This window comes from Papaver somniferum, chromosome 7, assembly GCF_003573695.1.
Source record: "Papaver somniferum cultivar HN1 chromosome 7, ASM357369v1, whole genome shotgun sequence".
Lineage (NCBI taxonomy): Eukaryota > Viridiplantae > Streptophyta > Magnoliopsida > Ranunculales > Papaveraceae > Papaver > Papaver somniferum.
The window spans coordinates 6,469,902-6,541,990 of NC_039364.1; the positions used below are offsets into that span (position 1 = coordinate 6,469,902).

Below are 72,089 nucleotides of genomic sequence, written 5' to 3' on the forward strand. Positions count from 1 at the left end.
ATTCAAAACCTATTTTTAATTTACGTTCAATCATCATCTGCACCTCAATCTATTTGGTCCATCAACCACAAACATCAACTGTTCCAACGAATTCAAACTGAACTCAATTAATACAGCAAACCCAAGTTCCGTTCTCACCATAAGCCACTTCTCCCTTAACATATTCGCATAACCACCAACTTCAATTTCTATTCTGACCATCTCACCACTACTCCTTCCCGAACTGACCACAAAAACAGTTACATTTACTCCCATCGGTCCAAGATATTTGCTGCAACAGTATAGGAATTGAACTTTTAATGTTTCGTGGCTATGAAAAGAATCAACATCAGGCATCAATCTATGGTGTGTGTTCGCAACCAACTTCAATCAATTTCAGCCTAAACAACATCATATTTCACGTGCATCCATAATTCGTCTTCAACACGAAGATTATTTTAGCAGAACCCAATTTCAGGCTCACATCGGGAACCCAATATTCTCATCACTGTCGACTTCTATTTAGATAAAATATCAATCCAAACTCGAACCAAAATCAGCATCACCAACTCTGTGATTTTCATGCACTCAAATTTAAGACCTTCTGAGTTGGTCGTTTCAAATTGACAAATCCTAAATATGATTCGAGACAAAAAAAAATAGGTCAAATCGATCAATTTAGTAAGCAGAAAAGTTAGATTATTAGTAAAACCCTAGACTAGAAAATCACCAACTAAACCCCAAAATTAACAAAAATCCATCATCAAATAGCTAAATGAAACTTCAAATCATGATGAATCAAAGACACAAACGCGTAACAACTTTATGTTTCTTCCTCTTATAATTAAACCAAAACCAAAATCAAAATTGGATCTAAGAATCATAATCAATTAAAATACTTATGAAATTGAAACTTAAAACTCACTCGTTTAAACATAAGAGAAAATTTTGATAGGAGAATATCTTAAACTTCGATTGCACAATTGTTCATCACCATCACAGATATGAAGAAGAAGAAAAATACAAGTTTCTATCGAGTTTTGTGAAAAAAACAAATTTTTGTGAGTGTTTCAAAAACCTTCTGTCGAGTTTTGTGATAAACAACTTACCTAAAGGGATATTTTAGGCAAACCAATTTTTCTTTTGCTTCCTTGGAAGATTACTTAGAATTGTTAATGAAAAAGTATAGTTTTTAGTTCCCGCCCACTTAAACAGTATCAAAATTTGTATGTCTGTATCACCCAAGAATTGTGATTTTAGGGCTAATTCAAATTTTGTGAAAAATATATCAATGTACTATATCTGAATTTGAAATATCTCCAACAACTTGCAACCCTTGCAAATGACCAAGTTAAAATTTGGATTCAAAGATCTCAAAAAAGAATTCCCATATCAACAACATAGGAATTTCACTAGCTTTAGTATGTGCAACATGAATTCAGTTTTGTCATTTCGTGCACCTTTCTTTAAAGAATATTAATTTGAATTTTCATTTGATTGATTGAGCATTTAATGATTATAGAAAATCTCATCTTTCTTCGCCCAACTATTAAAGTTTAATCAGAAAATGATATGGAGTGTTACATACTCCGTCCGTACTTATTATATAGGCGGAATTTTGATTTTTGTTTGTCCCATTAGATAGGCGGATTATTATTTCTTAGATAAATATTTCCACATATACACTTATTATGATGCATAGATAATTGTGTTATTAATAAGACAAGGGGTACGGAGGGAGTAATTTAGAAAGTATGCACAACATCAGACTCCCGAGTACTCTGTTAGAGTGTGTGCACAAAATCCCAACTCTTGCTAGCATAACTCCTTATAATTATCAAAATTCCTTTAAAATACAAGCATGTTATAGAAGCGGCATAGTTTATTAGAGGGGCGACATTTTAATAGGACAAAAAGGGTCATTGCATGATAATTCAAGTGCCCCTTATCCAAAAAAACTAGAAATGACAAATTAACCCTTACATAGTTTAGTGTTGATAATCTAGTTTAGTGTTAATGATTAAGTTTCACTTCAATTAACTCTAAATCAAAATAAAATCAGATTTTAGAGTTTAAAAAAAAATCCATTTTTTTTTTACATTTTCAGAGTTTATTACGGTTGGAATTTTGCTTGTAACCAACCGTAAATCTTAGTTACGGTTCGTAAAAGATGAACTACCAACCGTAACTGGTTAAATTTGAAGAAAACCCAATCGTAAAACCAGTTACGGTTGGTAACTAAATGCTCGATAGGAACCATAACTCAGTTACGGTTGGTAACCAAATGCTCGATACGAACCGTAACTTAGTTACGGTTCGTAAACTAAATGGTTACCAACCGTAACTGAAGAAAATTCTCATATATAAGAAAAAAAAGATAATTAATTGATGCTAGCTTCTTTTCCATTAGGTTTCTTATATTTTGTTTTCTTATGTTGATTAAGCATTAATATTATTTCTCTCTTCAATTACCTGCGTTAATCAGAGATGATGCTTTGTATTTTCTATACGCATCATGGTGTATTTTTTGGCGATTGATTTTATTCATCTTCGCAACACCAATCATGACATATGAATATTCTCAAAGTCATCTTTTAGGCGTGACTCAAATCCATAGTGCTTATTTTTTATGGCACGGGTGATCAATATTACAATTAAATTTGATATCCTTTCTTCTCTAATTTTTTTTTATAGAAAAGAAAAAATCCATCACAAGGTGGTTTACAATTTCTATTCCTTCAATAAAATTGTAATCAATCTAATTATCTTTACAATAATTAATTACGTGCATGGTTGAAAAACCTATGGCAAAATAAATTTGGTACCCTTATCTAACGGACAAGGATCATGTGAATTATTCCTATTTTTTTTAAACAAGAAATCACTTATCCACCATAAAGTGGATTTTCCCATTGCGATGACCAAAAGGACAACTTATTTTTATTTTTATTTTGTCGATACGATATTGTCAATCATACAAACCACTTAATATTTGGTTTTCTCTGTCGTCCCTATGAGATAAGAGAAATTAGATTTCGCATATTCTCTAAAATTTTGCCAATAATCTTCCCTATTCGGGAAGATGGGCCTTTTCAAACAAATTATACGATCAAATATTTATGGTTGTATCTAATAGTAAATAAACCATTGGTTTCCGTTTTCCTTTATATGCAACCATTCTCAACTAAAAAGAGTGGATTTTATTTTTTTTAAATAACGATATGATTTCTTTATATTCTTAAAAAGAAACATATAATTCAGTCAAGATTTATTTCATCTATATCGATCCCTAAAAGATGAAATATCGTTATTATAGTATAAGCCAATCGTTAAATGCCGATAAACGAAAATTTGCTACATTTTTTTTAAAGATAGTGAGCAATTGTAATTTTTATTGATTTTTCTTGGTAATAATCTCCAAAATCCAAATTTGTTCCACTTATAGTTGGATTACGGTCAGACACTAAAGATCAATGGATGCACACCCGGCTTGTTAGGCCATATAATTAGTCGTTGTAGTGACTATATAGATCTTGATATAATTTTCTTTGACAAATAATGTGTCCATAATTTGATTCTAAATCATTATCTTGTTCGCCTTAGAGGTCACAAAATTATTTGGAGATTTATGGCTGTAACCAATAAAATCCATGGTTGATGTTCAATTTTCGGATTTTTTTTTATGGCTCTTGAAGTCAATCGTCCAGAAATTATTATGAGTATATGTCCTTGAGTGAATCGGATAATACTTTACGATTGTTTTCGTATATGAGACGAAAATATTTCCGCCATAATCAGAAGGAGACTATACACAACTAGAGGTTGGTGTTCATTAAAAGTTATATCAAATTCTCTCTCATCACGATCAAATCGATTAAGGATGTCATTATATGATTGGCGTGAAATTTCGTATTTTTGTTTTATATAAGCTTTTGCCTCTTAAGAGGAAAATCAAGTCACATCTCGTAAAATAAGTAGCGTTCCATTACAGGCTATTTGTGATGTTCCAATTGAGTGTACCAAAACACCATTGACATTCTCAAAATGAATATCTCATCCCTTGATGATGATGAGATTATAACGCCTGTGGGCGCTGGTACCAATAAATTTTTAATTTTTCAAATTATGCATATACTTGAGAATTGTGTGGGATCGTGGTAAATAAAAATGATTGTCGAATATTCATTTAAAGTAGCTACTGAAATAAATGATGGTGGTTTTGAACCCCTCTGCAGAGGAATATCGACAATGTGATTGGTTGGCATACAATCCAATTAGGTTGGATTAATTTCTCGATCGACGCAATTTTGGATCCAAAACTTAACACCTTAAACATGCCAAGCCTATTAATTACAGGTTGGTATAGACATTATGCGTCTTTATACGAGAAATTTGTTCCTTATTAAAAACGATTTCAGGGTCTTATTTATTTTATTCCATTTTTCAGACCCTAGGATTGATTTATTAATTTTTCTCTTTATACAATGCACTTGGCGTGGTAACCTCATGTTGCATTCACACAAGAAATGTGGTCGAAGAACATATTGTATTTGTAATCTTAGAGGATTCAAATATATTCAGGCAGCTACATTATTTGCTTACATAATTAAGGTTTAACAATCCTTTATGTGTTTTTTTTAGAAATTTGGTACACAACCAGAAATCCGGATTAATGAGTTGATCATATCAACTTTTTAGATCTCTTGAGGAGTCCTTTAAAAACACCAAAATCCACGCTTTAGCAGCATAGATTCTATTTTCTTTCTTTCTTTATTAAATCTGCAGTTAGAATTATGCTAGCTTAAACTCGTCTTTGAGATAGACTAGAGTTATGATTTTGATGCTCATTTTCTGAAATACTCATAGAGTTGAGTTAGCATCCATAAATCGTCAAAAGTTGTACTCTTTTTCCTTCATTTCATGTTTTGTTCCATGTGGTTTTCCTGACAAGGTTTTAATGAGGCAACATCTCCTTGACATTTATTTTATTTTTATTTTTATTTTTTCAAAATGTTGATATTTGTGCTCTTTTTCCTTTGTCCAAGTTTTTTCCCACTGGGTTTTTACTGGAAAGGATTTAGTGAGGAAATTCAATTCAACATGGTGGTCATCCAAGAGGGAGTTGTATTATTTTTGGTTATTTGGTGGATTTCCACCATTAACTAGGTCATTTTGTTATACCACATCAACATAACTATCTCTATTTTGAATTTGGATATCATTCTGATTCAGATAAGGTATGACCTCAAATTTTTTATATCTATGGTACCATAAATGCGTATTGGCACTTTGTTGAAGAAACTACATCAACTATTTCTGCAAATCATCTTCGAGAATCTAGCAATCCAAGAACCAAGTCCTCAATGTATTTGAAGAAGCATGAAGACTCAAGAACACTATCATTAGAAGACTAACACAAAAGAAGACTTCATCAACTGGCAAATTTCTCATGAAAGCATTACTATCTCCAGCATTCAAGAAATTCGTTTACCAACATTGGGAAGTCTCAACTCGAAGATTTGCAAGCCAAGATTCAACTGAATTACTTATTAGGGGGAGCATCATAGTAAGGTATTTTATTGGACTATCACGTTGTACTCTTTTTCCTTCGTCAAGGTTTTGTCCCACTGAGTTTTTCCTTGTCAAGGTTTTAATGAGGCAACATATGCATGTCCAGCTCCGTTCTAAGTTTTGTTAATTGTACTCTTTTCCCTTCAATCAGGTTTTGTTCTTTTGGAATTTCTTGTAAAGGTTTTAACGAGGCAATTATCTTAGACACAATGTCATCAGGGGGAGTGTTATAAACGTGTAATTATGTTAAGGATATCTAGGGTGAATCTCGTTTATTAACGGGATGCCCTTGTGTCTAGCCCTATAAATAGAGGCTCTAATGTTTGTCTACAATACACATCTAATGGAAAATCTCTTTCTTTCTCTCTATTTTGTGCTTTCGTTTAGATTCACAAGAGTTAAAATATAAAGTTGATGACATATGTCAGCTTGAATCAGCCCCCTAATTTTTAGGATAAAATATGCAAGTTAAATGCGCCATTCAATTTGGCGAAAAATGATTTTTGGTTAGACGTAGAGCTGCACAAGACCCACCCACGTTACCCATACCCGCCCGTACCCGCTAAATCCGTGGGTAGTCCAAACCCGTCTGTTGTGGGTGCGGGGTTGGTTATGAAAAAAAATACCCGCCGTGTGTGGGTGCGAGGTTGGTTTGAGCTAATACCCGCCCATACCCGACCGAAAAACTCGCAAAATATATACCTTTAGATAAAACTAATCCTAACCATCCCATCCATTATGAAACCCTAATACTAGTAGACCCTCATTCATTTTCAGACTTTCGACACTCTTCTCTCTGTTCGGACTCTCCCATTCTTCCTCCTTAGTTCTTCTTCTTCACCTACAATTCGCTACGAACGACAATAATTACCTGTCTATTTCTTCATCTCCAGTCCAACAACAACAACAAGTAGCCTTGAAATTATTAGGAAGTTCAATTTGATGATGTTACATGTAATGTTTTATTCTTGTCATTGGAATCCCTTCTTCTAGTTTTGTCGTCTTCCTTAAAATTAGGTTGTTATGTGATGTATATATTCCCTTTGGATAATATGTATATATTTCGCTTGGATAATGTAACTCTTTAACACTTTCATGTTCACTAATGAATTGTTTGGAGATTAACGAGAAGTTGTTACTCTAACGAGAAGTTGTTTGGAGATTAACGAAAAAATGAATTTTCAATTTGTCATGTTAAACTGTGTTAGGTCCTGTATTACGATCTTTAGTGGTGAATGTGTAATCAGATGGTCATTGTACTTACCAATTGTTGTTCACAGTCCTAATATCATCACTGATAATTTCGATTGATTCTCCAGCATTTGTCTATCTAGTGTTTAAGCGGGTTTAAACCCATATCCGTCCAACCCGTAGCGGGCGGGTATTAAAACCCGTCCGCTGTTTGTGGGTGCGGGGTTGGTTATGAAAATACAAATCCACAGTCTGTGAGTGAGAGGTTGGTTTTAGCTAATACCCGTCCATATCCGCCCACATGCAGCTCTAGTTAGACGCAAATACAAAATTTGACTTGGAGTTGTTGGATCTCCCTGGGATGCTTTAATTAATGGATCAAGATTCATTTTTGCCCAACAATTGGGTGCAAAAGCCTTTTTTTTTTGCACCAAATCACAAGAGCGGCCACAATCATGAAACTGAGCAAAGAGAAAAACCAAACTAAAAACCAAAAATATTTAGCATTTTTACATGTGAAGCGCAATGAGAAAAAGAACAAATTTAATCAGGCGCGTATTGTACTTGCCCTTGGTGTGGGGCGAATATCATACCTTCACCTGATAGTCGTGGTAGTTGGTAAGGCCTAGTGATCAGGCGAACATTATACTTGCATCTAATGATGCTAGTTGGTTAGGGGAACTTAACATCTTCGCTCTACCATCAGACACACTCTTAATCTCCGCCCCATTCCAGACAGTTACTATACCAGCGCCCATTCCAGAAGAACCCTTAATCTCCAATCGACTAAATGTAATTTTGCTCCGAATTTCAGACCAAAAAGTGCTCCCGATAAATTAACACATTTGGTTATACTCCGTTCCACTGCTATTGGTTTTTTGACCAAATTTAGTTTTTGCTCCGTTTTTTGGTCGTCCATTGCAGACGCTGAACAAATTCAAGCCAATCCTCAAACCACTTCTTGCATCAAAGGAAAAAAAAAGGCCAGGGATTTTAACTTAAAAAGTTGAATCTTAAAGCAGTACCGTAGTTGGTTATCCTTGCAATTTTGGTCACACGAGTTGGATTTAGACCTGGACCTACGGTTAACCAACTTTGACAATACCGATTTGTTCTTGAGCAGCTGCCTTTATCTGCAACACCGGCGCTCATAACATCCATCATACCCTTGTGCTCCTCCAGTACAAGAGTAAACACAAAGAAGTCCCTGCCTCTCTCAACAAGTTTCCTCCTTCACTCTTCTTCTTCTTTCATAGCCTCTCTCAAACTCTCTCCTCTTCGTTCACACTCAGCAATCATGCCTACAGGTTCGATTTCTCTAATCCCTCGATCCCACTATCTATTCATTCTTATGCAGTATCGATTTCATAATCTATATGTATCAATTTTTTTAATGATTTGAACTAATTGAGTATTTTTCTAGGTCTGATTCCATCTTTCTTTGAAGTTATTATGGTTCGTTTGCTTCTTGATTTGGGTTTTCTGAGGTTTTTGTGTTTAATACTTTTATATTTATGATTTGGGAAACTAGGGCTTGTGAGAAATCGTTATTGATAAATTATTAGGTTAGGTTTGAAGTGGAATTAATGAGGATACAATTATTTTAGTTTTAATTAAAATTTCTGTCGATTGAAATCTGATACTGTAAATAAGAATGTGGGCGAATACATAGATGATAGGTTTGGGATAGTAGCTGTTCTGTGTTTATCGATTCTTTTTTTCCCCAATATGTAGAAGTAATTGAGTGGTTTCTAGGTTTAATTTTATCTTTTTGCATGAGGTTTTGATTTGAGCTGCCTTTCGATTTTTTGCAGGTTTTTGAGATAAATCCTTGTTTGTTTAACACCGTAATTATGATTTGGGAAACTAGGGTGTGTGATAAATCGTTATTGAAAAATTAGGTTAGATTTGAAATTTGAACTGGAATTGATGAGAATCCAGTGGAATTAGAATGTTATTGATTGAAACATGATACTATAGTTACGAATGTGGGCTAATATACAGATGATATTAAGTTTGGGATAGTAGTTGTTTCTTATTTGTCATTTTCTTTCAATTGATAGGTTTAATTTTTATCATGTATAGGTTATGATATCAGTTTGAAGAGATGAGATTGTATTTTATATTCTGTGATTTTTTTGTCGAATTTGGGGTCTTCGTTATCGTTTAGTAGAATTGGGATGGTATTGAGTTTTGATACCGTGAAGAAGTTTTGTGGGATACAAGAAAAAAGGAAAAGTAATAAACAGAACTGATAGTTTGGGGTAGTAGAGAAATAGATCATATTGGGGTAGATGTGTACACTAAGTAATATGAAGTCTTACTATCCAGTTACATGATTGTATAAGTATGGTGTAGTTCCATTATTTGAGATTTTCTTCCTGATGTTTGTCCTTGTGGCTTTGTAGTGACTGTAAAATGGCAAAAAGAGTTGTTAAAAAAGGTGGAAATTGATCCAAGTCTCCCACCACTAGTCTTTAAATCGCAGTTGTATGATCTTACTGGAGTGCCTCCAGAAAGGCAAAAGATTATGATTAACGGTGGTTTGTTAAAGGTAACAATAGACTATATTTGTTTTAACTGGCATGTTTGGTGATTGTATCATGCTTTTTGACTTGCCTGGTTCATTTGCTCTTTTCTATACAGGATGATGATGATTGGTCGACATTAAATGTAAAAGAGGTACTACCTTCTTGTTATGTAGTGTTGGAACTTCTCAAAACCTATTTGTGTGCTGTATAGTTTTTCATGTGAATTCTGCTTAATATATCTGTGGATGCTAGGGGCAAAAACTAATGATGATGGGAACTGCGGATGAGATTGTGAAAGCTCCAGAGAAGGGTCCTGTTTTTATGGAAGACCTCCCGGAAGAAGAACAGGCCGTTGCTGTGGTGAGATGCATAACTTCCTTGTTTAACCCTGTTGATTTACGTTTTGATTGTTATACTGGTACTCTTTAGGTCCATTCTTTCATTGTTCTATTGTTATGTTCACAACTTAATCTTGACAATAAATTGTGTTTTTTCATCTAGCACTGCTACATTTGAGTTTAACTTTGGTTTGCATCTTGGTTTTCAGTGGCTGGATAGGTGGTCAATGGTTTTAGTTGTTTCTCCATTTATAGGTTCACTATTATTCACTATTCGACTTAGATTATGCATCTCTACGTAGTGCCAAACATTTTATACTTTAGACAATCCAGATTATAGCATGGCTGAGGCAGAATTTGACCAGATTTCTAGATTTTTTTTATCATTTCACCTCGGTTATCTATAAAACTTTTCTTTCAAGCTGTTGGTATATCAATTAGAACCTAGCTGTAATGTGAACTTTCCCTTCATTTGAAAAAGACGGTATTGAGACGTCTGAGTAGATGATCGTTCCAGCTATGCATGGAAATGAGGTGACTGCCAGGCGTCAGCTAACATTAAGTGTAACCTCTTCTGAATTAAACCCATTCTAGTTTTTCGAGATGCAGTAGTTCTTAAGTTGAAAAGTTACACTTTAATTTGATCTTTCTTTTTTTTTTTTTTGGTTTGATGATTATTCTATTCCGTGTTGGAACTTTCAATCTGTCTCTTTGTATTATCGCTTTGTGATGGGATTTTGTTTTTTTCATTTTCTCTGGGCACCTGCAAGTGAATGGGCATAAATTACGATGATTAATCTGTGTGCTACTTGATGGGCACTTAAAAGTGTCATTTTGTTACGTTGTTTGTACCATCACTCTATCTAAACTTGAAAGACTAAAACTGATTTCACAGGGACACACTGCTGGTTTGTATAATTTGGGAAACACGTGCTACATGAACTCTACCCTGCAATGCTTGCATTCAGTTCCTGAGTTGAAATCTGAGCTAATTAAGTAAGTTTTCCATGAAGTTAATTTGTCTGTACATAAAATAATTATCTTTCCATAGTATATCAGGGTTGCATTTGCGTATTTTTCATATCCCCAACAATTGTTATAACTTTCTTATTTTCAATTAGGTATCCTGGAAAAACCAATGACTTGGATCAGTCTTCACATCTACTGACTATTGCAACCCGGGATCTGTTTGGCGAGCTAGATCGAAATGTGAAACCTGTCTCCCCGATGCAGTTTTGGATGGTGAGTTCTCTTTGATCTGTTTTCCTTAATCTTAATCGAATGATTTCCTGTGGTTTTATGGTTAAATTTGACTGGAATCCAACAGGATAGGCCATCTATGCCCTTAACTTTAACCTTTTCTTGTTAGCATAATCTTCTTTAATGTTTCACTTCTTTTCCAGTATGTATACACAATCTTTTTATACATGTGCAATTTTATGACATTGTCTTACTATGGTTTCTCATTCCGGCAGATGTTGCGGAAAAAGTATCCACAGTTTGGCCAGCTGCATAATGGAGCCTTCATGCAACAGGTATTCTATTGTTCCCGTGAAGCTGTTAAGTACCCACTGATTGGAATTTGCTAATCAGCTAGTTTATTGTATAAAAATAGGATGCGGAGGAATGTTGGACCCAAATCATGTATACTCTTTCACAGTCTCTTAAAGCACCAAATGGCAGGTATATCGACTTCCTTTCGTGGTAACAAATGTTACTTTCATACTGTTTTAGTAATTCTGATCATTTAATCCTATTTCTGTTTTTGGTTGATCCTATGTCATTCTGATAGATATTGATTTATTTCCATATTCAGTATCGAGAGAGGGAAAGGTTATTAAACTCTTCATTATTTATTTTTCTATTCTCTCTGGATAGCAAGTGAATGACTCTCTACTCGTTTTGTTATTACCTGGTTATTATGTTAAAGCTCCATCATTTAATTCGAGCGTGTAACAGTAGGTCTTACATCTTCATCGGATATTGACCATGCTTTGTTTGTTGACTTGCAGTGAAAATCCTGAAGCTGTGAAGAAACTTTTTGGAATTGATCTTGTCAGCAGGTAATCTGATATTTACAGACTATTCTTAGTTTCTTGTCTTCTGTTTCTTCTGCAGTGCATTAAGTCTGTTTTTTAAGTCAAGCAGGTATTCATGTAACGTTGTTTGGTAGGGTGCATTGTGCAGAAAGTGGTGAAGAAAGCTCAGAGGCAGAGTCAGTATACTCACTTAAATGCCATATCTCCCATGAAGTAAACCATCTGCACGAGGGATTAAAGCATGTAAGTGTGCAGTTACATAAACAGTCTGTCGACTTAAGATGACATGCTAATTTTCCACTTTGGAACATCTAGTTTTTGTTTTCTTTCTTCTTCCCTTCTTAGTTTCCCTTATACTTTTGGGTCACAGTTCACATGTTTTCTTTCTCATTTAGAATATTTTCAATGAAAATTGAAAATTTGAAATATTAAAGTTTGAACCACAACTTCCGTTCCCGCCGAATTAAATGCATGCATTGGTCAACGGAGGAACGTCCGTTATTGGCTTGGCAAGCCAACAATAAAACCCCTGCCCCATAGACCAGTAGAGGAAGAGCAGTACCAATATGGGTGACCGCTTGGGAAATCCTCATGTACCTTTGTTTGGTCCAAAACCAGCAATTCCCTCAGGAAAAGGTGGGAGCAAATCCTCATAAATGCCATATCTCCCATGAAGTAAACCATCTGCACGAGGGATTAAAGCATGTAAGTGTGCAGTTACATAAACAGTCTGTCGACTTAAGATGACATGCTAATTTTCCACTTTGGAACATCTAGTTTTTGTTTTCTTTCTTCTTCCCTTCTTAGTTTCCCTTATACTTTTGGGTCACAGTTCACATGTTTTCTTTCTCATTTAGAATATTTTCAATGAAAATTGAAAATTTGAAATATTAAAGTTTGAACCACAACTTCCGTTCCCGCCGAATTAAATGCATGCATTGGTCAACGGAGGAACGTCCGTTATTGGCTTGGCAAGCCAACAATAAAACCCCTGCCCCATAGACCAGTAGAGGAAGAGCAGTACCAATATGGGTGACCGCTTGGGAAATCCTCATGTACCTTTGTTTGGTCCAAAACCAGCAATTCCCTCAGGAAAAGGTGGGAGCAGTACCAAGATGGGTGACTGCTTTGGAAATTCTTGTATTCCCTTTCTAGCCTACCCGAACTTGTTTGGGACTAAAGGCTTAGAAGAAGGAGACCAATTTTCGCATAAGCTATCCATCATATATCTTATCATGTATTCATTTGTGATATTTTAATTCATGCAGGGCCTGAAATCAGAGTTAGAAAAGGTTTCACCTTCCTTGGGGCGCAGTTCAATTTATCTGAAAGAATCACGCATCAATGACTTACCAAGGCAAGAACTACCTTTTTAAAAAGAACTTGGAAAAATATAAGGATTTTTTTTTTTTTTTTTTTTGACTTAAAAAGTTGTTATGCTGATAAAGGGTATAAAACCACAAAATAGGTGCTGGCAAGTAGTATCGACCACTGACCCTTGGAATAATTCATCGCAGACTATGTAGTAACAATTGATTCCCATTTGAACTAATCTTTGATAGTAAGAAAATAACCTGAAACATATTTTTTCAATCCTCATAAATTAGGGGTTTTTTTGTTTTTGTTTTTGGATCACTGTCTTCTTCCCCCCCCCCCCAAACTTCTGCAACATCTTTCCTTCCCGGTTGTCTTAAGGATCACGAGTGGTAGTTATTTTTCCTTTAGGGGAAAAATGTCAGAATTACAAGTGACTGAAGAATTATACTTTCATCCGAGCAAAAGATAATGTGCCCAAAAAACTATCTCAAGTGGTCTCAGTAACGAACACCATGGATTTTGCTCGTCTTGCATCATTTCTTTTTTGCTGTATATATTGCTGCAAGATATATGTTTGATAAAGTATGCTTGCTGTCTGTCCAGGTATTTGACCGTCCAGTTTGTTCGATTTTTCTGGAAGAGGGAATCAAACCAGAAAGCAAAGATTTTGCGGGTAATCTTACATTTGATTTCTTTTGAAATGTTTTGTTTGAATTAGTAAATAATACTTCTATTGAAGTATGACTACTGTAAAAGCTAATTAGTTCTCAGTCCGTAACCAACTCCCGTTTATGCCCTCCTACTCTTCAAATAATCGGAATCATATGTCTTTGTTGCAGAAAGTGGACTACCCATTGGAGTTGGATGTGTATGATCTGTGCTCGGATGAACTTCGCAAAAAGTTGGAAGTTCCACGCAAGGTACTTATAAACACCATATAATAGCTGTTGTTGCTTCTTGTACCTGACCCTTTTTGTTTGTCCTTTTGCTTTCGTAACTTCAAGAAACATCTTCTTCTCGTTGATCTCGTCATTGTTGGTTCATTTTGATAGCTTTTGAGAGATGAGGAAGGAAGGAAAGCTGGTCTGAAAATTGATGAAAAGAAGTCAAAAGACACTGATGTCAAGATGCTTGACGCAGAGGTAATGGTTGTCTCCTTGATCATAGCTGTTAGATGTTGTCTCCAACATGCATATAATAATAGTTGGATAGTTGGCCCATGGTGAACTTTTACCGCTGCGACCAAGATTCATTTAGTGAGCACATATTGTATAGTAACAAGGGGTCATATTTCTTCAGGGATCATCAAGTGCAAAAGGGGAATCATCGGCCGCTTCATCTCAGGAAGGTAAACTAGCAAAAAGAACAACCAACTTTAGTGCAAGCAATTAGCTTCATTCTTCTGTATTGCCATTTTTAAGTGTGCTGACTCTGAAGAACAACATTTCAGGTGCTACTTCTGAAAGTGAGGGGCAATTAACTGGAGTTTATGAGTTAGTTTCTGTCTTAACGCATAAAGGAAGGAGTGCTGACTCAGGGCATTACGTTGCTTGGGTAAAACAAGAAAGTGGTGCGTAAAATCTTGAATCCATGAGCTTATTTGATTGAATCTGGGAAGAACACCAGTGTATTGATCGACTAAAACAATGGTATACATTGTTTTTGCAGGTAAATGGATTCAATTCGATGACGACAATCCGATTCCACAACGCGAAGAAGACATTACAAAACTCTCTGGTGGAGGTGAGTACATCACCTATCCCGTGTTTTAAGATTCCATATCCTTTTCTTTATTGTATTGTATAATAAACTTCCATCTCTATGTTATTTTATCAGGTGACTGGCATATGGCATACATTTGCATGTACAAGGCTCGTGTTATCCGTAACTAGGTAGGTTCTCAGTTTATTTAACATCAACTGAGGTATCACTTTTTATGGTTGATAACCGGGAGAGATTTTCAAGGGGAAACTTTATTTTATAACTGAAAATAGTTTGTATACTTTTGAGTCCCCCTCCCTAAAGGATTTACAGAAATAGCCATTGTTTTCTTCTATATTATTCAATTTGATCTTTTCCGTACTGTCAGCACGCAACCTGATAGCCATTTGTTTGCCATGATAGCTTCTCAGTTAGCTCTTCATACTTGGTTCTGATAGCTTGGTGTGTAGATTCTTATATTAATTTTCCATTTATAACTTGAGTGACGCCTTAGAACGTCTGTAAAATGCTTCGCATAAAGTGAGCCCGGCTTGCTTTGTTTTCTACTAAAGTAGTGAAGCTGGCCGGAATTTGCCTGTTTGGATTTAAAAAAAAGGGCTGATGGAATCCTGTGGCCAAAAATACCTTTTTTGTGGGTTATGTTGCTCCAAAATGAATTTTGGGTCTCCTTTATTATAAAAATTATGTCATCTTTCCCAACATTGCTAATGAGATGTACCAGTTTGTTTTTAAATAAAACAAACTAGAAATGGTTTTGTCTTATTTGAAAGCCTGTGCCCCACCATAGTAAGTTGGTATATCCCATTAGCAACCATTATCTTTCTCAATTCTTAATACCATTCTCAACAGTAACATAACATTTCATTACAACTATTCAGCAAATAACTTTCTTCACATGTGGTGCATATACATCATTTTGTTTGCTTACCCTGTAAAGAAGTTCGTACGGATGGCATATTATTGATTGGCGTGTTTGAAAAGGAAGCGAAGAAAAACATAAGGTACATATAATGCCCATACCTAACCTCCTAATGGCCCCAAAAGCTGCTATAACTAGTAATAGCCAGGCAACAAAATCTGTGGTATCATGCAGGAGTAGGACCAAAAATACTTTAAGTTAGATTACGAAAAATGAAGATTAGTTGAGCTTAATTTTTGTTTTTAAGTTGATTTTTCCCAGCATATTGTCTTTTGAAAAGAGGTTCGGAACTTCGGAGCTCCTCCATCAACACTCGAGGATCTCCAAGCTGTGCTTAATGAAGCTGAGTATAGCTGATCTAAAAAATGACGATAAGCAGTGGCAAATGGATGGGGAATCCAAACTCAAAATAATTCAGCCTACCAAATGTGGACCGTTAGCATTTATACTTGCTGACAAAAAAACATAATTGAAAAGTGACTACTCGGTAGGTTCATTTATTACTGTATTTTTCGTCTCAGACGCACATGCTCTTCGCTTAGAGATAAAAAATGTTGTAATATTTTCTTCATGTTTGGCTCCTTTTTCACATTCATGGAACTGTCAGTTTCCTTTTAACGCTAGATCTAGTGTGGTTGCAATGTAGGGCCTGCATATGTCAATGGTGGAGGTGTAAATTGGGCTGTCCCAGCACGAGCACACCCCAACACAACACGCTAAAAATTGAGCCCAGCACGACACATCACGTTAGTCAAATGGGACGTGTTGGGTTTGACTAATTGGCACAGTAACCCAACACAGCACGCAGCACGGATTAGCACGTGGCACGACACATCACATCACGTTAAGAAAGCACGTCATAATATGTATAAAATACTACAAACCATGGCACAATATATCGTATTTTGTGTCTATTTTACAAAAAAAGCCTTTATTCTAACCAATTGCTGACATTTTACTACAGGTATAATAACATATATAATACCTAAACATTTGGAAAACATTTATACCGGAAAATATAAAATAAATGTGCCTGGCACAGCACAACATGTTTATTTTTCTGGCACAGTTAGCCCAGCACGCCTTCTAACACGGCACAACACGACACATAATAATCTCCGGCACAGCATTACGAGTCTACGACACATAACACGCTAAGCACGTGATCTCATGGGCTGTGCTGTGCTGGGCCGGCACGTTTTACACCATTCAAAATCCAACCTTCAGCCCAATAATCCAGAAAAGTAAAAGAACAACAACAATAACATTTTTTCTCAATAATTGAGAAACCACGGAATAGACAACTGAAAACTCTAGAACCAGGATAACTATCATAGGCCAAATATGGGACAATGAATTCAGACACTAGATCATTCTAATCTCTATCTCTACCCCGCTATCAATCCCAATTCTAATGTCATTCCTGCTTCATTTTTTAGATTGTGCCACCTTGTGTCCCAAATATGGACTAGTCTCTTCTGTCCCAGCTATAGCAAGGTCGGTTCACAACCGGGCTAGATATCCTGAGGAATAATACTGAAAAGTGAAAATTACTACTACACCCATTTTTATGATTTCGGCCACTGTGAAACCCACGCTCAGAAAACTACAGGCGTGCACCCATTTTCTGGAAGAAAATTATTCTCAAACCCACAGTTTTAAAAATTATGTTTACGTCTTTTTTAATGGTCGAATTACACTTCTTCTTCAGTTCCTTTTCCTCTTCCTCCAACTGTAAAGTAATCGTTAAAATCTCTGGTGCAGGTTCAAGATTTTTCTCACAAGACCTTTATCTTCGTGGGTTCTTTAGTGATTCGATCAAATTACCAATAGATTATACAGCCGAGGTTGTCGTTGCCTTTTACGTGAGTCCATGGCTCCTTTGATTGATTGATTCTAGGAGTAATTAACACAGCAAATCAAGTCCTCTGTTTTTCTAATTTTTGATTAGAATTTGGATTTGGTTCTACAAATGTCAAACGGAGATATGTTTGAGAGGAACCATGGTGAATTAGATTTTGAGTTCTTGGGTAATACAAGAGAAAAAGATTGGAAGATTCAAACGAATGTTTATGGGAATGAAAGTACAACAGAGACTTAAAATCGAGTTTAAGGATAGAGTGATCCTCGCCTCGGTTAGTTGAAGATGATCTCTGTATCGTTTTTTCTTTCTCCTTTTATAATTCACCGGTTGTTAGGAATCATGTTTATATAGAGCATAGAATGAAGAAATAATTTAGGTACACAACCTGTTTCTTAAATAGCCTGAATCGGTTTCATAGATATATATATATATATACATCTATATTCTTACATGTTGATTTCTTCTGGAATATCCTAATTATATATCCTTACACAGAAATTGGGTTCATATTAGAATTTGAATTAACCATGTTTAGTTGAAGTATTCTGATTGGCATATGTAAGTTTGCTATATTGCCTGAACTAAAATTAAGTTTGCTGCCATTGACAACATGTGATGGAATGAGACAGAAATGAGATTGGTGATGAAGGAGATAAATAAGAATGGCTTGTCATCGACTCATTCATGGTGATGCTGGAAGATGTTGGGAAGGAAGTTGAGATGCTGTTAACAGTGGTTGGCGATCGATAAAAAATTGTGCTGCAGGTGTTATGCATTTAAAAAAGTTTGTTGCATAACTTGATATGCAGTCCCGAAAATAGTTGCATAACACGTGATGCAACTATTATTGTAGGTGGATGATAAGTTATGCAGCCTTTTTTTGTTTGCATAACTTGTTTTGCAGAGAGTGGTTGCATAACACGTTATGCAGCTACTCTTTGTTAGTATTGAAACCGACAAAAAAAAAGGCTGCATAACACGTTATGCACCTATAATAATATCTGCATAACATGTTATGCAATCGAGAAAATGGATGCATAACCTGTTATGCATCCGAAATATGACTCCATAATGCGCATTGAGAAAGTTGTTGCACAATCTTTTATGTATGAGAAAATAGATGCATAACCTGACATGCATCCGTAAATATGGATGCATACTGCATTATACATCAATTTTTTTATGTACGCACTAAAATCAACCAAAACAATGGTTACATAACTTGTTATAGATGCATAACTTTGTTATCCAAATGCATAATTTGTTATGCAGTGGAGAAAATAGTTGCATAATTCGTTATGCGTCTGTCGAATGTGTTATGCATCTTTTTTGGTGGCTGCATAATGGTTATGTATCAACTTTTCAAAAATTTTGCCTAAAATGATGATCACCTCCGATTTTTTCGTGAAAAACAAAAAGTTGATATCCTTGTTTGTACTCTTTGCGTAGCTCTCTTAAAAAGATTTCCAACGATATAAAATTTTTAAAATTCCAAGGCACAGATTTTTAGATATGTTATATCCAAGTTACGTTGCCAATTATACCCCTGATGCATAATCCGTCATGCGGATGCATAATCCGCCATGCATACATTTCAAATAATTTCATATAATTATGGATATCACGGAACTAAAAATCAATTATGGGCCTGACAATGATAATATTATTTTTTTAGACCCGCGCCTAATTTTCTCGTAATCTACTGTAAGCACTAAGCAGGGAGTGGGAGCCAATTTTTACAATCCCGATGATAAAATCGGATCCCTCTGAACCACTTGATCTCTTCACGAGAAAAGTTACGAGACGGAAACTAAAACCGATAAATATTAAGAATGAGGATCATTTTCTACAGTTTTAGAGAGCAAAAAGTAAAAAAAAGGTTATTGTCTCTAAGCTCGTTGTTCTAAACTTAAACCTTACCCAAAAATTAAATAAATAGTGGTTCATACAAATCATGACAAAACCCCCTACTCACATAAAGGTGGCTTCCGCCTTCCTTTGGAAATGAGCAGGGGTATTTTTGGGCCTCCCTTGCCGAAGATTCGCGGGTACATGGTTTTGAGCCGGATCTTTTTGGTGGTTAAACAAGAATTTGTGATAAATAAATAAAATTTAAAATTCGCCGAAGCACAATTCTATAAAAAAATGCTTTAAAACTTGAAATGCTGGCCACTCAAGCATTTTGGTTCTCCGTTATCACCATGATTATACTGACTATCGAATTTTTCAATAATTTCATCATAACAATTCAAGAAATTATTTATGTCAATCCAGTGAAATGAGTCTAATGTTGTCGACACAAACCATTCATTTTTTGACGATGTAGATTCAGAGTGGTTAAGAAGCAGGTCCTACACCAACCATGCTATATGGCACCCATATTTTGTGCAACCAGTGCACCCAACATTAGGTGGCATCAAGAGGGACCCACCTATAGAAAACACTTCGTTTACCTATTTATCTTTTGGTTTTCCATCTTTAAAATGATTATCTACCTGCACGAAGTAAATTAATATTGTGAATCAAAGAAACATGACCGCTCTCTAATTCCTAATTCGCAAAGTCTTGCTGTTGGTCGTATTAATCACCTCGTAAAGTACACTTGGAACTTGATATTATACATAATCATGATTAAACCTAGCAACTCCTTTTCTATAATTTGCTTATTGTTTTCAATCAAGCATCTTCATGTCCAATCGAATTGGCAATGAAACTCAAAGACAAAAAGAAAAACAACTGCGACTTTGTAAAGTGTTGATTTCTGATCAAGACTGGTTAATGATGATTCCTTTCCCCAAAATTCAAGATCAATGTCTAAGAAGATATAAGAACCAGCCTTACATTCTATCTTTCTTTACACAACCCTTATAATCCCCAAAACAATAAGGAGTATTATACTGCAATACATTGAATATTATTTAAAGTGACTGATCTTTTTATTATCAATCAAATCTGATCATGTATTATTGTTTTCAGGTTTTAGTACTGATGCCACGATGAAAAATTCTTATTTAATTTTCGTTTAGCTGTATTATTGAGAAAAAAAAAGAATAGGTAAAGGAAGGGATGACGAGTTGGCTTCCAATGTGGATGACACCTAATGTTGGGTGCATTGGGTGCATGAATATGGGTGCCATATATCATTTTCGATATCAAATATCTAAACTTTATAGCTCAATAATTCACAAAAAATAAAGAAAACCACCGGTAACATGCAGGCAATTAAGATCGTAAAAATCTTGGAAAATGCTACCTTTACCGACGATTTGTCCGGACCAAATTTCCCAACTGAAAGAAACACTGGGACCCGATTCACAGACACCCATCCAAACTGTAGAACAGCAGATCTGGACCATTCATTGCTCTATCCTGATTTCTTTTGGGAGGAAAAATCGGTGGGTCTAGCAGTTCCAAAAAATCTTCTCTTTTTGTATAAAGTTGAAAACATTTTGTCTCAGTAACTGTGGAAATAAACTCTGCATTCTTAGCTAATTCATCTTCCTTCCATTCTGAGTAGTGAGTAGTGTTTCTCATTTTCCTTACCATGTTTCTAATTCTGTTTATCCATTACATGTGAGTTCCCTAAGTATGGCCAGGGGTATTGTCTCTTGGGTTTCAAATCAATCAAAAGACATAATCAAGGAGCAAGCCAAAAGCAAGTATAAGTTGGTGGTCGGTGTTGATAACGAGATTATCAATCCCGGAAGAAGATTTGAATACCTTCAAGCTTCTCTTAATGATGCCGAGCGAAGGCAAATGAGCGAAGAACGAGTACGCAAATGGTTGCAAGATTTGAAAAACGTGGCCTACCAAATGGAGGATGTTTTGGACGAGTGGAGAACTGAAATACTATGACTTCAAAGTGAAGATGATCTTGAGGATGGGGATCACGGCGACCACGGTGCTAATCCCAATAACCACGAGGTGCTTTCCTACTTGTGCTCAGTCTTCTCTTGTTTGGAAACCTCTTGGGTGAGCTCCACTCTTCTCTCTTATTTCAATACTAGTTTCAATATTATCAAAACTATTCCTTTACGGAATAATATTGGTTCTAGGATAATGGAAATAAGTGATAAGCTAGACTCAATTAATCGTGCCAAAGATGAGTTCAAGTTCATCCAAGGTGACACTATTCGAGAGGATTCTTACACTCCTAAGAAAAAAGAACCCAGTTCCATCATTTTAGATGGCTCAAATATAATTGGTCGTGAATCTGACCAAGAAATAATAGTGAACAGACTCAGGGGTATTGAGAGTAGTACTAACCACCAGGAGACCGCCGCATCATCTCTATCATTGGGATGGGGGGTCTGGGCAAGACTACTCTTGCCCAACTAGTATTCGATCATGAAAAAGTGAAATCTCATTTTGATGTGTGCATGTGGGTATATGTGTCTGATCCCTTTGATCGTATTAAGGTTGCCAAGGCAATCATACGAGAAGCTACGGGAAGGGACACATATACCTCAATATGGAATTCTTTGTTCAAAGAATTATGTGACTCGGTTAAGGAGAAAAAATTCTTACTCGTGCTCGATGATGTGGGGATTAAAGATCCTGAAAATTTGAAGGAACTGAAACATTTACTTGATCTTTGAGAAAAAGGAAGTCGGTTTTTAGTTACTACTCGTAGTGAAGATGTCGCGTCAACGTTAAACTCTTGCAAACATAAATTGCAAGTTTTGGATAGTGACCAAAGCATTTCATTGTTATTTCGTAAAGCTTTTCATGGGAAGGAGAAAAGTGAAGTTTTGGAAGTTATTGGTGCCAGAATTGCAAATAAGTGCGACGGCTTACCACTTGCTCTAAGTCTGTTAGGAAGTCTTTTAAACAAAAAATTTAATGAAAATCAGTGGAGACATGTACTAAGAAGCAAGATTTGGGAACTGAAAGGTTTCGATGGTCAAAAGAAACTTGTACATCCGGCTTTATTGTTAAGTTATGACGGTCTAGAGTGGCAAATGAAAAACTGTTTTCAATATTGTGCTATATTTCCAAAGGCTCACAAGATACGGAAACGTACCTTTATTAGGCTCTGGATGGCGCAGGGATTTCTGAATTCAAGTGATGAAAATAAAGACCCTGAATCAACAGGCGAGGATTACTTTGATGAATTATCCGAGCGCTCCTTCTTTCAAGACTTTCCTGTGCACGGCGTTATCGGTGTTTGTTGGACGATGCATGATCTTGTTCATGATTTTGCTCAATTTCTCGGGGAGGATCATTTTTACGAGTCATACAATAATGAAGGCATATCAGGTTTTATTGAAGGCATATCAGGTTCTAACAAATGTAGGAACCTGATTCATTTGAGTTTAGTATATGATGAACGTGATGTAGTCCCTAATTCCTTCCATTCTTCAATTGAAGAAGCTAAGAATGTCCGAACTGTCCAGTGTAGGAGTGTTGGGTCTAGGAGATTTTCGCATCGCTCGTTCAATGTTGGAATATTCTTTTCTGATTTAGTTCATCACCTTAGATATCTCCGGGTACTGAGACTGAAAGCCATGGGCATAACGCACGTCCCTGAGGAGATTGATAAACTTGTACATCTAAGATATCTCGATTTGTCTAGAAATGAGGACTTAATTGAATTGCCTGATTCAATGTCTGGTCTACTTAACCTCCAAACTTTGAAACTGAAAGAGTGCTCCAACCTTTTCAAATTTCCGAAAGAGATAGGAAGAATGATAAAGTTGAGAAATTACTCAGGTTGCATGTTCCCAAGTCGAATGGGAAATGTAAGAGCGTTAACAAATCTACGCTTTCTAAAATTTGATAGATGCAACAAATGTGATGAATTGCCAGCTCTGGGACTACTGCCATCTCATGAAGAACTCGTGATAAAAGATCTAAAAAATCTAAAACGCATCGGTGTTGAGATCTATGGTGGTGGTCAATGTGTAACAGAAGTAGCATTCCCGAAGTTGATAACTTTGGAAATTCTTGAAAATGAAAACTTGGAATTATGGGAATTTGGTAATGGAGAAGTACAGGTACATGAGATGATGCCTCGTGTTAGAAGCATCAAACTCACCTTTTGTGAAAATTTAATTGCATTGCCAGCTCTAGGACTACTTCCATCTCTTGAAGAACTCGTGATTTATGAACTAAAAAATCTAAAGCGTATCGGGGTTGAGATCTATGGTGGTGGTCAATGTCTAGGGGATGTAGCGTTCCCAAAGTTGAAAACTTTGGAATTTTTTTATACTGTTAACTTGGAAGTATGGGAATTCGGCAACGGAGAAGTACAGGTACGTCAGATGATGCCTAGGGTTACAACCATCAAACTCTCTGGGTGTAAAAAACTAATTGCATTGCCAGATCTGAATAAACTTCCATCGCTTGAAACACTTAAGATAGAGTTTGCATTTAAGTTGACAAGTATCGGATGCAACACAATATCCAGCAATGGAGGTACATCATTTCCGGAGTTAACTACTCTTGAAGTGAGTTATATGGATAATTTGGAGGTAATTGTTCGTGGTGCGGATGCATTAATAGAAGGAGAACAAGGGGATACCAACATCGATACTGCGATAATGCCACGTCTTGTTGATTTAACTCTTATTGAGTGCCCTAAATTTCCACTCCCTCGCTACCTCCCAAGTTTGAGGAGTCTTTATCTATATGAGCACCAGGGAGATGATTATTTTGTTGTCCGCCTAGGAGAGGTTGTACGATATAAAGAGCTTGAGCGTTTGCGTTTAAACGCTGGTATTGGCAATTCTTGGAAGCTCATTCCGGAATATGCGAAAGACCTCAGACAACTTGAACACTTGGATATCATTAATTCTAATTGTGTTGGATATTATGGAAGAGGAGATTGGAGTGTCCTATCCCACGTCCCCGACATCCAGATTCATTTCCAGAATATCGACCCTTTAACATACTCACCACCTCAAGGCATACATCCCCAACCAGGTTAGTACGTATTTATTTTATTTTTGAAATTCAGTTTCTTATATATACGTGTAACACGATTATTTTTTTTGGTCGGTTCACATCTGATATTAGGATTGCGCGAAGATAATACAGTACTAAGTTCGGGATGGTATAAGTTGTTTTGTATTTATAATGTTCCGGATAGCAGTTGTTTTGCATTTAGCACATTTTTTTCATCCAATAATTAGAACAATAATTAATAGAGTAGTTTGGAGGTATCATATGAGGTTATGATTTGGGTTCCCCTTTGAGTAGGTCAGTTTGGTTAACATGATACATTGTGATTATGATATGGGTAACTAGAGCCTTTGAGAAGTACCTTTTTTAGGAGATAAAATTGTTTTTTAAATTACTGTGATTATTGTTTGAGTGGATTTTATGAGTATTTGTTTAGTGTACGTATTATATTGAAATTTGATACTCTAAGTCTCTAAATAATACTAAGATAGCTGATACTAAGTTTGGGATTATAGAGAAACATACATTGGAATCGATGGGATGAGTGCACACAAAATTATTTATAGGAAATCTTACATATTTTTTACTGTACAGCTGGAATTATATTGAAATCTGATACTGAAATTATGTGTTTTTTTCTTTTGAAATTTTCTTTTTGATGGCGTTTGTCTTTTGGTTTTACAGCGATTGTAAAATGGCATGAAGAGTTGTTAAAGGTTGAAATTGAATTAAGTCTTCCACCAATTTTTTTTTAAAGCCAAGTTGTATTATCTGACTGGAGTGCCTCCTGAAAAGTTAATGATTACGTACAAAGATGCCTTGGTAAAGGTAATTAACAAGAGATTAGATATGTTTTAACTAGCACATTTGGTGATCATATTATGCTTTTGAGCTGCCTGATTCAATTCATTGTTTTGTATGCAGGATTATGATGATTGGTGGAGTTTATATTTATGGGTGGAAGAGGTACTGCCTTGATGTTATGCAGAATTCCTTGGAATATTTCAAAACCTTTTTGTGCTGTATAGTTTTTTATGTGGAATCCTGCTCAATAATCTAGGGAGGCGTGCATGGGATAACGGTGGATGAGATTGTGAAAGCTCCAGAGAAGGGTCCTGTTTTTATGGAAGACCTCCCGGAAGAGCAACAAGCCATTGCTGTGGTGAGATACATAGCTGTCTTGTTTCAGAGATAACCATGTTGATTCAGGTTTCTTGTGTTATACTGGTGCTTTTTAGATCAGTCCATTCATAGTAATAATATTGGTTTGTTCTTTAATTAACCTTGACAATAAATTTTGTGTCTCCGTCTAGCTGCTACATTTGAGTTTTAACTTTAAGGTATGGATCTTGGTTCTCTCTGGATAAGTGCTAGCTCCAGCCTCCATAGTTTTATTTGTTGAATTCCCCATTTTGCACGTTTCACTATTCAACTTTGATTATGTATTTCAACCTTGTGTCAAATATGTATAGTACAGAATCCTGATTATAGCATAGAAGAAATGGAATTAGGTTTCTCATCATTTTGCTTGGGTCATTTGTAGAACTTTGTTGTCAAGTTGTGGAAAATCAATTAGAATCTAGCTGTAATGTGAACTTTTCCCCTCCAGAAATAAAAGAACAAGGTAGTGGGACGTCTCCTAACAACTATGCATCAGTTATCCATGCATGGAAATGAGGTGACTGCCTTGTCAGCTAACAACTATGCATAAGCTGTTTGAATAAATAAATAATTATACCCTAGTTTTTTTTGAGATGCAGTAGGTTCTGAAGTTCAAAGTTACATTTAAGAGACATTATTTGTTGAGATGATTATTCTACTTTGTGTGTTAACTGCCATTATCAGTACGTATTATCACTTTGTGATGGGATTTATTTTTTTTTGTAAATTTCTGGGTTGCGTATAACTTAATGGCTACAATTACAATGCATAGATTTCTTTTCTGATGTCGTAACATTCTTTCTACCAGTTTATATGATCTTGAAGTGTGTATTTTTACTATGTTGTTTGTACTACTGTTGTATGTAAACTTGAATGACTGCTAACTGGTTTCACAGGGGCACACTGCTGGTATGTATAATCTGCATGGAAACACCTGCTACATGAACTCTACTTTGCAATGCTTGCATTCAGTTCCAGAGTTGAAACCTGAGCTAATTAAGTGAGTTTTTCTATGATCTTTTATTTGTTTTTACATAAACAATTATCTTTCCATATTTTATCGGGTTGCATTTGCGTATTTTTCTTGCTTTAACTTGGATTTTCTTTCAATTAGGTATCATGAAAAAACCAATAACTTGGATCAGTCTTCACATTTCCTGACTATTGCAACTATGGATCTGTTTTGCGAGCTAGATCGAAATGTGAAACCTGTATCCCCAAAGCAGTTTTGGATGGTGAGCTCTCTTTGTCTGTTTTCTTCATCATCTTAATCTTGTATCGTGCATACATATTTTCTGAGGTTTTATGGTGTTTTTAAAATGGTTTTTCATTATGTTATCAGGTGATGCATATCTTAACAGTGTATAGCTTAACTTACTCATTTATATCTGAAAATTGGCACCTATACTTTGTCAACCTTCCATTTGTTGCACTACTAAAATGATCAATGCCCACAACAACAGTGAATCTTGAAAGTTTCAACCTTTTTTTTTTGCCAGAATTTATCTTTTTTGTTAGGTCAGATCAGTTCAACGTAGGCTAACTGTGCCCTTAACGTGAACCTATTCAACTTAGCATTCTGTCGATTAAAAAAAAAAAAAAAACTTAGCATAATGCTCTCAGACTTCACCTGTAAAAAATTTCCGGAATTTTTGGGTGTTTCACTTTTTTCCAGCATATATATATATATACATAGTCTTTTCACTATTTGATATCCACGATAACCTTTAGCTTATTAAACCTCTCCTTCAGAAAACCCACATGTACATGCAAGTTTTATGACACTGTCTAATTATGGGTTTCTTATTCTGGCAGATGCTATGTATAGTGCATCCACAGTTTAGCCAGCAGCATAATGACACTTTAATGCAACAGATATTCTATTTTTCCTGTGAAGATGACAAGTACCACTTGTATAAATATGCTAATCAGTTGATTTGATCTTTATTGAAATGAAAATAGGATGCTGACGAATGTTGGACCAAAATTACGTTTACTCTTTCACGGTCCCTTAGAGCATCATATGGCAGGTATATCAACTTTCGTTTCTAGGATCAAATGTTACTTCCTTAATGTTTTAGCAATTCTGTTCATTTGTTTCAATTTAATATTTTTGTTTTCGTTTTTATTTGACCTTATTTGGTGTGATAGTCGTATATTTCCGTCGGATATTGCCCATGCTTTGTTTGTTGACCGGTGCTTTCATGTGATTCTGCGTTTATGCTGCTTCGTTATCCATTTGTTTGATTTTAGCTTTTTTACGGTATTCACTTGCAGTGAAAATCCTGAGGTTGTGAAGAAACTCTTTGGAATTGATCTCATCAGCAGGTACTTTAATATTTACCAGATTATTCTTAGTTTCTACCCTCTCCTGCTTCTGCATTAAGTATAAAAGGTATTCATGGAACCTTGTTTGCTAGGTTCCATTGTGAAGAAAGTGGGGAAGAAAGCTCAGAGACAGAGTCAAAATACTTGCTTAAATCCGTATCTCACATGCAGTGAATCATCTGCACGAGGGATTAAAGCATGTAAGTTTGCAGTTACATTAATTTTCAACAGTCAGTCGACTTTAACACACTAGTTATTCACTTTGGTACGTCAAGTGTTTGCTCTCTTTCTTTTCCCTTTTATTTTTTTACATGTTTTGTTTATCATTTAGATGTGTTCTGCTTAGAATTTTTTAATGAAATTTGAAATTTAAACTATTGAAGTTTGAAACACGACTTTCTTCTCCACGAAATTGAACCCATTATCGGTTTCTGCAAAGTCATCTATTATAGATTTTATCAGCTATTAAATTGTGATATTTCAAATCATGCAGTGTCTGGAAACAGAATTGAAAAAGGCTTCACCTTCCTTGGGGCGCAATTCTATTTATCTGAAAGAATCACGCATCAACAATTTACCAAGGCAAGATTTACCTTTTCTAAGCGAGTTTCGAAAAACCAATTATCTCAAGTGGTTTCAGTAATCAACACCTCGGATCTTGCTTGACTTCCATCATCTTGTTTTGCTGTATCTATTGTTGATAATGTAAACTTGATTATGCCTAACTAATAATGATTAGAAGAGTCTAGCGGAATGGAGCCTATAAATAGGCATCATATGTAAATGGGTAAGGTGTAAGTGAGCGAGTACCCGAAGTGAGGTTTTGGTGAGAAAGAGTGAGAAATTGAAGTGAGTCTTGTAAGGTCTGTATGACCACAGTTTTGAGAGAGCAATAAAATTTTGTTTTCCCTAAACCATAGTCGAGTGTTTGTGAGCCTGTTTACTCAAATTCAATACCCATTTAACCTATGACCCCAAAATCATTTCCAACATCTATTGCTACAAGCTTAACAAAAGTAATACTTGCTGTCAGTCCAGGTATATGACTGTCCAGTTTGTTCGCTTTTTCTGGAACAGGGAATCGAATCAGAAAGAAATGAATTTGCAGGTAATCTTATACTTGACTTTTTGTGAATTCAAACTATATTTTGTTTGTGAAGCTAATTAGTTCCCAGTCCATAACCACTCCCGTTCATCATATGAATAAACTAAATCATATGAATATCCCCTGCAGAAAGTCGACTACCCATTGGAGTTGGATGTTTATGAACTGTGCTCGGATGAACTTCGCAAAAAATTGGAAGCTCCGCGCAAGGTACTCATGAAAAACGGAGTTGTATGTTTATGATCCGTCTTTCCAAGTTTCCAACTGTTTTTTACTTGGTCATTAACTAGCATCTTTATATAATTTCCATTATTGTTCTTAATAGTTTTCGGGAGATGAGGAAGGAAGGAAAGCTGGTTCGAAAATTGATGAAAAGGAGCCAAAAGAGACTGATGTCAAGATGCTTGATGCAGAGGTAATGGATCATCTCCTTGAACATATCTCTCCAACATATATGTATCAATGGTTAGATAGTCTGTCTGCCGTGAACCCAAGATCGTTTTGTAAGCATGTATTGTACAATAACAAGGCATCATATTTCTGTAGGGATCATCAAGTAAAAAAGGGGAGACATCGGCCTCTTCATGTCATCAAGGTAATTTGGCAAAAATAACAACCGGCTGTAATGCAATTATTTAGCTTCATTCTTTTGGATTGCCATTTTAACTGCTGACTCTGAAGGGCCACGTTTCAGGTTCTACTTCCAAAGGTGAGGGACAGTTAACTGGAGTTTATGAATTAGTTTCTGTCTTAACGCATAAAGGAAGGAGTGCCGACTTAGGGCATTATGTTGCTTGGGTAAAACAAGAAAGTGGTGCGTAAAACTAAGAATCCATGTCCATATTTGAATTCGAGAAGAACACCATTATATGGGTTGATTAAAAAACAATGGTATATATTGTCTTTTTTTAGGTATGTGGATTCAATTTGATGACGAAGAGGCAATTCTACGATGTGAAGAAGACATCACAAATCTCTCCGGTGGATGTGAGAGCATCACCTATCTGGATTTTTAAGATTCTATTTTCTTTTCTTTACTTTACATAATAATAACTACCTCTTCTATGTTATTTTATCAGGTGACTGGCATACGGCATACATTTGCATGTATAAGGCTCGTGTCATCCATAACTAGGTCCTTAGTTTATTAATATCGACCTTAGGCATCATTGTTTATGGTTGATAAATTCCGGAGAGAGACTGTGCAAGGGAAATTGGAGATATTGAGCTAATCATTGTTATTTGTGTATCAACGATGAAGAAACTTCCAAGCAGCTTCTCCTTCACTGCGTCATAGCCAGCCATCTATGGAGTTTCTTCAAAGCTGAGTTTAAGATCATGTGGATGTTACCCCCTTCAATTTGCAGTGATAGTTCTTCCAGCTGCAATCACCCGGACTTTGTGGAACGAAAGAAAGCAATCGAGCCTTCAACAATAAGTCGCTGGCCATTCCAAACCACAGCAAAAAGAAAATCAGATTTACCACTGCTTACAAGGAGGGTCACTGAAACAATTCATGTTAAAGTGGAAAGACATAGCAACGAACGACCTTACTATTTCAGTTCAGTTTTTTGTTTCTCGCTTTGGTACACTGTTGGGTGAGCTTGGTTTATTTATGCTAGTCTTGTATCTGGTTTTCTTTTCTTTTTGAGTGGATTCACAACATGGATGTTTTAACCCTTGTTAGCAATTCGGGATAGGGAAACGTTCGGAACGGGATACGGACGTGTATTATTTGTTTTAACGGAATGAAAATTCGTTCCACTATTCGGTCAACCAATTTTGATTCGGGGGTACGTTTATAATTCGTTTTTGTGATCTTAATCCATACTAAAAATTCGGCACGTATTAAATCTAGAAAAAGGGTTTTACATACATGATTTCGAGGTTTAAATGATATATATGTATAATATATTGGATGTTCTCGGCGAAAACAGGTTAGCCCAGTTGGTTTCTTGTCTGTCTAAGTGGTCGGAGATTCGATCCTAACATTGAACATTTTTGTGAAGATTTCTGTAAATGCAGTGAAACGAGCATGAAAACACGCATATTTAGTTCGGTGTTTCAATTGGACGAACGAATAAATCGCTCCCAACCAATTCGCGAATCGAATAATTCGGCGAACCCCTAACTAGGGTTTTAATCGAAAAAAGTGTCTACACTTTTGAGCCCCCTCAAAGAATTCGTTGAAGTACTCATTGTTTTCTATTATATTATTATTCAATTTGATCTTTCCCGTACTGTCACGGAGCAATGAGATTTAAAATCTCCAGATTTTTTTGTTTTGATAGATACCCGATTTGCTCTTTGTGCCCAGAAAAGATCGGTGTCTAAAAATGAAGATATAGCTGGCGAACTTATCTGCCGTTTCCCAATTCGAGTGGCCAAAGTCGCGTATAATCCGGGATGCTGAGAAAACACGCGTATTCAGTCCGGTGTTTTAATTGGACAGATGAATAAATCGCTCCCGACCAAATCGTAGTAATTCCTGAATCGAATGATTCGGCGAATTGCTAACTAGGGTTTTAACTGAAAAAAGTGTCTACACTTTTTAGCCCCCTCCAAGAATTCATTGTAGTACTCGTTGTTTTCTATTATATTATTCAATTTGATCTTTCCCGTACTGTCACGGAGCAACGAGATCTAAAATGTCCAGATTTGTTTGTTTTGATAGCTACCCGATCTGCTCTTAGCTACCCGATCTGCTCTTTGTACTTCCTTAGACTTAATAGCTTGGAACTGTTCCAATGCATAATATTGTTAATTTTTTTGATCGTACCGGGAATTGTCAGATTACGCTTATTATTTGGGTAATAACAAATAAGCAAAGCAAGTGATGGAAATCCTACCCTTTAGCGAGAAATGAAACGGTACATAGATGAACCAACCTTGCTATTTAGGCTAGCCCCTTTGACTAGCTCCAGAATTGAATATAAACCCTGGGTCTGGAATGGTGAACCTTTGGGACAGTGGTGGATCCTGGACTAAAGGATCTAAAAAGAAAATATAACCCGGTTCTCGTGTTTGAGTTATAACGGCTTATCGTCAATATTGAAAACTTGTTTTGCACACTTTGCAATATGTCCCAAAGATTACTGTAGTTGTGGAAAATCCCACAACTACACCCTTGTCTTTCTTTATAATTTGGGACCCCAAAACCCCAAATGGCCCATCCAAAATCAATCTGCTATATGGTGAAGCCACGTCAGCATTGCTATACATATCTTTGCCATGTCATTAGCGCCATTTCACATTTGTATTGGAACGGCACCACATTTCATTCCCAAGTCGACATAAGTCTCAACTTTTCCGGCTCTCCACAAACTCATCTATTCACTTGCCGTTTCATCATCCAGATTAATTGAACATGTGATCCGATAGAACATCAGCAGTCATGTTTTTGCTGATGAGGCGCCAAAAAAAGGCCCATATTTTCTTCAAAATCAGGAAGCCACGTGGAAAAATACGAAATGATTTATTGCTTTTTTGAAATGATTGACTGTTGTTCTGAAAAGTTGGGATTTGTTCTAACAATTCCTAATTTATTTTGATGAGATACGTTAGGCTAATCCTTATGATCTTCTAATCTAGCAGTTAGATTGGACATCCACGTCAGTTAAAGCAACCTCCTAAATTCTATGGCATAGCGAATCTGCCAGCGAAACATTAAATAAAACAGCGTTGGCGCTGAATCATTCACTGCAAAATCTTTTTCCACTTTTTTATCTTTGAAAATCCAAAGTGTGTCATATTATTTGTTTATTATTTTTCTGTACACTAACATCACTTGCGACTAGAGAGAGAAAGGAAGAGACAGACTAGTTAGTCTAGTGAGAGGACAATTAAAAGCACATTTATTTATTAGAAGATATTCATATATATTTTCGTTTAATTGGGGGTTCCTAAAAACAATTAGGGGTCATGAAATAGCAAATATGGATTATTCCTTATCCCATTTTTTTGAAATGGCTAAACTACTCCTAAATAATTAGTGTTAATGATTAGTTAAGTTAATTAGTTTGTTTAAGTTAAGATCAGATTTAAGAGTTAAAATTGGCGTGGGGGGGGGGGGGGGTGTGAAGAAGTAGTGTTTTTGTGTGTTGAGAAGAAGAAGAAGAGTTTTTGTGGGAAAAGTTAGGGTTTTTAGAAATGAGTGATTGTAGTTGAGGAAATGATGTTGGTGAAGCTTCAAATAAAAAACATGATTGTGTTGAAAGTGAGATTGTCTCAACTAATCCTATGGATTGGATGTTTGATGAAGAGATGTTAATAGAGGAAGCTATGAATATTGGTGCAAATGAAGATCTCACTGCTCAAAATGAAGGAACCAATCCTCAAAATGAGGAACCCCTAGCTCAAAATAATCAGGTAAACATTTTATACCCTTCGATTTGTGTGTTTGTTGCTCCAAGAGGTCAAATCATCCCCACTATGGAACAACTCAGTGTAAGGGTCATCAGAGTCGGCGGTGTATACCCAAACGACTCTGTGAAGTCGTCAATATATTGACACTATTAATAACGACTCAAACCTGCAACTTTTCCAGGTTATGAAAAATCGTTAGGGTAGTGTGATACAGATTGACGACCCTTTTTAGCTAGGTCACCCAGAGTCGTTATGTTTTTTGGTTAATACAGGAACGACTCTAAAACCAAAACTCCCTGTAAAATGTAACACTTAGGGTCGTCATATTTATGGTCATACGAAATGAAGATCCTAGCTAGCCATCGCAAATGTTATGAAGGGTCGTTAGGTGCCGTAGTAATATGGTGAAACGACTCTTCCACTGGATTTTCATAATTTTTGATTTCATAGAATCATTTTATTGAATCGTAAAAGACATACATCTTGCATAGTGTTGCGTCGAAGGAAATGAAATACAATAGATAATAACGGTGCACTTATACATTTAACCATAAATGGCGTAATTATACATAGTGCCTTCCAAGATAAAGTAGCATTGGTCGAACTCAAACTTTTTCCCACGAAGCACCTCATATCGCGCATACGCCTTCCCCAATGACGAATCCGACGAATCATTGTCGGGGTCTCTTGGTTCGTCGATGGACAAGGGTACCTCCTTCCGGTTTTTTCCTCGGAATGGACCAGCATTCAAGTATCTGGTGTGCCAGGGAGGTTTGGAAGGAGGAGTGTGCATGTGTTTCTTGTCTTTCTTTTTACTACAATGGTAACAAACACAAAAAAGGAACAAATCAGTTGACTATTTCATGCTATCAGAACAAGGGTCGTCAACTTATTCTTTAAAACAGAAACGACTCTAATAGAAAACATGACGACACTAACAAATAATGTGATGACCCTATTAATATTTTGGAAAGTGAGTATTTTTGTTTTGCAACTAGGGTCATCAACTAAGAGTAACGACTCTAATCCAAACCATAAGAGTTCAATGACGACTCGAATATATATATTGACGACACTTCCAGTTTTTAAGACAGAGAGACTGTTCTTAGAAGAATTAGAGTCGTCAATAGATTCGATTATAGGGGTAACGACCCAAATCTAGGGCAAAAAATTGTAGTAGCAGAATTAGGGTCGTTAACTTAAACATCATATAGCTTAACGATTTTCATAGAGTTAACATGCATATGAAGAATCGTTAGGGTTTAAGAAAATACAGAGTAACGACCCACTCAGTGTAACTGAAAAAAATCGGTTTCAGACTTCAACTTCACAATCAAGACTTAATAAAAAATCAAAACAAAGGAGGGTCTTAGTTCACTTACTTTCTAATCGGAGCCATTTATTCTGCTAATTCTTCCCGGCTTGTTACTGCGGTCTTAAAGTTTTTCGTATCGACAATTACGACGATGAATCGACGAAGATTTTTTTTTTTTTTTGTGTCGTTAATGGAGGAGAGGAGGAGAACTCAGGTGGGAGAGGAAGGGAGGGGAGGAGAGTAAACTGATTTTGGTTTTAGGGTTAATAGGTTTTTAAGTACTAAGGGTAAAATAATATTTTCACCACCTTTTGAAATCCCCTAAATTTTTTGGTGTGCGTATAAATTGGTGAGGACCCCTAATTGTTTTTAGGGGGCCAATTAAACGAGGATATTTATATATATGCATCAACTGTGAAGTGACGTTTATTTTAGAGAGAGACAGAGGGTCTAGTGTTGGAGGGGGTCTAGTGTGAAGTGAAGGATGAGAATTTTCTTTCAGCGCATTCCCATTCAGCGCAGATGTGCAAGAAAATTCTCCCCAGCGTTGAATTGTTCAGCGTAAAGTCACTTTTTGAGCGCTATATCATACAGTGTTTCAATCTCGTTGCTAGTTGAACTGCGATCACTTGTTAGGAGAAAAAACTAGCAAGTGCAAGTGTTAATTTTTAAGCCACAATTTTTTTTTTTTTGATTTGCAACACTTTTTGGCCAATCTAGCAGCTCAATTTAGTCAATAGGAGTTAACCTTGGAATCGTTACATTTCTTTTCATAAGATACGCAACGCTGCTTTTGATTACGAAAAGACACGACTCTTGGTAGTCATTCGGTATAAAACGTGCCGTTCACAGATAACCAGACTTCTGATTTTGAAGTATAACCGGACTTTTTATTATTTTGATTCTGGTGCAGTTACTTTGATTCTGAAGAATCATCTAATTGACCTTGGGGTTATGAGAGTCGGGAAGCGGCTTCATAAGAGACGGCGGTGATTAAGATCTGAATTGGTCAGATATTCAGGATCGATAATGTTGGTGTTAGTGGAACATAATGGATTACGATGACATAATGGATCTAATTTTTTTCATGTCAGTCTCTAATGTTTGTGGAATTAAAGTACTAATCTTCTCCCGTCGCATGATTTTTTTTAATAGGGTCGTAAAGAAGAAATCTCACTTATACCAGCAACATGGATTATGGAATAGGATGAAACACACTTTCTTATTCTTCATTCAGGTACGATTCAAGTAAACCAAGAGAAATTCTGAAAACATCACTCATATTTTAGTAGAGCCTGATCTTGGGCACTCTTTCTTCTTCATGTTGAGCTTTCTAAGTTTCCCTTTATTCCTTTCTCTGTTTAGATTTCTGTATCTGCGCCCTGTTTTTTTTATGTTTCACTTTTACAGACTTTGCGAAATTGAGTCAATATGCATACCTCGCAAGACATGCTACATCTTTCGCCAAACTTTTTTAGAGTATAAACGTAACAATTACATTTATAGCATCATGTGAGAAAACCTTTATATGTCACGGTAGCAACCACTGATGTGCAATTGGAAGATAATTGGAGAAATAATCCGCGACAAAAAATCGCGACTGTAAAAAAGGTTTTCTTGAGGCAGTATTACGGTAAATTGCTTCAGATTTGGACCCTTTCAACTGGTTTATAATAAAAACATATTTTAAACACGAGTTGATCATACAAATTGAAATTGAGCATACAAGACCATACGGGTTTGATTATAGTTTTTGTTTTGCGCAGTTAACGTCTATTCTTTCATGAAGTTCAGAGAAAGAAAATATTTCAATGAGATGTCAAAATGTATACCCATCTTCAAACAAGAGAGGATGGGATTAAAAATAGCCACAGAAAGAACATTGGTGACAGTAAAAAACATAAACCCTTTGCCTAAATTAGGAGTACTGAAATTGTCTTCATTGATCTTAAAAAAATCGAGAGTATAAGGCATGATGGATAATTTAGAATTTATTAAAATTCACTGATACATTCTGAAAAGACGAGGGTACCCAAATATACCTCAATCTAAAACTTTTCCACCTATAAGTCCATTCTTCTGAAAGTGATCGTCTATGAAATGAGTCGAGACAATACAACTAATCGGTATCACGCTTCGAGTGATCGTCTATGGATACGAGATCGAGACAATACAATCAACGAAGTGTGTTTACTTGATGATAGGTTCGAACTTAACCAAACTCTATAGGATTATCTATCAAGTAAATGGGATGTAACGTTTGTGTATTTTACTTCTAATTATAATAACAATTATAATTGCGGAAATAGAAATGTAAAATCACACAGCAAGATTTTGTTAACGAGGAAACCGCATATGCAGAAAAACCCAGGGACCTAGTTCATATTGAATACTCTCAGAATTAAGCCGCTATATAAAATCTAAACCAACTTCGTATAGTTGAGTCCAAGTAACTAACTCTATAATTTACCTAGTTTTCTCAGTATCCATGCGCCTCCAACTTCCAATAAGTCACGCACTTGGAACAATTCCTTTGGTTCGTATTCCAAACAGTAAAAGAACAACAAATCTGTTCGGTAACGACTCTTTTCAACCAAGTGATATGAGTCTGACAAAGGCTCTCTCTTTTAATCACATAAACACCTTTTTCGAGTTCTTAGATCTCCTTCTTATCAATCACCACAGTGATTATAAGACACACGCAATCAACACTATTAATCACAAAGAATGGTCTTGATGCAGATCTACTCAACTATCTAATCCAAGATTATCACAAGGAGAAATCCGATTATAGTTGGATCCCTTTCCAGCCGAAACAAGTATTGTGCACACCAAAGATTATGAACCCAAAAATCTTCTTGTCTTCAAATCATCTTTGATCTTCAATAAACACCTGCACACAATCAACTTGAATCTCTTATGATTTAATCCACACAGAACGGAGTTTGTTAACGTCGGATTATCAAAAGACTTCTTTTAGATCTACAAACAGATCTAAAGATCCCTGTTGAAACTTCGATCTAGTTTGAGTGAATCTTATATCAGAAGAGAAGATTCTCAAGCATAAACAAAGTAGGTGCAATCAAAGTTCAACCACCGTTAGTCAATCAAATCAATCAAAAACTACACAACTAAGGTAGTTTTTCTGGCTCTGAGGATTAGTTTTCTAGAGATGCAAACTTTGATATTTATAGATAAGGAAGTTTGGACACCAAGGAATTTCCAAAATCGAAAATATTCTCAAGATATGCAATAAACGCAGATTCGGTTTTCATAATTCCTGGAAATGCTTTGTCCAAATATTAACCGAAATTCACTTGGAAAATTCTTTAATTAGGAAATGCACATTACTAAATAATATTTTCTAAAGACATGTTATTTAATTGTTGGAAATTAAATACCATATAAAATCAAGAAACGTTTAATAAAAAAGATTCTCAATTAATTTCGATCCTGGGATTCTCCTTAGCTATCAAGGAATATCTTTGAACAATTAATGATAAGAGTTACAACTCGTGTTCAAAGAATGACGACATCCTTACTTTCTAAGTCCTCTTTCATACTTACAATCTTAGAAACGAAAATTCGATTTCTAAGAACCATGTGATTGATCATCCTATCAAATCACTAATCATGGGTATCACGGTTCTACCAAAACAAGTTTTGATTATACCTCCTGTGAGTACTTTACATAGTCACACTAGTTACCAAAACGCGGTTGACTAGGTACTAGGATCGGTTCCCCACATAATATGGTAACTACCCGTAATTTGGTGCACACGTGCATATGATAGGTTCCCCTCACTACTAAGAACTTGTTGCACATGTTCATAGGATCGATTCCCCTCACACTAGTTACGTGTGGTACCTCTTACAGGGATCGATTCCCCTCTTACAAAATATGTTGCACCTCTTACAAGGATCGGTTCCCCTTTCACTAATAAAAGTTACTATTTTGCAAGGCATTGATCATACCATCTTGAGTGATTTCTTAAGATCGGTTTTACTAATAAAAGTTATACCAATAACTTAAGACAGGTATCCGTGAATATTTTTACCAACCACATAAACAAGTTTATGATGGGTTATACACATCACGCATATTGGTAGTTCACAATAGATTTGCAATATGAATATCATTACCAATAAGCCTAACGATTTCCCTTTCGATCCACAAACAAGTTTGTGAACTTACTTCCTTTAAACGAATGTAAACATTGTTTCCTAGGATGAAATCTTCACTCACACCCATGCATAATCATAATAGCATTTAAACGATTATGTCGATGTCTTATATACAAATTTTAATGGTTAAGCAATAAACCTCGTATCGTATTCCTTAATACTATGTCTATCTAGATTTCATACACAGCTTCTCAGTTTTGTTTTCAATATTCACGACTTGAAAGATACGTTAGGGAATGAAACAGTTCAAGTCAAATATTACTAACTTCAAGATGAAGGATGATTGTTGTCGTTGTATCTCCATACTTCTTCAGGTCTTCAAGTTTTCAATAATACTTGTAAGTATCAAATCCTAATACTTTCAAGCTAACCTATACGAATTTGACTCTAGTATATAATCAAGCGACTCTTTAATTGAGTTTTAATTCACTAAAATATGACAACCAAACTTGACATACCAACGCTTAGTGGGTTCAACTGAGCAGTGCTCTAACAATATCCCCCTTTGTGAATTTTAGTGACAAAACTCTTACATCATATGGATAAACAAATTACAAGAATTCATTATACACATACGCTTGATTCCAAGTTCAACAACACATAACCTGCATTATATTCAATCTTCAAATGCCGCTGCTGACACCATAATAACAAAGATAATACTCCCCTTAAAGGCAAGCTAGGTAGATTTTCAATCCGCACAACTTTGTTATTCCAATGTAGTACCTCATTACTACATATCACATGGTATGCGACTCCCCCTTAGTCTATGCTTTCACTGTATTCGTTAGAATAAACGTTTTAGCACATACGTCCTTTCCCTTACTGATACTAACTCATACAAGCCAATACCACTTGTTTACTCCATATATTTCTCCCTCTTTTTGTCACAAAAATGACAAAGAAACCAAAAAACAGAGGACAAATCGAAAGGATCTTACAAATCTCACAAAGAGTAGATGTAAACCTATAAGAGCTAAGCACGAGGGTTTTATACACCATCTAGATACTCAATACTAAAACCAAAACTACAAGTAATTTTGATTTTAATATGTTATCTAGAACTCAATTGCATAAAGCAATATTGGATAGTTTAGTGATGTGTTCTCAAAGTTGTTGTAGTAGTAATAGGTTCGTTGAGACTTGTGAAAGCAATAGATTTTAGACTTATAAAACTAAAAAAATAAAGAAAACTTATTGCAAAATTGATTTCAAGATATTAAAAATAACCAAGACAATGATTCCACTATTACATATGAATGAATGTGGTAAATAACCACAAAATCTAATTATCTTTTAAGTCCCTTATTTCTTAAATCACAAATAATCAGGCAAATTCTCAAATATTAATTGTATTCCCTAAGCATAGATTATCAATTGACTAAACAAAGTATAACCTATCAGATTGAATCGCAACTAATTAAGAAAATTACGTAAACAATTTAAAACTCTGCAAAAGCAGTGATTGAGTGAATTATAAATTATAAACTAGAGAAAATAAAATAGTTACCAATTATTCATGCGTAAATAGCTTCCTCATTGCCTTGGTTGTGGGAGAATTAACTCATCATCATGTTGGAAACACACTCAAAGATCATTTTTATTGCTCAAAGGGTTTACAAATAATGAAAGTGGGTGAAAATGATTAAAACCGGGTTTGTAACAATTATATTTGTTATAAACCGAACTGTTACAGGGAACGATAAAACCTAACTGTCGCTGTTACTGTAGCAAAACGACTGTCTCTGTGGGTGTTTTGTTCTTCGTGTTCTTGGACAACAACAGAAATGGTGACTCTCTGCAACTCCAATTTGTCGCCTCTATGGTGTTCAAAACTCTCCCAAACTCTCCGTCCCCGCCTCTACTGACCCTCAACGACTTATATAACCTCATTGCGCCCAAATCTCCCATCATAGCTGCATATAATCTTCCATTGCTCGGCTTTGAAGAAAAATATTCTCGGGTTTATTTTCTTTCCAGATTTAACTCCACATGCTGTTTTCTCCTGATATAAGACACCCAACACGTTGAGTCATCATCCAGAAGTGGTATAACATGGAGCAGACACAATAAAATCTCTCGATCACACACGTAGAACTCGGAATGGACTAACTATAACTCTTGACACTCTGTTTCCTTTTCTCGGTTTATCTAACCAAATTCAACCGAACCAAAGTCCTTTACCAAGCCTGATAAGCCCAATCAAGTCTTCCCCTGCAGACCCATCCATTGAGTCTCGCTAAATCATCCCAAATTTCGAACCAGGACGTTGGGCCAAAGGTTACCATGCGTTGGTTGGTGACCTTGGACGGCTAATATTTGAATCTAAGATGGAAGGGTGGTCGTTGATTGTCGCACGCCTTCGTTTTGGCAGTCGTGAGGGGAAGGCTGGCATGGTATGGTTTAGGAACGACAAGGTGGCTGGCACGACATACCATTGGCACATCTGGCATGGTCGGCATGCCTTGGCGCGGTTTAGGCGTGGCCAAAACTAGGGTTTTGGCGTTGGGCCAAAGGTACCATGCGTTGGTTGGTGACCTTGGACGGTGAAGATTTGCATCTAAGATGGAAGGGTGGCCATTGATTGTAGCACGCCTTCGTTTTGGCAGCCGTGGGGGGAAGCCCCGCATGGTATGGTTTAGGCGCGGCAAGGTGGCTGGCACGACATGCCATTGGCACATGTGGCATGGTCGGCATGCCTTGGTGCGGTTTAGGCGTGGCCAAAACTAGGGTTTTGGCGTTGGGCCAAAGGTTACCATGCGTTGGTTGGTGACCTTCGACGGCTAAGATTTGCATCTAAGATGGAAGGGTGGTCGTTGATTGTCGCACGCCTTCGTTTTTGCAGCCGTGAGGGGAAGGCCGACATGGTATGGTTTAGGCGCGACAAGGTGGCTGGCACGGCATGCCATTGGCACATGTGGCATGGTCGACATGCCTTGGCGCGGTTTAGGCGTGGCCAAAACTAGGATTTTGGCGTTGGGTCAAAGGTTACCATGCGTTGGTTGGTGACCTTGGAAAGTTAAGATTTGCATCTAAGATATAAGGGTGGCCGTTGATTGTCGCACGCCTTCGTTTTGGCAGCCGTGAGGGGAATGCCGACATGGTATGGTTTAGGCGCGGCAAGGTGGCGGACACTACATGCCATTGGCACATGTGGCATGGTTGGCATGCCTTGGCACGGTTTAGGCGTGGACAAAACTAGGGTTTTGGCGTTGGGCCAAAGGTTACCATGCATTGGTTGGTGACTTGGACGGCTAATATTTGCATCTAATATGGAAGGGTGGTCGTTGATTGTCGCACAACTTCGTTTTGGAAGCCGTGAGGGGAAGGCCGCCATGGTATGGTTTAGGCGCGGCAAGGTGGATGGCACGGCATGCCATTGGCACATGTGACATGTTCGGCATGCCTTGGCGCGGTTTAGGCGTGGCAAAAATTAGGGTTTTGGCGTTGGGCCAAAGGTTACCATGCGTTGGTTCGTGATCTTGGACGGTTAAGATTTGCATCTAAGATGGAAGGGTGGTCGTTGATTGTCGCACGCCTTCGTTTTGGCAGCCGTGAGGGGAAGGCCTGCATGGTATGGTTTAGGCACGGCAAGGTGGCTGGCACGGCATGCCATTGGCACATGTGGCATGGTTGGCATGCGTTGGCGCGGTTTAGGCGTGGCCAAAACTAGGGTTTTGGCGTTGGGCCAAAGGTTACCATGCGTTAGCTGGCGACCTTGGACGGCTGAGATCTGCATCTCAGATGGAAGGGTGGTCGTTGATTGTTGCAACCCTTCGTTTTGGAAGCCAACGGCATGTAGCGGGGCCGGCATGGCTTTGGCATGGAATCGTGGATGGCATGGCGCGGCTGGCATGGTTGGTATGCCTTGGTGCGGAGGTGTGGCTGGCACGGCATGCCATTGGCACATGTGGTGCGGCTGGCATGGTTGGCATGCCTTGGCGCGGAGACGTGGCTGGCATGGTTTGACATTGGCACGATGGCGCGGCTGGCATGGTTGGCATGCTTTGGCGCGGAGACGTGGGTGACATGGTTGACATGCCTTGGCGTGGAGACGTGGATGGCATGGTTTTCTATTGGCACGGTGGTGCGGCTGGCATGGTTGACATGCCTTGGCGCGGAGATGTGGCTGGCACGGCTTGCCATTGGCACGGTGGCGCGTCTGGCATGGTTGGCATGCTTTGGCGCGGAGACGTGGCTAGCATGGTTTGCCATTGGCACGGTGGTGTGGTTGGCATGACTTGGCGTGGAGATGTGGCTGGCATGCTTTGGCGCGGAGACGTGGATGGCATGGTTTTCCATTGGCACGGTGGTGCGGCTGGTATGGTTGGCATGCCTTGGCGCGGAGATGTGGCTGGCACGGAATGCCATTGGCACATTCGGCTGGCATGGTTGGCATGCCTTGGCGAGGAGACGTGGCTGGCATGGTTTTCTATTGGCACAGTGGTGTAAGAATTTAGGGTTTGGTGTACGAAGGTGATGTCGGTCAATACTAAGGGTTTTACCGTGGAACATGACACATATGTATGTAAGAAAAAAAGGTACCCTGGTAATTCTTACGTAGGCGTGTTGAATGATTCAATAAATGCGCTAGTGGATCGATCCATACCTCCGTTGATCGATCCATTCTTCATCTCCACTTGATACAACTACAAGCTTCGCTAGGATCGGAGCCGAAGGTTCTACCTTCTCAGGCTTCGGATCATTCTCCACGACATGCAGTGCCCTTGGTAATAGCCTTGAACTTCCTTCTTTCGCTGGAACCAATGTCATTTCCTTGTTTCTAGCGCCAAATTGTAACTACTGGAAACCCAGTAGTACACCCAAAGTGATCGTAACCAAAATCTAAGTCATACTAAGTAATATAAACACAAAGATTTTTATTGATGAAATCATTCAAAGTAACAAAGATACAAGTTCAAGGAAACTCTAATCTCACTATAGACTTAGCACTCCCACTCTAATAAATCCGCCCCTTTTACGTTGTCTTAGGACCTATATTTATAGACCTTCTATCCCTAATGGGTTACATCTCACTTTATCTCGCAACATCCTCGCGGAGATGCTTTATACTTCTCCCAGACCATTTTGCATAAAGTTTTTTCCCTTTCTTTCGCTACCCTCACATGGACCTGTCGGGACACCTGTCTCTTTTCTTGCTCCATAATTTATCTATCTCGCGGATTATCTTTCGACCAAGTAATCCTACTTCGTCTCTTACGACCTCTTCCTTGATATCTTATTGGATACTTCAACTTAGTGCAGGTTACTTCGCCTCAGCACTCACTCCCTTCGTACTTCGTAGGGGCGATTGCGCCTCCTAGTTAAGGTCTTTGCCTCATCCTTTTTGAAGGATCTTAATTTGACGAAGTATCAGGCGCTTAATACCCTTGCGAATAATAATCCATCTACCTCGTCTTAACATTTATTTTATTTTTCTCCGCGACAATGCGACAGGCCTAGCTATTCCCATGAACATTATCCCCATGACATTGCCGTCTTTTTTGGTCACACAGCTCCCTAATATGGAGGGTTCCATCCCTTTATATTCCCCCTGATTTCCCCTTCAAGGAGGTTAACCCTAACATGCATGTTGGTTTCCTCCCATCCAGTTATTACGACATTCAGTTGTTTTCGTGGCTTCTTATCACCTTCGCCGATATGGCTTGGGGTTACGAAGCCACACCCTATGTGAGGTTTCTTTGGGATCGAGTGCATCGTAGCCATGACTTTCCATACGGACATGGCCGGTAACGCTCCAGACGTCCCAGGCACCCGCAGCTCAACCGAATACGTCGGCGCCTTGGTCATATTTCTGCACCCCTTACTGAAGTCCGTCATTAAAAGGGACTCTCGGTGGATAGGTCTTATCATTTCCCCTAGCTTATCTCTATGAGATTTGTTCACAAAATGCGTTAGGTCTTGCCTCTTGCACTTTCATGCGAACTAGGGTGCATGCCGTGGATTCTCAGCCTTCGTAGGCGAAGGTTTTAAGTTTCCCTAGAAACTGCTTATTTCATGAATCTTATTTTCCTCCTAATGCGAGGTCTTATTTCTCTTTAGTTATCTTGTGAGTTTTGTTTGCTTATTTCAAAGATCGTGCTCCTGTATAAGTTGATTATGGAAGAGATATTTCATTAATAAACTCTATTGAGCTAGACATTTATTTCCTTTCTGCATCGTCACTTACATTCATGGGTAGTACTTCTTGATATACACTGTATTCCAGGGATGATCCAGTTTTCGATCTTGCCTCTCGGTCTCGCCATATATTATATTCCCTTGTTCATTTGTGTCCTTCCCTTCGCAATCTACCAACTCGTATGCCCCATTTCAAACTACCCTTTTCACGATATAAGGGCCTTCCCACGTAGGATCTAGCTTTCCTCCTGATCCCCTTTGGTATGGGGGTATTTCTCGTAGCACAAGATCTCCAGGTACGAAGATTCGGGATTTTAATCTTTTGTTATACTCCCTTGACAACCTTTGATGATAATTTGCCATATGTTGTAACGCAATTTCCCTGATTTCCTCGAGGTCGTCTAACTTTGCTAGAATCACATCCGAGTTTAGCCCTTTCTCCCATGCTTCGCTTCTCGTGGTTGGAAGGATGGCTTCGGCAGGAAGCACCGCCTCATCTCCATATGTCAAACAAAAGGGGGAAATCCCTGTTGCATCTCGCCTGGTGGTTCTATATGACCATAACACATTTGAGATCTGTTCACACCATCCCTTTTGATGACCATCCAACTGTTTCTTCAATGTTGTTGCTAACGTCTTGTTTGTAACCTCTGCTTTCCCGTTTCTCTGTGGGTATAACAGAGTCGACTTCCCGGATTGAATTTTGAATACATTGAATAACATTCTTACATTTTCTCCTTCAAATTGTTTCCCATTGTCCGGAACGATCATGACTGGTATTCCAAATCTACAAATAATATGCTCCAGGATGAAATCGTACACGTCACCATATTGCGTGTGCTGTAGGGCTTTGGCTTCCACCCATTTCGTGAAATATTTGTTGCTACTATCATGTACCTGCTTTGCTTTGTCCCTGTTACAAATGGTCCCACGATATATATTCCCCACATGGCGAACGACCATACACTCAATACAGAGTTTAAGCTCGTGGATGGTGTATGTATCCTTTTCCAAAATCTTTGACATGCTTCACACCTCGTGGAGATATCCTTCGCGTCTCTGTGCATATATGGCCAAAAGTACCCTTATGTCCTGGTTTTGAGATCTAGTGACCTGGTTCCACTATGGTTACCAGCATCCCCATAGTGAATTGATTTCATGATTTCTATCCCCTCTTTCTGCGACAAGCATCTCATCATCGGACCCAAATACGATCTTCTGTACAGGATTCCTTCTCGCACCTCGTAATTCGTGGATTCCTTCTCGCACCTCCTTTCATCAAATAGTTATAGATGGGGGCTCGCCAATCATCATCGCTTATTTTCACATCCCCTTATTCTATCATCATCACTTGGGACTCTCTTTCCTCTCTGCTTACTGAGGGTTGCATTAATCGTTCAATCATGATATGCCAGATTTTTGGATCCTCAATCATTGAGGCTATAAAGGAAAGTGCATCCGCATGTCTGTTATTGTCTCGGCCTATTTTCTCCAAATAAGGCTTCATATCTTCATTTAAGTATTCTTTCACGAGTTGCTGATATCTTTGCATCACCGGATCAACTGCGTAATATCTTTTTTCAATTTGGTGAACCACTAGCTGTGAATAAATGTTAATTCATACTTCATCTAATCCCATTTCTATCGCAATCCTTAAATATTGTATCACTGCTTCATACTCAGTCTCGTTATTTGTTGCTTTGTATTCCAGCCGAAAGCATAAAACTATCCTGATTCATGTGAACGAAGTGAATACTATTCCTATTCCTCCTCCACAACTGTTTGACGATCCATCGACGAATATTTCCTACCTTCTAGGATGATTCTCCTGTAACAAGTCCTTAGGGTCTGGCCGACTGTCGTATACATCCATCATTTCCCCTATGCTTTCGTCTTCTCCCGAGGGAAATTCAGCGAGAAACTCTGCGATTATGTGTGACTTCGTAGAAGTCTGTACTTCATACTTTAGCTTAAATTGATCAATCTGGGTATTCCATCTTTCTAGTGTCCCAAATCTCTTTGAATTCTTCAAGACTGATTCTTTAGGAATTCTTGTAAGGACCTTAATTTTGTGGGTTTGGAAATAAGTCCGTAACTTTTGCGATGTGTAAAACAATGCCAGTATCAATTTTTCAATATTTGTGTAATTTTTATCCGCGGAGTTAAGGGTTTTGCTGACGTAAAAGATTGGTTTCTCTACCCCCTCGTTGTTCTGAAGTAAGACGGCACTAAGAGCGTTTGGTGTTGCCGCGAGACAAAGCAACAACTCCTCTCCGGGTTCTGGTTTTTGTAAGATTGATAATTTAATAAGGTACTCATTTATACCCTTCAACGCTTCTTCACACTCTTGCGTCCACGCGAACTTTGCTCATTTCTTCAAAATGTCAAAGAAGTGCTTACATTTGTCTGAGGACCGCGAGATAAATCTTCCCAAAGCTGCTAACTGCCCGTTTAATTTCTGTACGTATTTTATGGTGGCGGGTGAGGGAATTTCTAGCATAGCCTGGACCTTTTCTGGGTCAACTTATATGCCTTTTCGTGAAACTATGTGTCCCAAAAACTTCGCTGATTCAACCCCAAAGATGCATTTTATTGGGTTTATCTTCATTTTGTATTTCCTCAATAAAGATGCATTTTATTGGGTTTATCCCCAAAGATCTCCCCCAGGTCTTCCACATGATCCCCCGAATCCTTTGTCTTGACCAGCATATCATCTACATAAACTTCTAACTTCGTATGTACCCACTTGGAAAAAAAATTCTCCACCATCCGTTGATATGTCGCCCCCGCATTTTTTAATCCAAATGGCATCCTTGTGTAACAGTACAACCCTCTAGGAGCGAAGAAATCCGTGTGTTCCTGGTCTTCCTCAGCCAATTGTATTTGATTGTATCCACAATACCCATTCGTGGATGACAACCTTTTGTATCCAGATGATGATTCCACCATCTGTGGGATATTTGGTAGGGGAAAGCTATCTTTAGGGTACACGATATTTAGGTCGCTAAAATCAATACATATTCTTATTCCATTGTTCTTCTTGGGCACGATTACCATGTTCGCAATCCAATCTCGATACTTTCCCGGCCTTATGATTCCTGCATCCATCATATTTTGAAGTTCCTTATCGATTTGCTCATGATATGTTGTGGCGATCTTCCTTATTCGTTGCCTGATTGGTTTGATTGTCGGATCTAGCTCCAATCTATGACATGCCACTCGTGGATCAATTCCTGGAATTTCCTCCATGCTCCACGCAAATATGTCACCATATTTTTTTAGCAATTCAACTAGCCTCACTTATTCTTCTTTTTCCATTGTCGTCCCAATTTTTAGGATCATGGGTTCATCATTAGTCCCCAAGTTTACGTCTTTTGTTGGTTCCACCGCATCAAAGTTCATGATCGGTTCTCCTAGTGGTGTCGGCTCCTTTATTGGTTTCACAAGCTCTCCTTCTTCTTCTGGTATATCGCTGGGTATTTCCCATCCTTCTTTATCTCTTTCGATGTATACCCTTAGCTCGTCCTCTTTTTTCGACTCAAGCATTTTCTTTTTTAGTTCCTTTTTCCTTCTCAATCTACCCTCGTAATTCTCAATGTCCTTTTCATCACATTCTTCCGCGTCTTCACTGTTTCCACGTATTTCACCAATCCCACTGGGCATGGGGAATCGTAACAATTTGTGGTAGGTTGACGCGACTCTCTTTATCCCATGGATCCATGGTCGGCCCATGAGGGCGTTGTAGGGTGACTCCACATCCAGCACGCAAACGGTAACAATTGTTTCTAATTCTCCTGCGAGGATCCTCATACATATCTCGCCTTTTGGTTTCGTTGCCACCCCATTGAATCCATAAAGTGTATATGCCGATGGGTATCATGTCAGAATCCTCATATCCCAAAGCTTTGAACATATGGTAGAAGAGGACATTTACCGAACTCCCCATATCTACCAAGACCTTGTTCACATTCCACATTCTTCGTTGGATTTCTTCTTCTAACAACTGTTTACAAATGGTTAAGGTGATGACCAATGAACTCATATGCTGAGCCTCTCTTTTTGGTGCATCCCGTGCTGAAAATGATATGCCTCTCTTTTGCCATTCCTCTAGTGGCTCTTTCTTTTCTACTGGCAATATCTCGTTCCCTTCATAGTCCACCTTGTATATCCTTGAGAGCACATTATCTTGGAAGTTGAGGAAATCTTCATTCGAATGTACTACAAAATTGCAGCCAAAAGACTTCCCTCCTTGGTCTGCTTTAACTTGATGTTGTCCCGTCAGGTCTTCATAATAACGTTGAGGTGCCGATGGTAATTTCTGACCTTCTACGTAATGTGCGAGTTTTCCCTGTTCCATGAGGTGTAGTATGATCTTCGTAACGCTCCTGCAATTGTCCGTATGATGTCCATGAAAAATATGATATCTGCAGAACTCATGACTCTTCCTAGGAGTTGGTTCTCTTCCCAGATTTGGTGGTGTTGGAATTTTCTCAGTCAGTATCACTTCCTCCCATATCCTCTCCACAGATATGTTAAGCTTTGGGAGTTCTAACTCTGTCCAAGCGTTTACTCCTTGCTTCGTTGGCTTTATGTTTCTCAGCTGGTGTCCTTCGGCTTTATCACTTCGCGGATTTCGATCCTTCTGCAAGGATTTTTCCCGCTTTAGGTCAACCCGCTTCAGCTCTCCTTCTGACGTTGTTTTCACCATAGCGGTCAACATAACCTTCTTCTCCATCCATTGCAACTTGTCTTGCCTTTGCGAATTTCCCATCTTAATCCTCAATCTTCGCAGCTCTCGTATGATTTCTTGGTCCATGATCCTTCTTACCGATTCATCAATATCTCTTTCTCGCCCCTTGCTTTCTCTTTCCTCCTCGTGCCTCCTTCCTTCTTCGTTTCTTAGCTTATGATTTTCCGTTCTCGCCTCCACTAACAACCTTCTTAGGTCACTTTCCCGGTCGTATCCCTCTAGTAACCTTCTTTTCTGCATTTTTCGCTCGTCCTCTTCTTCGTAATCTTCGTAGGGACTCTCTTCCCAATACAGGGTCCTTTTCCGAGATGAAGCCGTTATCATTTCTGAAATAGCATTTTCTTATTGCGAGATTCTAACCTTCATTTTGCTGCCACGTTCGTATCCCTCTCGTTTCGCCTGATTGCCTCGTTTTTCCGTTCCTGCTTGCCATTCCGGCTGGTACTTTACTCGCCCCTTATCTCGACGGATTGATTTACTCGGTTTTTTTCGATATCATGTCTTTATCACCCTCGTTCCCCTCCACTTATTCTCGATTCGTTTCCCCTTCTGTAATAACACCGACTTTCACGATTTGAGATGGTTCCGTCATGGATTCATCCTCTACACTTTTCTTGCATTTACGTTGCTTTATGACTTCTTGTCTTTCATCCTCTATGGGAGCTTCTCCCTATTCCCCTTCCTTCTGGGCTTCCAACCGCTTGCTCCTCCTTACCGCCGTTAGGGGTTCCACTCGTCTTGCTTTTCCTGCCATCGTTCAATTCTTGCTAAATCTGGTTTTCCGTCCGCCGCCTCACCGACTTTCTCTTCCAGATATTAGGTCTTTATACATGACTAAATCACTAATTCTACATAACTCTCTGCACAAAACAACTCGCCTAAATTTCAAACTATTACAACCTTAAAATGGTTTTATTTTCTCACAAACTCTTAGATGAGGATAAACCCTAATCTAAGTTCCCTGTTTCTAGCGCCAAAATGTAACTAATGGAAATCCAGTAGCACACCCAAAGTGATAGTATTCAAGATCTAGGTCATACTAAGTAATATAAACACAGAAATCTTTATTGATTTCAAAGTAACAAAGATACAAGTTCTTGAATACAAGTAAACCCTAATCTCTCTCTAGGCTAACCTCTCCCACTCTCCGAAAATCCCCTCCCTCACATCTTGCCCAAGGACCTCTATTTATAGGCCAACCAACCCAATTGGTATACATCTCACTTTACCTCGCTACGTTCTCGCCGAGGTGCCTTATACTTCGCCCAAACCATTTTTCATAAAAATTTTCCCCTTCTTTCGCTATTCTCACATGGGCTTGTCGGGACACCTGTCTCTTTTCTTGCTCCATAATTTATCTACTTCGTGGCTTGTCTTCTCAGCCAAGTAAGCTTACTTCGTCCTTTTCTACTTCACGGCTGGTATCTTGTAGGGTACTCCACTGATCCTTCATAACCCATGTTCCTCTAGGAAACTACTTCGTGATGAAACACTATCTCGCACATGGCTTTTACCTCGTCAACTAGTCAATCATGGTGACTCTGACTTGATTTGACAAGTCAGTGACGAAGATTTTCGGGACACGGTACAGGATCTTTTGGCCGGATTCTCGCATCTTCCCTATGTCCATGTGGCGGTCCATATTTTGGTATCTACACATTCAATAAGTTAATTTAAGCTTCCTATCTATACTGCTGTTCTGCATACTTCGATCCACAACTCATTCGAGCAACTTGATTGACGCCATGCTAATGATGGGTAATTGATTGTGGTTGGCCGCATCATAGATTCACTCGACCCCATGCATATTTTCTGTCATTTGGACAAATCATGTCGCCATCATTCACAACAACGGTTCATTGTCAATTGGGCCTTTCTTTCCGCCATATGGGCCTAGACCTTTCAGTCAAGCGAAAAAATGTTGATTATCATGCTAATTTCACACCAGTAACAGTAACCACAATTAGTATGACCATCTCTGTCATGTAATTTTAGTTATGGATAAGTTATCCCATCATTTATATGTATATACACAGCAAGAGAGTGATGCTGTTAGTGATGTGGCTTTAGAGAATTAGGCGAATGAGGACAACAGTGTTAGCAGAAAATAAATTGGTGGAATGTTGGAAGAAACTATGTTTACAGTAGCATGGAAAAAATTTCTTATACATTTGTGAAGCTAGAACGATTTCTTATGCATTTTTGAATCTACCATTTAAAACTATTTCAAGATTGTGCGGTTTGTTGGTTATGTTATGTAAATTTAATTTGGAACTATAGGCCCATTAGTTTATCAATTTTAATGACTCGGAGTCTACTCTATAAGAGCCTAGAGATGTACGGGGAAATGGTAAACACACACTTTATAAATAACTTTTTTTTTTCCTATCAACTGGCTCTTCTAGTTTTGAATCTCCTCATTCAGCTATTCTCTTTAAAAGAGCCTATTATGTCAATGACTGATGTTTTGTAGGATTCTAGTTTTCCCATTGGTGTAATATAAGAAAATATGGCATTCCAAAAGTTCTCATTTAACGGCATCATTAAGGATTCTCTTGTTGTTGGGCAACTAGCTGCATGATAATCGAAATCCCATGATACAATCCAAAATACTGCATTAATGAATTAGCCGAAATGTGCAGTGATCTGGACCAGAGATAGCAATGTGCGTACAAATTTTTTAAATGATAAACTAAAACTGAATGAGTTTCCCTTGACAGTGACGCTAGATGAACAGATGATTCTTTGCAAACTGAAAGTGTGATGAGGACGAAATATAAAATTGTTACCGGGAATAAATTATGGTGAGATGTTTTAATTTATTCATGCTAAGAAAAATAGTTTATTAAAGAAGAAGTTTTACATGGTTTGTGAAAGGAAAACCGGGCATATTTCTGAAAAGTGACGGAGCCTCCATTTTCTCAAATGGAGGCGAATAAATATAGTAAACATTTGTACATAATAGCGAGTAAGCGGTCGAAGGTCGCTCGATTTTTTTTTTGACAATTTTATTGACTTTTTAGGTTTTACTAAGTGAAAATGAAATCACAAAATATTTTAATTACTTTAAACATAGAAATTTAGATGAATTTTTATTTTTAAGTCAAACATTTGACGTATTTTTATTAATTTGATATGAGTTTTATAGTATTGATCCCGTTAAAAATGCAAGCTCAATTCTATTTAGCATATTTTCCCCAACAAGATCTGTAAATTACAAAAATGATAAGCCTATACGAAAGGAATTTCAAAATCAAGTGGGGATGACCCATTTGTCCCCATTTCCCTCCGTCTGATAACACCCATCCACTTTCCCGTTACATCCCTACAATGCTTAGCTGCTTTGCTGAATGAGCCAAAGAATTAGAAACTATGATACAGAAGAAAATGATTCTAAAAGAACCTGGCTAAATTGGGGTTTATGGATTTCTTCATCCACCCAATAGAGAAGGATAAGGGATGTCTAAAGTGTATTAAAATACTAAATTACCCTTATACACTCTTAATAATTCCAACTATCTAAAACAAATACTAAAATCTAAATCATTTCTATTAACTATATCTTCAATCAAAAAACTAAAACCCAATCCATCAAAATCAAAAACTAAAACTTAATCACAAACAACAATTCAATTCTCATTTTTTAGGCTTTTGAAAAAAATTGGCACAAACAAATTCGAGTGATTGAGTTAAATCCCTCTAATCCGTTCCTTTTAAGAGGGATTCATCGATGATTTAACTATGAATCTTTGAAATTTCTCATCAAATTTTGCCTGAAACCAAACCAGAATCGGTTGATATAAGCATTAACATAAATTGATTGTTGATGATGCTCCTTACAATCGATAGATACAGTACATCTACATAAACCGATTCTGGGTTGAGGTGATGAACATCAACCACAATCGGTTCATGTTAATCCACACATCAACCGATTCTTTGACCATGTTTTAATTATTGCACAAATCTTGAAATTTTTATCTTTATATTGTAGAGCATGAAATTATGAATTGCATGCAAAAAGAATGAGGTCATTCCGACATCGGACGAAGAAGTTATGAGCAAAACAACCGAAGAAATTAACTTCCCAGATTTACAATCGGTTTACATGGACATTTATGTAAACCGATTGTTGTGAAAGAAAAATCACAGAAATTTTTTTGAATTCCATAATCGGTTTACGTTCATGCACTTATAAACTGATTCCTATAATCGGTTTACAAGTGCATGAACGTAACCGATTATGGTTGAATTTTTTCAAAAAGAAAAAAAAAATCATGTTTTAATGATGAATCAAGATTAGTTGATTTCTAGGTTAACATAATTAAACATTAACAAATCACCCAAATTAACACTAATTAATCAAGAATAAATTAGCCATTATGTAAAATTGTTGGATAAGGAATTTTTCATTTTACTTCACGATGACCCTTTTTTATCCTGTAATCATAGCCCTAAATAAATGACATAAGAGCCAATTTAGCCAAGTAAAAGAACAGTACAACAATCTATACTTAATTATAAATTTCAATAAAAGAAATCTGATATTGAACTACTAAACCAAAGGTAAATTTTATAATTCAAACATACAGAGGTATCATCGTAGAAGTAAGTAATTCTATTGTTTTCTCCAACATTTCATACTATTCGTATTCGTAACTATGTCCGCTTCTCCTCCCCGTCATTTTAGACTTATAAAGCACTCTCCAATCTCATTGTAGACCTAAGCGAGCAGACTGCAACAATTTATTTGATTATCTCCATTCAATTTAAAGGGTTTTCTTCTTCATCTTTTTTAACTACTAACAGCTCAAAACGTCTACAAATGACATGTACTCAAAGCTTTTGTCTTAATGACATGTGCTCAAAGCTTTTGTCTTCTGCACACTGCATGGTGTATGATTAAATGATTTTGAAAACAACATAAGTAACCATATTTTTAACATGATAGTCATGCTTAGGCTAATGCAGAATCGAGTGACATTATCCTGCTGACTGCTATATATATGGTTTTTCCAGAAGGAACACCATCGTAATTTCATAGTGATGCTCCTCTAGCTTTTCTATTTTTGTTCGCGTCTATGATTTGTTTCGTGAATAAACGATCAGCCTTTAAATTGTTTGCCTTGGAATGACTTGGCGTGAGCTTCTCAATAAGATCAATGTACTTTTCCTAATTTGATAGCTTCATTGCCTTCATAGTTCACAATGATGTTTGGAATACTTCATCTTCATTCGACAACTTGAGTGACTTCTTGCTATAGTGATTGGAAATTCGTTGTGGTTGTCACCCTCATAGATTCGCTAACTATGTGCATACTTCGATCTAAAACTCATTCGACAACTAGATCGATGCGGGGCTAATGATGAGTAATTCGCTGTAGATTCATTGGTTCACTGACACCAGTGAAGATTACCCTTTGTTCCCTTAACGCTCATCGGATTGGGTGGTTTTGGGGGAGAGTTAATCCGCACCGTTTAGACCGTGAGTGCTGCAGACATTTGATATCCCGCCGGCGTGGTCAGACCGCCTCAGCGCCCTTGTTGCCAAGGGAAACACTCTTCGCTCAACCAACTATACCGACATTTCGGCTTTCCACCTCGCTTTAATCTCCGCACTAATTCGCTTGCCAATGCATCCCCACCATGTACATCCCGCCCGACCGATGCTGTCCGATCCGGAACAGCTACCTAGGCTAAATCCATCGAGCCGCTGTTCTGACCCGGCCATCATCGGTATCCGACCAGTCGTTTTCTTTTTTGGGGACTAACTGACCTTCCAACAAGGGATTTACCGCCCTTGCTTGCATAGATCTATCCCCGATGAAAACGACTGGTCATGTGGTTATAATGTGGAATCAATGGAGCATTTATTATTCAGTTGCAGTCATGCTCGCAAAGTCCGGAGATTAATGAATATTAATGTGGATGAAGCTCACGATAGAGGAATAAGTGTATCTCAGTGGGTAGAAAGTTAGTTCATAAACAATGCTGGTATGGCTGATGAAAAATTACTACACACTATGATGATAAGTGCTTGGATAATATGGAAAGATAGGTGCGATGTGGTATTTCAGGGAGTTTCTCTAAACCCTTTTGATTCAATGTATAAGATTCATTATCACCTGCAATCTCATCTGCCTGACTTGCCTGCACATATGCATCTTAATACCACATATAGAGTTTCTTATTGGAAACCTCTCATGCATGATACATTAAAATTTAACGTAGACGCGTCCTTTAATCATGATAGTAATCAGCTTGGTACTGGTATTTTCTGACGTTCACACACAGGTACATTCGAAGAAATTAAAGGACGCTACGCAAATGAAATTCTAAGTCCGGAGATGGGAGAATGCGTGGCAATACGTGAAGCTCTTGCGTGGGCTAAAGAGAAGCAGTTCACGAAGATTCACATAGAAGCTGATGCGAAACTGGTTATTTAGTCAATAACAAATAATTTTCTCCTCATACAATGGGAGAATAGAAATTTACTTAAGGAGATAAAACATTTAAGTCCAAGTTTTTCAATATGTAGTTTTTCTTATGTAAGAAGAGATGACAATCAGGTGGCTGACGCAATTTCTAGATATGTGAGGGAAACAACCATCAACTTAGAACTCACAAATAATTTTTCTGAAGATATATATACTCTTCTGGCAAGGGACTACACCCTTGATATCAATTATAAATTCTTTCTTCCTATCAGAAAAAAAACAACAACAAGATATCTCATCAGAATTCATTGCTATGATTGATTTCTATATATATACATCGAGAAAATTATAGTTTTAATGTTGTAGTTGTAAGGGAACGAGGTCTCAGACAATTAGAATTTCTCGAAAATAAATTGGTGGAATGTTGGAGGAAACTATGTCTATATATAGCAGCACAAAAAAGCTTGAGCCACCATTTGAAATTATTTCAAAATTGGGTGGTTTTATGGTTACTTTACTATAACTAAATTCTGCATAATATGCGGTATGACCAAATCTGAGGTCTGAAAATTTTATTTATGAGAGCTTAAAGATGTATTCGCATTATATTGAACTAGATTTGTGCCCGTGATGTGCATTGGGAATTTTTTCTTTTAACCTCGTGTGCGCGGGCTTCTTACTACCCGTTGCAATGCATTCTTGATATGGTATACGCGGGGCTTCATCCCGCCCCGTGACGATACATTCTTGATGTGTGTGCGGGCTTTACCCCTCCCCGTGGCGATGCATTCTTGATGTGTGCCCAGGGCTTTATCCCGCCCCATGGCGATGCATTCTTGATGTGTGCGCGGGGCTTCGCCACACCCAGTGGCGGTGATTTTTGATTTGGTTTGGCAGGACAAATACACTCAGTAGCTGGAGAATATGTGTAGTTATTTTTTTTTGCTTTTTATTTTCTCAGAAAATATGTATGAAATTTGCGAATTTTTTTCTCCTTTATATACTAAGTAGCTGGAGAATATGTATAGCTTTCTTGGCTCCAGAGGCAGTTGAACTACTCAAGAGACCTCAGAAAGTCATGCACAATAATGTCATGACCCCTGGTTCGAGAGAGTTTATTTTTAAGAGGATAGGTTTTGCAATTCAAAAAGGGCTTGCGGCGCAGCTCGTTGCTCGCTTGTCTTCTATGTAGTTTATCTTCTTGTACTTTTTCTTTATTAATATGGTAGGTACTCGATTTCTAAATTAAACTTGGACTTCCATAAAATTCCAAACAAGGTAAGTTAGGTTTCCTTTTGAGTTTGTAATTTTTAAATAAAGCATACTTTGTCAAGTGTCCTCACCAAAATTTTCATGTAATGAATTCCAAATTGAATTTGGTTTTCTTTTTTTTTTCTTTAATCTTCTTCCTATTCATTTTAAAACAATCATACATTTTCAGGTGTCTTCACCAAAATGCCCGTTTCAGAAACTCAAAAAAAAGGCACATTTCGGCCAATAGGAAGGGAGGGTTGCCTCACCGTTCAACGTGGGAGATTTATTTGTCTAGATTTGTTCTCGTGCTACGAATCAGACATTTTTTTCTTTCAACCATCTATTTTATTTGATGTGTGTGAAGCTTCCCCCGCCCCGTAGCGTTGCATTTTTTATTTGGTGTAACAGGACTTCGCATCGCGCCGTCTCGATGCATTAAGTAGGTAGAGAAAAAATATAAAAAATGTGCGATTTTTATTTATTTTTTTGATTCCCATATAATTCGAGTTTGCAACTTTTTAAGCCAATTATATATAGCCCAGTGTCCTCGCCAAAGTTGTTGTTCCACCAATCATAAAATGGATTTTTCTTTTTGGAAATACGCTTTCTGACTTTCCATTATATCTTTAATAGGGTTGTTCTAAAACACTTCTTTGAAGCTTGAGCTGCTTGATACCAGTGGACTAACATCCGCAAAAATCTTTGATATGAGATGTCAAGGAAAATAATATATCTCCATGACAAACAGTTTTATTCACCGACTTTAGTGTCACGGTGCCCACAACTTCCTTTCTCTAGAGCGTTAATTGATTGAGGCCTCCAAATCTTTATTACGGCTCCTTAGTCTTTCTGGCCTGGGCTGTAATTTTGAGACGCCAACGCCCAGGAATTTACGATTCTGCGGTTTGATAATGCCGTAAATAAATCCAGGTTCTCTTGTCTTGCACAACACAATATTTTTTTTCTAGCAACAAAATATTTGACCAACATAGGTTTCCTTGTTTACGGTTTTTTTTTTCTTTTCTGTTTCCTAACAGTAGAGTAAGGCAGGGTTTCCCTTTTTATTTTTCTAGTTTTTTTAGCCCATAATACGCTGTCAAGTGTCCTAACTAAAACGGTCGTTTCACAAGACTCAAAAAAGACCTATTTTAGCTAATAGAAAGCAAGGATTTCCTCAGCGTTCAACGTGGGAGTTTTATTTGTCTAGGTCTTTAAGTTTTTAGATTTGGTATGCAAGTTACACTAGACTTATTAGTCTTAGTAATTTTCCCATCAATTCCCTATCGCACTTAAAAGAATTTTCTTGTGGTTGGCTAGCTATACTATGTTGAAAACATGGGACTGATGCACCGCGTTAAAGAATCAACGAAAACGTGCAATGATCTGAAATTAGATAGCAACCACATGTGTGATGTATATGCATGAATCTTACTCTATTTAACAACACCAAATTTGATAATAATAATATTTCTTTCTGTAAAAAATTTTTTAATATCGATATATTTATACTCATTACGTAGCTAATTCAAAGACTTTTCCAAATATAATAATTTTACAAAAATCTGGTTTTTATTTTGAAAGATATCAAGTTTTTAAAATTTTTGATATACTTTTAAAACAGTGGCATTATTATGAATATGTAAATATATAAGGTCAAATATATAAACATTGATTTAATGTATTTTTTTATCCTTGAATATATGTGAAGTGGTAGTTGATATTGAAGGTCATATTAATACCAGGGTGACACCAAGTTATTTTGTGTTTTTGTAACCATTAAAAAAAGGGTGTTCTTCTTTATACCCCAGAAAATACTACCGGTACCCCTTTTGTTAGTTTTGTTAGTTATTATTTGATTAACATGAAAATCATGAAACTATTTCAAAATTTTGATACTGATACTCCCTTCAAAAATTTATTATATAACAATATATAACTATAAAAAAATATATCCCTATATACTCGTGTGAAAGAATAATTTTTCTTCCAAATATAGAATATAATTTTAATTATGAGATTAATGGTGAGATTATATAATAAGAATGCCGCTCTTATTTGTTATGGAAGAACACGGAAAAACTCTAAGTAAATATGAGTGAATCTCATGAATGAAACTTGCATATTGTAATTTTATTTTCTGATAATGTCTAAAAAATTTATTTCTTCATTACGAAAAGCAATTTGGTTTCAGCTTTGTAAGACACTTTCAATAAATATATTATTATAATTTACATGAACAAAAATTTTAAAAATGAACACAACAGGTTCACCTGTGGGCTTGTAATCAAAACATGACACTTTGCAACAATAAAAAACGCAGATTAGTCTGCAGAAAACAAGTTGTCTTTTTTTTATGATTATCAGCTTTACTTGTTGGCTTGTAATCATCACTAGTAGATGGTAATATCATTAAATCACATCTTCTACCTACTTTGGCCCCACTATTTTGGTTGTTGGCTTTTTCCTTGCGGAGTAGGGATTCAGAAAAGTTATGGAGTACAAATCTAGAAAGATTACTTTAAAATCCTTAACTACAACCAATATCAACAAAAATATGGGAGGTATTTTAACAAACAGACAAGATGCATGGTATAAAATTGAAAGTGTTCCAAATTAGGTGTTACATTTCCCTTAATCAATCATCACTAATACAGAAACAAGAAAATGGGTTTGTGTTCCTATATCGAAACAGATGGAGGGAGGAAGAAAAAAAACTCTATATTTTCATCCATTTGCTGTGACAGTGAAAAGATAATATCGTTTCTATTTCTTTTTTGTTGTTTGGGGGTATAAATTTTTTATGAATCTGATGGGATAGGTAGATCATTGTTGGGGGTACGTAGATAAAAGGGTATCGCTAGTATTTCCAGAGGTATATAGAAGAACACCCAAAAAAATGGCCTTTTTATGTTGGAGATAGTCTATATGTAAAAGGTTGCTATTTTTGCCACATACATATGACCCCCTAAATAAGGATCTAAATAAATACTCCACGTCGAATTTTTAACACCCACGGTTGGAGATGCTCTTACATGCATGATTTTGTTCACATACTCATTTTCTGCCAAAGTAAAGGAATTTAAGAAAGAAACACAATCATCTAATATGAAACTACTAAAATAACACATTGGGTGATCTCTATATTTTGAATATAAAGATATAAAATAAAATAACTAATTTTATAGTTTTCTCCAACATCTCATACTATTATGGGACTCCCTTCTACTTCCTCTCATTATAGACCTAAACAAGCAATTTCCCAAAATTTATTTGGCTGCATTTATTCAATTTAAACGTTTTTGTTTTTCGTTTTTACTACCAACAGCTCAAAACGTTTAGAACATGACATGTAGTGAAAGCTCTTGTTTTGTGTTGTGTGTATGATTTGTCATAGATACCCTTTACATGATCGACATGCATTAAGCTAATTGAAAATCGACGAAAAAGAGATCGGAAGCACTCTAGATTTCAGGGATCTAGTGTTTTTGTGTCGTGGTGGTGGAGGGTGCATTCGAAAGCACGTGGCCCCATTTGTGATTGTCAACATGGTCAAAAACAGCTAATATTCATGTCGATACTCATCCAAGAATATCATTGATCAGGAAGATAGAACTTTGCAATTTCCTTGCAGCTAATACATGGATTCAGTAAACTTACAGTTATAGTGGTGCTTGTGGAAAATAAATTGGTCGAATGTTGAAAGTAAATATGCTTACAGAAGCATGGAAAAATTTCTTATGCATTTTTGAAGCTGCCATTTAACACTATTTCAAAATTGAGCAGTTGGTTGGTTACTTTACGATTTGGAATCATCGGCCGGTTCCTTTGTCAAATCTCTACAAGAGCCTAGAGATGTATGTGAACTGTGAAGTGGTAAACACACACCTACCTCATGAATAATATTTTTGTCATCTCAAAACGTATGGCCCCTTCTAGTCTTAAATCTTCCAATTCAGCTCTTCTCTTTGCGGTATTCTAGTTTTCCATTGGTGTAATAAGAAAATATGATCTTCCAAAACTTCTTATTTAACAGGATCATAAAGGATTCTTGTGCACTATGATGGAAAGCCCATGACTAAAATCCAAATACTGCATTAATGAATTAGCCGAAATGAGCAGTGGTCTAGACTAGATAGCACAACGCGGATACAATTTTTCTTAATGATAAACTAAAGGGAAAATTGGGAAAATGCCCCAATATGGGGTGCAATGTTGGAAATCTGCCCCTACGTCAAAAATAGTTGGAAAAATGTCCCATTCCGTTAAAATTGCCATCCAACCCAGTTAAGTCACATGTGTATGACAACCATCACCACCAGAACCACCACTAAACCAACGCCACCACCACCCGAACCTTAAACCTTGAACCCTAAACCTTGAATCCTGAATTTTGAACCCCAAACCCTGAATTCTGAAGGATATATTTGGCTTTTTTTTCGCATGTATAAGCTCACACATGTGACTTAACTGGATTTCTAACGGAATGGGGCATTTTTCCAACTTTTTAAATGTTAGGGCAGATTTCCAACATTGCACCCAGTTTTGGAGCATTTTTCCAATTCTCCCTAAACTAAAACTAAACAAGTTTCCCCTTCCCAGTGGACGCTAGATGAATAAATGACTTACTGATTTTAATTTCCTTCTTAGTATTTAGTAATATAATAATCTAACAAATTTTAAGTTTAAAAAAAACGGAAAATGGATCATTTGTCCAAATATTTTTAAAACATGGTTCAAATGGACGAGTAAAAATTAGTATGGGTGAAATGGACACCAAAAAAATATGAAGGATGAAACTGGATTCATCCTGATTTAAATTAAAAATAAGAAAAGTATTTGAAAATGGGTAGGGTGAACTGTTTACATCCTGACTATTTTTACATTTTTGTCCATTTAAACAGTATCAAAATCTAGATGTCTTTTCCACACAAGAATTGTTGATTTTGTTCATTTTAACTAATTTTGTGTTCTTTTTACTACTGACAGCTCAAAATGTTTACAACATGACATTTACTCAAAGCTTGTCTTGTGTTGTACACTGTCACAATGTTTGATTTAAAAACAACCATAACCTTGTCATACTCGTAACATGATCGTCATGCGCTCAACTGATTGAAAATCAACCCAAAAAAAGTGAACGAAAGTAGTCTAGATTTCAGTGATCTTGTGTTTTTATGTCGCGGTGGTGGAGGGTGCATTCAAAAGGACAATGTCCCCATTTGTGATTGTCATGGCCAAAATCAACAAATATTCATGTCGTTACACACTCATCCAAGAAAATCATTGAGCAGGAAACTAGGTTTTTCTCAATTTCCTTCCAGCTAATACACACATGGATTCAGTAAACTTACAGTTACAATAGTAAATCAACAAGGACAGTGGATGTAAAAAACAAAAGTCTTGACTTTAAGTGTTATTAGCTAGCCAAAATATTGTTACCACTAAGAACTAACTTTTAATGGGCACTGCAAGAACTTTGGGAAACGACTCGTGATTTGAAACCGGAATCGTCTGAAACTTGCAATCGCCCGCCAACAGTGTTACCCCGGCTGCGTTAATGTTAGTATCTTCAAAGTTTATTGTGTTAATGAGTTGAAGTAAAATTTGTTCTTGTTCTTTACCATCGGTCCATTCGTGAATTTCTGCCTTGATTAGTGATGGGTCACTGGAAATTAGTTCCCAGAGTGGGTAGTCTTTTCTTGGCATAAGACGGTCGGATGGCTCGAGCTTCAAACTTGGGCAGTAATCACCCTTTCATCTCCAAGATAGATAATTCTCTTCTTGCCATCTGCGTAAGCTTCTGCTTTGATCCGGTCAAATATTATACCCTGTATTAACATAAACATTACTCAATTAGCCAACTAATCTTCTTCTAATAAAGTATTAGCTGAGAAGCATGTGACTAGATTTCTTGTCCATTGCATGTTCCTCAATGTAAGGATCAAGTTCAACTAATTGAGTCATCTTGATGATTCAAAAACACGGCTTCGACGTGTTTAAGGATTAAAAAAAAGCTGAATTATGAGATTAATTTACCTTGCACATGTTGGGAGGGCAGATGGGACAACCATGACAAGCAGTAGTGCAACCATGAGGAGCAGTGGTGAAATCATGGTATGGGAAGATTCTTAATCTTCCTTGGTCATCGACGAAACCCGGGTTCGTGTTGATTTCTGAGAAGTAACCTGACAACCCATGATGTTCTAGTATTGTTTCAATGAAGAACAGATTTGCGTCACTCAAAATTTTCAATTCACACCTGGAATAAAAAACAAAAAACAAAATGAGACCCGTTTGATAATTACATGTAAAATACTTGGAAAATTTTATTGGAAATCAAGAAATTACCCAAGAGCATGAGCTGATTTAATGGCTGAAATGATATTAGCATCCAATGGAGCGCGTCTCAAAACATTGGCAATGTCTTCAATTGTCTTCCCATTAGAGTGAAGCTCTAACATCATCTTATCCTGAAAAATAAATAAATCACAAATGAAATTAAAACTCCAGATTATGAAATCTAACTTTTTTTTGATTTATAAATCAACAATGGGGCATCAAAATGATCTCCGAAAATATATTTCAGTCAAAAATGCGAAAACAGAGGAAACATACCATGAGAGTATTCCAGGGCATGGTAGGCAAGAGTTCATCAAACAATTGAGTGAAACCCAATTCATCAATGACATAATTATCACTATCGTGATCGATAATCGTCTTGTCGAAGTCGAATAAAATCACAATTCCTGCCATTTTATACGTCGAGAATATGAAATTTGAGGTGTGTTTTTGTGTTTTCTGTAAAATAAAAGAAGAAGCAGATTTGTTTTTGTGTAGAAAACTTGATGAAGCTGAATGATCTATTTATAATGGGGATCTCGTTCTAATATTGTGAGCGTAAGAAGAAGAAAAGAATAAAAAACCGGATTAAGATGCCAATGGAATATTACTTCACCGCATTCTGAAAAGAGCCATCAAAATTTGACACCATAAATATTTCTCCTGTGAGGAAGGTGCCACCATTAAAGGCTTCTACCTAAGATTTCACTATCTTGTACAACCAGTAGAATTTTAATATACCGCCACAATTCTTCTCAGCCGTTTGATTTAAGGGTATTTTGATTGTGCTCGTTGATTTTAATGGTTAGTTGTATGATAGTTGTAAGTTGCGTATAGAATCGGTACGAGATAAGGTGATTGGATGGCATATTTGAATATTCGGGTGAGAATTTGCTTTTTACTTACTGGCTGAAATTGGAATATTCCAATCTTCGGTGCCATGCGCATTCTTCTTATTCTTCAATGGTTTTTTTAATTTTTTTAACCTCTTTTCCAGGAAACTCCATTTTTGCCTAATTTTGGGTTCTAAGAACAATTTTTAACTTTTGGTATGGGCCGTTGGTGTGCTAGGCTAGGCTGCTAGGGTATCATTGTTGGTCGGATTAAGATATATGGTCACGTTATCACGTGTTAATGGTGTTATATAGTATAAAAAACAGACATTTTATTAGCCAGCCACATGGTTGTACGGTCGTATAGTTGTCAATTGTGGCGGAAACCAGGATTTATAAGTCCCTAAGTATAATTTTTTTCTTTTTCGAGGCAAAATGCCCCCATTTTGATGTCAATTTGACATTTTACATTCTATCAATCACTACTTTCCAATGTGTCATCAGGTCTCTAAAAGTATACAATTTAAACCTTTTTTGTTTCCCACCCCAGATAAAAATCAGTAACTTGACTTCATTGATGATCTCTAATGTCTATTGCTAGTCATGACTCTACTGTTTCTTTCTGACCATATTGCCCAACAGATTGCAATGGCCAAATTCTTCTTCCTCTGTTTCTAAACTTCCATGCTTCCAATTGAGAGCATATGGAATCTCCTAACAGAAGAAAATTTGTTTTGCTTATTACTTCTACTCCTGGGCAAGAAGCAGAAGATAAACAACTTCCGGTTGTTAGATACTATCCGTATTTCTTCAGGGGACTATCAACTACCTTCCGATGAAAGATACATCTCACCGATCTGTGCTCAAAACTCTCTGGAACGTTGATAATTGCTCGTTTATTGTACTAGCTAGCCATTAGAATTTGCACTTGCCACTTGTGTAGTATTATTAGTTGAAGGCACGTAGGTAAAGTTAGCTTTTTTCTTGTGGTGGTTTTCTTTTTGGTTTTGTTTGTTTTTGTTAAAGGCAGCAGGGTACTACAAATTTGTCTGGTGGCGTAATACCTGGGACTCTTTCGTTTTATTGCCAACCTAATTTGAATTTATGTCGTTTGGTTTTCATAATTTATTTAAAGAGAGTTAGGACACAACGATTAGGAGAAGTGGGAGCCTATAATGAATCAATCAATCTATCTATCCTTTCATTTCTATATTAAGTTCCCTAATGTTCTATAAACTCATTTTGTTCACTTAATTTATCATTGTTGGTAGAAAGTTAAACGTATTTCCCTCCTTTTTCCTCCATTAGCGTGAACTTATTGTTACCAGGCTCCATGGTGTCGATGGCTAGCTAGAGTGTAAATGTATATAATTGCAATGGCAGAACAATTAGGATTAAAGGTATGAAGGGGAAAATAAATCTGATCTGTAAGAGCAAACAGTATATAGAAAAGAAAACCCTTAAAGGTTTTTTTCATGAAAATACACATAAATGGAATTTTGGAGCTATCTTATTTCACCAGCATAATTAGGGTTTTGGAAAATGAATATATATATTATAGGTGTCAGGGTTTCCAACTTAAAAATCAATTAGCAACTGGTGGTAGAGTGAGTCCTTGTGTTCTATTGTGCATGAAGGCTAGAATTTTTAGTCAATATTAGATTATTAGTCTCATCACTCCCCTTCACGTGTAATGCTCTTTCAAAACCTCTAACACATGGATTGTATATAAACAAACCTTTTAACTAATCATTCATATTACATTTCTGGCCTTCTACCTCAAAACCAACTTAGTCACTACCAAACAATAAGCACCACGTCTGGGGAAGAAAAATCCGTGACAAGTCCCACCATTTTGGGGAATTTTTGTTTTAGATGAAACCCATCCCCCGAATATGGAAAGGGCACTAGAAATCTGCTTCCAAATGCAAGTATGCAAACCTACCCGATATAGAAGAATGAGAACAACTTAATCTATATATTTCGTGAGCATCAAGTTTTGATACTACAGGAAGATTCGATTCTCGTCATTTAAGCACTACATGAAGTGCATGTACGATGCGAATATAATAAAATCTAGATGATGCAACTAGCTAGCCAGTAACGGAATGATTATTCAATCACCATCCAGAAATATATTATCCGATAAAGTTCCTATTGTTCTGTGTTTTCCAGCATATATGAGCCACCACTCATTACTCAATCACAATTCACACGTATCTACTCTACCTCATGCCATGCATCATTTGCTTTATCTTTTTCCTATCTTGTAGGTTTTAATATCCGAAAATATACATGAAGAAAATGATAACATGGTATGTGTGTCTTCTTTATGCGGCCATTTGGAGCCGTAACCACCAAATGATGTTCTGGCCACCAGAATTAATTTATTTATATTTTGATCCACTATGTTGTATACGTCTCCTACAAGGTCCAAGCACTCTAACTCAATACTAACTCAATACTAACTCGATCTGTACAACGGAAGGTAAGAAAGTAGCAGCTGGGAAAAGGTATATACTCAAGATAGTGGTGGACAACAAAACAACAAACCAAACAATTAATATTCAGATGTCTCTAACTTTGTTTTACTAAAAAGAAAAAGTTGATATGCAATGGTACAAAATTTACTGTTTTTCACTTTTTTACCGTAGTACGGAATGTCAGAAAAAGTCGACCATACGAAAGTGATGCACACCTGACGGACGGCTAAATGCCATTTATCGATCTGAACTACAGATTTGGACTGCCAAAAGTATTTCCGTAGGATACATGATGTAATGAAACCATCCTCAAGTACGGGAATCACCGGGAATATGTTTCCAAATGCAATATATTTTACGCAAATTGAAGATGAGAACATTTTAACGTGTGGTTCTTCATCGGTGAGCATAAAATTTTCGATACTAAATCAAGACTGTATTCTTGTTGTTGTCTTACATTGGATTAGACGACATACGTGTATGATGCGAATCATAAAAAGTAAATTAAATCTAGATGATGGTGCGGATAATGGGATGACTCGATCACCATCCACATCAATTATCCGCTAAAGTGCAAAATTCTGTGTGGCTGCCAGCATTTTGGAACCACACATTACTCAATCACACGTATATCTTTTGTAGGCTTCTAGCCTCATGTCATGCACACTAATTTTTATTTATTATATGCATGGATACCAGCCTACCACAGGGATGACTAAGATTCTCTGAGTTACCAGTATAGAGCAAAAATACTCTTCAACAACATAGAGTTTGCATGGTAATCTCCATGAAACTGGTTTTCTCGGGGCTTTGAAATACGTATGAAGTTGCAGATGAAACCTGAATAAGGCAACCTCGAGAGAGCCACGGACAACAAAAATACAAGGGTTACAAACCAAAGTAAGAAATACTAGTAACAAATGTTGGGAAAATTGACACCCCCAGCGCAGCGGAGATCAGGATCAGAAAGGGCAATTGGTGATTTGAACCAAACGTGCGAGAAATAATAAGAAAGAGACAGAAGATAAAGAAGCACACAACCACAACACAACATATACGTGGTTCACCTTTACAGGCTACATCCACGGTCAACACCGCAAAAAACCTCCATTAAATCAAAGACCATTGCATGTTCTTACCGAACCCAAGACAAGACCAAAGAGTTAACAAGACATACCCGAGAACGCCATCGAAGAAACCATAGAAATCAATTCTCTAACCATTCTTCAAACCAGCCTCAAGTCTTCTCTTCTACACCGTCTTCACATCTGCTAGTAACAGAGGAGAAACATGGAAACACTAGAAACTTGGTTTAGGGAAAAGCCCCAAACCCTAAACATTAGAACATCTCTCTACAAGTTTTTCTCTCACACCGATATTGACCTTCACGGTAGCACACGATCCCCCAACAAAGAGACCAAAAAACCTAAGCACAAGGTTTTACCACTCTTCTAGGTTGGATTATCTCTACACCTCTATTTCTAATCCTTTATATAGAGAATACAAACTTTGCCCTTAAGAAACCTTAAATTTAGGAACAAGGTTTCCTAACTTAGTTCTTAAGCTCCTAAATCTTAGGAATAAGTTTTCTCAAGATAGAGTTTAACCAAACTCCAACTCTTAACAACCGGCCAAATCCCACAATTCTCCACCTCGGGTCATGCTTTCAAGCATGAGACGATCAAACAAAGAATATCCTCCATCTGGTCACACCATCTCTATATAGAAAAAGAATTAATCTGAAGCTCATACCTGAATTTTCATCTTCATAGAACCATCTCTTCGACCAAAACACCGATGATAATGATAAAGGTCTTCAAACCATCTTTTTCACGAAGAACACTTATGAAACTAGCCACGTCTCACAAACACCATGAAATTACTATCAGCGAATCCTTACACAGACTCCACCAATGATCACCAAGAGAACCATCCAGAAGAATCACCATTAGCTCCACCTAACCAGTAAGCTAATAATATATTGAACTCTAATCCAGAAAGGAAGATTAACTCCAATATCATACTCCAGCACATGTCATGATTACCGTGTATCTGAAATAAACCATCAGAAATTTCCACTGTGATTAACAAGCTTAATCCTTTAAGTGATTCCCAAAGCCATCACCAATCTGACATACTTTTACCACCATCACACCCAGCATACTCGCTCTGAATATATTGTGTGAATTCCCATATTAACGTGGTTCATGCTTCCGAGATAGGGCACATTCTTGAAAATCACGTGCAAGCCATCAAGAATACTTTAACATAGACTTAAGAACATAAATCTATAACATCTCGGGAATAACTTCGAAGCGTTGCTGGACTTGCTTCTACATGAGACCTCACAACCCCATCCTTTCTTCAAACTTTGTAACCCATTGTTTATAGTGTATGATTACTAACACTCTTCAAGAAGTAAATATGTAGTCCACCTCATTCAGTCTTATTCTGCATCCCATACTACATCATAAAACCAAATAAAGAACATAAACTTCTACCAAGTTGAACCTCCAATTTGTAAATCACATCACAAACCCATATTTGTGTAAACACCGGTTGAAACCAAAATCTTCAAAAAAATATTTCTCCACCCGAACAATAAACCATCGTTCAATTTAAGGTTCAATCACACATGCCTCCCTTGGGCTCTGATACCAAATTGTTGGGAAAATTGGCACCCCGAGCGCAGCGGAAATCAGGATCAGAAAGCGCAATTGGTGATTTGAACGAAACGTGCGAGAAATAATAAGAAAGAGACAGAAGATAAAGAAGCACACAACCACAACACATCATATACGTGGTTCACCTTTATAGGCTACATCCACGGACAACACCAGAAAAACTTCCATTAAATCAAAGACCATTACATGCTCTTACGCAACCCAAAACAAGACCAAAGAATTAACAAGACATACCCGAGAACGCCATCGAAGAAACCATAGAAACCAATTTCCCTAACCATTCTTCAAACCAGCCTCATGTCTTCTCTTCTACACCGTCTTACATTGTAGTAACAATGGAGAAACATGGAATACTAGAAACTTGGTTTAGGGAAAAGCCCCAAACACTAAACACTAGAACACCAAAATCCTCTCTCTACAAGTTTTTCTCTCACACCGATATTTACCTTCATGGTAGCACAAGATCCTCCCAACAAAGAGACCAAAAACTAAACACAAGATTTTACCACTCTTCTAGGTTGGATTATCTACACCTCTATTTATAATCCTTTATATAGAGAACACAAACTTAACCCTTAAGAAACCTTAACTTTAGGAACAAGGTTCCTAACTTAATTCTTAAGCTCCTAAACTTTAGGATAAGTTTTCTCAAGATAGAGTTTAACCAAAACTCCAACTCTTAACCACCGGCCAAATCCCACAACAAAGACTGTGGTTTGTGACGGAGCCATATATGAAAAAGCGAATCAATTAAATCCACTTAGTATAGGCTACTGAAGTCTAGTAGTATCTTTTTTCAATTATCTTTATTTTATTTTATTTTTGTAAAGTTAAAAAAGAAATACTATTTGGTCCCCATTGTTTAATTTCTTCCTTTAAATCGAAGTATTTGTGCAGAAAATTATATAGTTTGTACTAAGGTATTTAAGAAGTTGCAGGTGGAAGAGGCAAAGTGGCAAATTCAATAGAGCGGTGGACACTAAGAGTGCAAAACAAACATAACAAAATGCCGAAGAATATATTATTTTTTTGATCGATAAAAAAGGATTGATTGATCATAAAAAAAAGGGTGTAAAAGAATTATACCACCCTAAACAAAGTTAGGGGAGGAGAAAGAAAAGAAAAGAACTAGTGAAATGTGTTAAGTCACTGATTGCAAGAGCCAAGAGAAATGTAGTAGATTGCTTTGTTCACCACAACCATCTCATTCGTACTGACATTTGAGAAACCCTGTCATTTCTCTCCTTCCATAAACTCGAAAAAATGGCTACATGTATCAAATCTCAGACTGCAGAGCTAGCTTTAGAATGTTGAATAAGAGACCAAGCAGTAGGACTGCAGGAGCATCCAAAGGAATAGAGAAGAACAATGCAATTTATCCATAAAGACTTCTCAAACTTTTCTAGCAAATCTGCAATGGAGAAGAAGGTGAGAAGAAGATTCTGGCTCACTGCAAAATAAACAATTATCTGGAACTTCAATTCTTCTTCTCAAAGAAAATATGTTGTAGGCAGCCTTATATGAGCAATAAGCCACTACGTTAAAGAATATATTTCAGTCACTACGTTACAAGCATGAGGAATGATTGCCACTTGAATTAAGCAGATTATCGCAACTTAAAAATTAGTGTTTTGGCCTTTTTGGGATTGGTGGATCCATTAATTCTGTTTTCATGTTTAATGACTCATGGTATTTTGAAGGTAGAAAATTAGATATCTTTTAAGTTTCTTTGATTCATTCCAAGAAATTCAAGAGATTTAAGTAAAGATCAATTGGTTAAATTGGTTAAACTGGTTAAACTAGCCAGGACGGCTTATTACATGTCCATCCAAAAATATATTGGCCAAGTAAGTAAATTGAGTAAATAAACGGGAAAAAAAAGTTACGAGTTATTCTAGAGAGTCAAGCAACCCTAACCAAAGCGAAAGCACAAAGAAAAATCTAAGCCAAAAGGTTCCAGGGATAATCAAAAAGCATCAAAGGCCTCTTGACATACCCTAGCCTAAATGTAGTCAACATATTGTCAAAGTCGAGCAAATAAAAAGACATAAAATAACATTGAACCAGATATCCGGTACCGACACTGGATTAGAATACCACATTGTGCCATTGGCGGATATCTGGATTTCAATCCATTTATCTCGTTAAAGTGCTTGAAAAGTAGCAACAGAGGTTTCGAATTTTGGTTAAGCAAGTGGTTTCATTTAAAACTCTCAACAAAACCTTCACGAGGATCTTCATTTTTCGCTAACTTAAATGGTGTGTTTCCTGTGTAAACTTTTACATCGTCATCATACCAATAAACCAAAAAATTGGAAAAAATAACTTTCAGTTT

At 37.0% G+C, this 72,089-nt stretch overlaps 2 protein-coding genes and 2 pseudogenes across 2 annotated transcripts; 3 read left to right on the forward strand and 1 right to left on the reverse strand.

Moving 5' to 3' along the window:
• Window positions 1–7,894: 7,894 nt before the first annotated feature.
• Window positions 7,895–15,124, forward strand: LOC113294936 (ubiquitin carboxyl-terminal hydrolase 6-like). Its single transcript, XM_026543304.1, has 18 exons — window positions 7,895–8,048; window positions 9,150–9,295; window positions 9,388–9,423; window positions 9,525–9,632; window positions 10,506–10,606; window positions 10,732–10,852; window positions 11,086–11,145; window positions 11,226–11,293; window positions 11,623–11,673; window positions 11,784–11,892; window positions 12,918–13,006; window positions 13,570–13,639; window positions 13,806–13,886; window positions 14,019–14,108; window positions 14,266–14,314; window positions 14,417–14,536; window positions 14,635–14,709; window positions 14,803–15,124. The coding sequence occupies exons 1-18, from the start codon at window positions 8,039–8,041 to the stop codon at window positions 14,856–14,858; spliced, it is 1,440 nt and encodes a 479-aa protein (XP_026399089.1). The 5' UTR covers window positions 7,895–8,038; the 3' UTR covers window positions 14,859–15,124.
• Window positions 15,125–22,510: 7,386 nt separating this feature from the next.
• LOC113293986 (putative disease resistance RPP13-like protein 1) lies at window positions 22,511–24,400 on the forward strand. Its single transcript, XM_026542423.1, has one exon. It carries the CDS (start codon window positions 22,511–22,513, stop codon window positions 24,398–24,400), a length of 1,890 nt encoding a protein of 629 aa, XP_026398208.1.
• On the forward strand, window positions 24,302–30,744 carry LOC113294938 (annotated as a pseudogene).
• A 31,954-nt stretch (window positions 30,745–62,698) lies between these two features.
• LOC113294941 lies at window positions 62,699–64,429 on the reverse strand (annotated as a pseudogene).
• Between the last annotated feature and the right edge of the window lie 7,660 nt (window positions 64,430–72,089).

Bases quoted from the DNA above. Each gene is read 5' to 3' on its own strand.
- LOC113294936 (XM_026543304.1), top strand. The intron at 10,607-10,731 runs GTAAGTTTTCCA...ATTTTCAATTAG, and splicing joins TTGAAATCTGAGCTAATTAA to GTATCCTGGAAAAACCAATG. The intron at 14,710-14,802 runs GTGAGTACATCA...TTATTTTATCAG, and splicing joins TACAAAACTCTCTGGTGGAG to GTGACTGGCATATGGCATAC.
- LOC113293986 (XM_026542423.1), top strand. From the start codon at position 22,511: ATGGCGCAGGGATTTCTGAATTCAAGTGATGAAAATAAAGACCCTGAA.